This window comes from Falco biarmicus, chromosome 4, assembly GCF_023638135.1.
Source record: "Falco biarmicus isolate bFalBia1 chromosome 4, bFalBia1.pri, whole genome shotgun sequence".
NCBI classification, from domain to species: Eukaryota; Metazoa; Chordata; class Aves; order Falconiformes; family Falconidae; genus Falco; species Falco biarmicus.
In genome coordinates this window covers 12346034-12417576 of record NC_079291.1, presented here as the reverse complement: position 1 = coordinate 12417576, position 71543 = coordinate 12346034, and the positions used below count along the sequence as shown (strand labels likewise).

Genomic DNA, 71543 nt, shown 5'->3' with positions numbered 1-71543 from the left:
GCTTTGCATGGCTTGGGATAGGGCATCACTAGGGGCACGCAGCGTGTTCTGCATCAGCCCCATCAGATCAAAGTCTGGGGATGCGCTGCTGGCACTGGAAAACAGGGTACCCGTCCCTTTGTACAGCATTGCTTTCCCCCTGCTCCTCTGCCTCTTCAGCATTAATAGTGCTTAATCTTCTGTCTGGAAAATCATACCCTGCTGCTACGAGGGATTATGACAGCGTCCCAGAGAGTTACTATTTCTTAGAGGGCGGCTGTGAGGAGGCAAAAATTATTTCTGTGGAAAAAAGCCTGTTTAGGCACCTTGGGGCTGGAGCTTTGGTTATCAGACAAGGGGAAAGCGCCTGAAAAGGCAAGTATTAAAATAAGAAAGAAGTGAAGAAAGAAAGGGGAAAAAAACCCCTATTAAAATACGTGTTCTTATTATTCTCTCTGTTTTTTGGCAAAGCCTGACCATTAATCTTTATAACCTCAGACTATGGCTGGCAGAGGTGGAGCAGTCCTGGCTGGGCTGGGAAATATTTTAGCTGAAACAGCCAGAGAAATGAGAAGATTAACCAACCCCCTTCCCTTCCCTAGGCCAATATGCTGTCGAGTGCAATGGAAAGGCTGAGTGTCCAGGAGAAAATATCTAGTTTTATGGAGACTTCCCCTTGGAGGGACGAAGCAGCGCAATGATAAATCCAAGGGCAATCCACAGGCTTTCCTCAATAACTCTAATGGGATCCTCCCATGTGGAAAAGTCAAGTAAAGGTAAAGAGGCACCAAGTCAGCAGGATGTTATAGAAGAGAAACAGCATCCTTCAGGAATGGCTTTAGCCTCTCACAGCCCCTGCTGGGGAAGGAGAAGCTGCCAGCTTTGAGCCCTGCTGTACATTGGCATTGAAATCTTGGTGGTTTTCTTCAATTAGCCTTAAAATTGGGCTGTTTCTGTATTTATTTCTCTTGGTGTTTGCCACAAGGGAACAACCCTCTTGGTGCAAAGCTCTTCTGGGGGAAAAATGCTGAGCCTGGTGGGAAGGGGGCAGCTGCTGATGGCTTTGTCCTGCACTTTAAAAAGGGCCAAAAATGCATCAACTCTGAAGGGCTGCAGCCACATCCCTGCTCTGTGGCACTGGCTTCCCAGCCTGGGGGAGAACAAGGAAGTTTTCCATGGGGGAAGCCAACCCAGGCTAAGTCACGGCTGGAAAGATCTATCAGACCCAAGGAGATGCTCTGGGGTGGCTGAGCTTTGTGTGAGACCAAAGAGGGGCTGACAGTGAGCTTCTCACAGGGTTTGAGCTTGGATGGGAGAAGATGCAGCTCATGTATTCATGTTTCAGCAGTATGACCTGGTGTTCCATTCATTAGAACCGTTTAGGCTCTGGCGAGGAGAAATTAATATAACCAACCTGGGGAGGGCCAGGGGAGGGAGGGCTTGTCAACATGTCAACAGCACTCTAGCATCTCCACAGCCGGCTGGTCCACCTTCCAGGGCTCCACTAGGACATTAGGTCCAGCCTCCACCTTACACCTCTGTGGGTCCAGCACCCATCCACCTCAGTTTCACAGGCACTTGTGGGTGCGTGGGTGGAGGTCTCAGCCCATTTAATGTCTCTGTAAGTCATCACGGGTTGTCTTCACTTTCTGTGAAGCCTGGAAAACAACCTGGCAGATGAGAAAAAGTGGAGTGCTGAGCTTTCCAGCAGGTAGACCAAGGAGATGCATGGAGGAAATGTGAGGTTTTCTTTCATTTCCACGTTTTTTGTGTCAAAAGACACTTTAACACTTTCAACCAGCATGTCTCCCAATGAAGAAATGCTGACCTGAGTGCTTCATTAAACCTCAGGAAACAGAAGGTTTTGTTAAGGGGCTCCGGTGTGGGACTAATTTTCCTCCTCAAAGGGTTATGAATGTAACGGCTATGGCAATCAAACTTTGTGTTTCCTGCAACGTCTTCTCCAGTGCTTGATTAGTGTTTGGACTCAGACTGAACTCTTTCTCAAAGCACAACCTGTAATAGATAAATTGTGCTGCTGATCAGGGTGAGGGGAATAGGCAGCCACTGTGGGTTGCTTGGCTTCTGCCTAAGTCATCACCTGTAGATCGCCCTGGGCTCACCTGAGACAGGCTCCACAACAGTGCCAGGAGCCTCTCTGCACCCCAGGCCCTGGCTCCCAGGTTGGTACCAGCAACCCTGAGCAAATGAGAAAGTTGGATGCCTTTGTGCTGCAACTGGAAAATATATTCATTTTATATCTATTTAAAGGAAATAATATATATATATATGGGGATATTTTTGCTGTAATGTTGCAAACAGGCGTCCGGAGCTGGAGGTGGTGAGCCAGCCAGTGTGGTTCTATCTGCCCCACAGGCCACCACAGAGGATGTGCTGGCTACTTCTGGCAAAGCTAAGGAAGCTTCATGAATACCAGGGCAGGATTACTGAAGCTGGGTCTGGCAGATTTATGTCTTTTAAAAGTCCCTCATCCCTCTGAGGGCACGGTTGAAACACTGGAAACTGCCAAGCAGCACTGGGGTTTCTGCAGGGGTTTGGGGTGGGAAGAGGGGGGCTTGACAGCCTCGAGTACGCAAAGCCTTAGCAGCACCTGCAAATAATTAAACACAAATGTAGTTAAAACAAGTCACCGTGGCCCAGCTTACATGTCAGGCATGCTCTGTGTAGCGCACAAATTGCTTTTTCGCTTGCCAATCCTTTTCCATTCGTCTTTCCATTGAGAGCTGCTCAGGTTACCATAGGGATGGATGAAAGGGCGTATCTGTGACAGGAGCCAGATAAAACCATCATCCAGTGCACTGAGACTTGGCCTGAGGAAAAAAAAGTATCTCTTTCTGAGGTTTCAAAACCTAGGTTTCCTTGGGTGCTTTTGTTGATTTTTTTTCACATTCATCACCGTGTATGTCTTCCCTTGGTTTCAGCTGGAAGCGTGACCTGTTTGTTCTGTGCAAATACGGAGTGTGGAGGTACCAGGTGCAGAAGGTGTCTGAACTCCATCAGGAAGGCCTGTCATCACCACCTTTGTTGGTCTCTTCTCCAGGCCAAGGGGGGTTTGCAAGTCAGCTCAGCTTCTGAATGCTTCCCTGCCTCTCTCGCTCACCAGTGTGACAAAAAGCTTTTCCTTTTCATGTCTACTGAAGATCCTTAGAAACTTATTTTCCTCTGAGCAAGAAAAGTTCACAACTGGACCTCCCTGTCCTGGGCTCCTGTCCCCGCTAAGGTCCACAAATGTCTCCCACAGGTTCATGACCGCCTGGACCGCTACTGCTGTGGGTTTCAGCCTGACGCCTCTGAGCCCTGCATGGAGGAGATGCTCCACGAGAAGTGCCGAAACCCAGCAGAGCTGGTCCTTGTCCACATCCTGGTACGACCCCCACTCCCCAGGGGCTGCTCTGGGACTAAGTTGAAGGTGCCTGGGAGGTGCCTGCAGGGCTGAGGTGGCAGAAAAGGGGATGTAGGTCCCATGGTGATGCTGGGTCCATGGTGGGAGGTGTGTCTGGGCACGGAGGAACCTGGGCTTTGTCAGCTGCTGGCCCACAAATGCTCTCAGCATTTCTCAATGCATTAAAAAAGCAGCCCAAACCCCCAAGCTGGTGACTCCCTGTGGTAAGGGAACTTTTCCTTCTTGTCCCGCTGGCAGGTCCGGAGGAGCGCACCGTCCCGGCTGGTGTTCATCGACAATGCAGGCAGGCTCCAACACCCTGAGGAGAAGCTCAACTTCAGGCTCCTGCAAGGCATAGACAGGTAGGAAGGGCGAAGTGCACGCTCCTGGGGGCTTGTCCCAGGTGAGGGCTGAGCTTGGACGCAGGGATGGACAGAGCCCTCAGTGCACACTTTCCTGCTGCTCCTGGCCTCCCCAGTCCGGCACCTGTGTCAAGCGGGGCCACCTCCCACCCAGGACAGGGCAAGCGGGTAGGCTTGCTAACCCATCACACGTGCTCCTGCCCTGAAACTAGCTCTTCATCCTGCTCTGGCTGGCCGATGGCAGTCTCCAAAGCCTACTTTCCCCTCTCAAATTGGCAGCTGTGCAAAAATAACAAATAGTCAGCATTTCTTGCGTCGTTGCCTGTCGGGCATTTTGGCACACTATAGGCCCCTTGTTTTAGAGCTTATTTGGACCCGTTTCTGATGGAGCTGTCCTGCATGCTCACCGTGGGCAGTTTTAAGCAGAGTGCTCCTCATCCTATGTTCCTATGTTCCTCTAGGTGGATATGCATTTCTGCTAAAAGCAGGGGTGGCCTTTGCTCGGCCCTGCTGCTCCCCTCCTCCCTGCTAGGCTTTCCCTGTGTAACCCCTTCCCTCCCTCTCTCTTCTGCTCCTCTGCTGCAGCTTCCCTGCAGCAGCGGTGGCCACGCTGCGGTCGGGCAGGTTGCAGAACCTGCTGCTGGAGTCGCTGCACGTGGACCGGGAGCTCTGGGAGAGCCAGGGCGGTGCTGAGGGCCTGAGACCCCTGCTTCGGACCATCGACAGGCGGGCACGCATCCTGCTGCGGTACATCCAGGAGCGCAACCTGACGGTGTTTGAGGACTCGCTGCGGTGAACCAACCGACCTTTGGCAGGCACGGCACGCCTGCCTGGCAAATCCCAGCGGCGATGTGAGACTGCGTGCGGGTGCTTGGCTCTCCAAAAGGTGGTTCCCCTGCTGCTTGTAGGATGCCCTGGAGAAGGGATCACAAGGAGTATGAAAGAGGAGGAGGAGACTTCTCCTGAAACAATCCACAACTGCTTGAGAAAGGCGACAGTTACCAAATAATGGTCTCAGCATGGATTTTCAAAGGAGGGGCACAGAGAGATTTTTTTGGGGTGCCTTCACCCCCCACCCCCACCCCAGCAACTTCAAAAACTGGAGGCTTGGGCAGCTGAAGAGCCCACAGGGGCCCTGGAAAGGGTTAAAGAAGCAGTGAGAGGCACTGCTCAAGGCTGGGGGAAGTCACTGGCAGCCTTTCAGTGGCTTGCACTGGGCCTTTTGAAGATGCCTTTGCTGTTTCCAAAACATCACAGCCAGAGAGGTTGGAGCACAGAGGGGAGTTTTCTAAGTGGATTAGGCAGGAACAAGTTGCCAGAGCCGAGCTCTGCCTTTCCCCCTGTGGGCAAGGTGATGTGTGCCTGGGAGCCAGCATAAGCCACTGCCCGCAGCCGGGGCCAGGCAAGGTGCCATCCCGGCAAGCACCCTGTGCCATTGCCATGTGCCATGTGTCCTGTGCCATGCGCCCTGCCTTGGCAGGCCTGGGCTGCTGCCAATGTGCATTTTGAACGTGGGATCTGAAGATTTAAATCTCTCGCTCGCTCTTTCTCTTCACTGTCAGGAGACTAAAGGGCAAACCTACCCCACTGTGAAAAGTGATCCTGCCTGCTCTTTTAAGGCACAGCTGTGCAAAAACTCTTCCAAGGCTTGCAGAAATATCTTCTAACCAAAATGCCAGGCTATTTCAGCAGAAGGCAATCAAGTGCAAAATGCTTTCTGAGCATGCTCAGGCAGAGGCCATCCTACTCCTGTCACCCCTTAGGCTCTTGCCCAGCAGCCCACTGTGATGGGGTGCAGCAGCACCCCAGCCAGGCAGGTCCTCAAGTGTCAGGGCTGAGAGGTAATTCAAAAGCAACAGGAGGAAAAAAGATACAGGGATGGGCTTTGTCAGAGCCTCTTGCTCTCCACAGTGTGTTTCCCAGCTGAGGCATGCAGTCTGTGTTTGCTTGCCAGGAGCAGATGCTTCCCACCCCATGGGGCTGGCTTTTTAAAGGGGCCTCAGGGAGCAGCTCTCCATTTCTCCAGGGCTACAGGTCCTCCATGCTTGAGGCACCCCAAATCACTTGTGCCTTTGGAAAGTCTTAGCGAGATCGGTGTGGACACCCATGCCATGATGCTGTCCCATTGCCCTAGCTTTGGACAACATGGCCACCCATGAAGCGGGAGAGGAAGAAGCAGTGGGCATTGATGCCTTCCCTCCTCCACCCCTCTCAGCACCATGTCAGTTTTAGAGCCTGCAAGGGGAGACTTTAACACTCACGCTGATAAGCATGAGCAATTACCTTTCCCCCCCCTTTTTCCTCTTGCTGAAGAGAAGATGAAGTGGGGTGTGGGTGACGAATCAACAACCACAAGTGCTCTCAGAAAGTGTCAGCACTCGGCATCATGGGCGCATCAGCATCCAGAGTACCAGTGGCAGCATCTTCCTGGAGTCCTGCCCTCCAGTTAGCCAGGGAAAGCCTTTCCCCCAGCACTCTCTCCACCCCATGATTTACCACCCTGTTTGCTGCCCCATGGGATGGACGACCGTTGGGAAAGCCCTGCTAAAGCCCAGATCATGCAGATTCATTATTAGGAGGTGACCTTAGCCTATAAGCATGGGGGAGAACCAAGTAACTCATCCTGGGTCCTGTGAAAAGCCATGCCCAGGCATGGCCTTGTATGAATATAGGAGACTAAACATAACGTAATTAAATCGAGAAAACATCCTGTGAAAAGCTATGTGGTAACAAGAATATTAGATAGGATGTGTAGCATCATAGTCTTATTTTTCTCATTAAAATGAGAAATTTCATTAAAAGAGGTTTTCATCCAATGTAAGCCAAGTTCTCAGCAAGAAGTGAGAGGAAGGTGGGGCACTGCGTGGTGGCCAAAGCTGCAGGCTTTGCTGTGCTGGAACAGTGGCTTTTGCCTTGCCTCTCGTTGCATCTGCTTTACCTTATTATTGCACAAGGTAGTGGGGATTTTTCAAGGTTTTTTTTCATTTCCTTAGTTGTAACATGTGTGTTTGCTGCCTAAACATGTATGGGAACATCTGTAAGCAGTTATGCATGTGAATAAAAATCACTTTTTATTTAACAAAGAACAACGTATGGATAAATGAGAGAAGCAAAAGCCATGATCTTGCTGAGGCTGATCATTAGTCTCCTCTAATAGTAATTTTTTCCATGGGCTTTTGTCTATGCAGCCAGCAAAGCTCACAGGCCCTGAACTGTGGTCATGGCCATTCAGAGAAATTATGTGGATGGCTTTTATATCAGCCTTTAATATGGAGCATTGGGTTCAGTTTGCTCGAGCCATGACTGTGTCATAATTCCTATGATAATCTTATTTTTATGGGTTTATAACGTAGTTAGAAGAATTCACTCGGAGCCACGCTTGACAAACAAGATCTCATCTCAGCAGTGATCCTGTTTTAATCAAATTTCACCAGGCATCATCACAGATCCTGTTGGGGTGAGGTAATAAAAAAAAAGTACATGGTCCCAGCTGGCTGCGGTGCTGGGGCACGACTTCTTCAGCTTTAAGAAGGCGGCAGCAGCTAAGCAAGGAAAAAAACAGTGGAGAAACAAGTTAAGGCACTTTCCCTGGACTTGCAAGAGATGAAATGCCTGTGGCTCCCAGTGAGGGGCAATTAAACACAGCTCCCATCCTATCAAGGATGCTCTTGCTAGCATCACTGGTGACAGGATGGAGTAGAGCAGCAGCAAGGAGCCAAGACCATTAAGAAAGTGAACCCATCTGTGTGCAAGTGCCCCCCAGAGCCAGCAGCATGGGCTTAAGGTACTGCTTGCTCCACACATCCCCCGAAAAGACCCAAGACAAAAGCCCAATGCAGCTGTCCCGTGCCTTGTCCTTCCCTTGTCACTTCAACAGCTGCTGGAAGAGCCTGTAAGGCTTTCCTGGAGGACCAGGCAGCGCTCCCGCCAGAGCTGCTTGCAGGAGGACATCCCTGCAGTGCCCTTGTGCCCACCCTTGGCACTGTGGGAATGTGCTACTCGCTGCCAGTGCTCTGGGAATAGCATTTGAGAGCACGGGCACACTCCCTCACCGGGCTGCATGAGGCGGAAGCTTTCTTTCCACAGTGATCCAAGTGGCATGATCTGTGTTTAGCAGATCTCTGGCTGCCTGCGGCCCTTCAGCTGGCAGAAAATAGGGCTGGGGGAAGAAAGGCAAGGGCCAAATCAGCTCCAACCGACTGAACACATGCACACACAAGCACGCATGTAAACTCATGCACCCCAGCCCTCCCACATGCACGCACACACGCACTCACACTTGCGCCCCACCCACCCCCGTGCATGCACGTACCCATATGTTCACACAGATGTGCATGTGTGCACAAATGTGTGTATGCATATCCTCCATGAACATGCATGCATGTGCACTGAACCCATGCACACTTGCACCCACCCAGACCGAACCCCACCCCACCACACCACTCCTGTTCAGCCTGTTCTTAACCCCCACAAAGCTGGCAACCCTGGAACACCCCCCAGCAGCCTGCTCCAGTTCTTTGCTGGCCTAACTCTCCATAAACTAAATGCCTTTTTGCTGCTTTAAGGGCCACTTCTTGAGCTGCTTGTTGCAGCCACTGGACGCGAAACAGCCTTTGCAGCAGCCCTGTACAGACCTCACAGAGCAGCCCAAACACCCGCTGAAACCACTCACGGGCTATGGATGACACCAGTGGGGTGGCACTTGGAGGTGGTGCTCAGACATCCCATAAGATGCTCAGCAAAACCCACCCAAGCATCCCTGTGCTGTGCAGGGGAAGCATGGGCCAGCTGCAGCCTGAAAGGCAAGAGCTAGCAAATAAATCCAAATTTATTGTTAAATAGCTGGATATAAAAATAATCTGCCTTTTAGGAAGCAATTTATTTATGCTTTCAGTACTTGCTTAAATATTTATGCGGAAAAGGAAAAAAAGTCCACTTCAACATAGGACTACCATTGTAGCAACAGCCTTTAAGATTAATGGAAGTAAATTAGCCTGACATTTTATTTACATCCAGCAAAGCAATAGATAAACTCTCCTCGTGATGGATTTTCTTCATTAGCGGGGCAAACGCTTAAGGTACAGCTTTTGACATTGTTTCTTCCAAGCGGTTAGACAAACAGTTTATCAAGAGTATAAAATTGTCAGGAAATGAAGCAGATTAATGACCAGTAAAGGGAAGATCATTGAATTTATGATATAAGTAGCAGTATCACTGGACCTTAAGAAATGGTTTATTAGATAAGCAACACGTACGTGCATGCAGAAGTGCTGAGCTCTCCCAGACCTGCTGCCCTGGCAGTGGCTGCTCCCCAAATTGTCTCTTCATGGCAGGGGAGGGTCTCTGCACTGAGGCTTCACCTCCCGCCTCCTTCCCTTCCCTTAGGTCTGGGTTTATTCTGTAACTTTCTCATTAGAGCTTGTGAACATATTATTTCCTTTCAATTAAAAACCTCTTAGAGTTGTGACGGCTTCAGGGATGATAACCTTGTCTTCATGTCTGCACAGCAGTGACCGTTTCCGCACAGTCTAATTTGGCAATTTCGGCTGCTATTACAGCAGTGATAATCATACCCATAACAGCAACAATAATATATAGGACTTCTCTGGTCTTTTGATCCTTTGGAAAAAATCCCTCAGCATCAGCTCTTTATGGATCCCATATGGCTCCTCCAGTGATTACCCCTGGATTGACAATTAGTCAGACAAAGCAAATGAGGGAAAGGAGACTGGGAACCTGGGGGAAAGAAACATTCCTTGCGATGGCAGAGGAGTTGTGCTTGTGGGCCTTCCAGGTTTCTGCCCCACCAGGCACGGGGTCAGGTTTTCAAGCTTTCAGAAGAGGGACTTGGGGTGCAAGGACGACTGAGAAACACTGGTTTAACCAGTGCCACGAATCTCAGTCTCTGAATACTGTGTCCAGCAGGTGGCATTGGCTTGACAGACGGTCTTTTCCCTGCGCTTGCCAAGAGCATCTTAAAAATTTAATCTCTGGACCAGCAAATTTCAAGCTGCTAGAGCATCATTAATTCCCTAATTCCCTTGCAGCCTAATCCACCCAGCTGTACTTTATATCCCTCCACCACCACCTTTTTCCCTCTGTTACCGTCTCTTCTCGAAGAACAACCAGATCTGTGGAAGCAGCATGTTGCTCTAGGCAGGGAGCCCTGGGAAGCAGGACAGAGCAGGACAGCCACTTGCAGGACAAGAGGCTGCTGCTGGGGCTCTGCCCACCCGAGCCTGGACCCAGGTGCTCAGCAGCCGTGGGAAGAAGCAACCTTTCCTCCCGGCATCGTGTTTAAAATGCAGCGCAGCAGCTGTGCAGAGGTGCAGGAACGGCTCTTATTATTTAAAAACCCATCCCAGGGACAACTGCAGGGACCAGTCCAAAGGTGCTGAAGTTTAGGAGCTCTTGGGAGTGCTGATGATCCTGCCAGAATAGCAGGCCTCCAAATATATCCAAATACTACCCAAAACAGTGCTGGAGGGTGAGGTCTCTTAAACGTGACCTTCTTGTCAAGCCTGTTCACATATGCTGTGCCTCTTCAATCTGTGGCATGGAGTGCCATGGGCATGGGGGGTTCAGTCCCTCTGAGCTTGCAAGTGAAGCGTAAGAACAGTCCTCCAAACCAGGCACCATTACTGATGTGATGGTGGTAAAATTCTTGCTGTAAGGCTTTGACAAGGTGGATCGCATCTGAGTGTGGACGAGCCTTTCTCTCCGGGGTCACCCAGGCATTTGTTTTTCTCTGATTGACCAGCCATTGCAAGGTCACGCTGGCCTGCATCTCCGCTCTCTGCAAGGGGCATCTTCATGGCTATTTCTGTGCTGAAGACCTCAAACGGCGGTCAAGTTTCCAAGAACTTGTCCTCTAGAGTTATTCTGGGTACCTGCTGTTTTGGGAGGATTGTCTCTGTTCCCAAGAGCTCCTAAACTTCAGGACTTTTCAGATAGGCCTTGCAGTTGTTCCCCGGGATAGATCTTGAAGTGATACAGCTCTCAGAGCTGTGTGCTGCCAACCAGCAGGTGATGCAAATCAAGCCATGCCTTGGGGCTTTGAAAGGCACTGGTTTGTAAACAAGGCAAGCCAATGGCAGGATCGGCCTTTCCCAGACAGGAGGAGTTTTCCCTCCCCAGTCTGCCTCTGCGTGGTCCTTGGGGATTTCCCTGGCTTTTTTGTTTTACTCCCAACTGAAGGATCAGCCTCGATTCTTCTCCTTTTCTGACCTGAACCAGGTTTTATTCCCCTGGACCATACCTGGCATCACCAATCCAAGAGATGATGCAGGTGCAAAGAGGGCTCTCGCATCTGGCACAGTGGGGACCCCTGCCTCAGGACAGGGCCACCACCCAGCAGGCAGGGTAGTGCTCGGTCCCCTGTGCATGGGGTGGCTAGGCAGTGCATGTGCTTCCAGCTTCTGTCTGCTGCTTGGATTTGGATGCCATGTGAGTTTTTTCCTTCCCCGGTCCCTGGCCAATTTCTAGTTTAGGCAGTCGGACTCATCATTTTACCTCCTTTTGGGATGGGAGGCTGTAATTTGTGACATCTGTGCATCACCAGGCACAAGGGGGACTCAGACCATGCAGCAGGAGAGGTGAGGAGGAGGAAGGGCAGAGATGTCAGGTCTTTTCTTTAAACACTGAGTTTTCTTGACGGATACCAGGAACTAATATTTCAGTCCACAGGGGTGTTAACTCACCATATGGGCTGCCTGACCTTTCCCCAGCTGTCTTCAGGTGGCAGTGTGCGGTGATGCCTTCAGAAAGCACCTGAAAATGGTGAGGATTTTTCCCACTAGATGCTCAGCCTTGGGAAAGTGGAGGGAAACTCTCCAGGGATGGCTCAATCCCATGCTCCCCAGTCCAGCTAGATGAATACAGCGGGGTTTAAACCAGGTATAGGGAAGAGCTCAAGGGAAATGTGAGTCCCAGCTCTGCACAGAAATGGGATAGGACATGTCCACACAAGGGATATTTCCCTGAGGGTGGGGGGAGCAAGTGTGGCTCCACGGTGCTGCCGGCCAAGCTCTCTACTCAAGGAAGTACAGGGTTGCCTATTCCAATCCTTTTCAAATGAGTTTTGCTCTGCTGGATTTCATTTTTGGCCATATCTGAGCAGGGATGGAGTTTTTATTGCAGGATGAGGCTAGCAGATACAGTGACACCGGCTATGCTGCAAGTGTTGCTGTATTTTTGCAGGTGTTGTGTTTAATTGCCCATTCTGGCTGCATCAGAAAAGGCTCAGAGTCAGAAAAGCGTGCTATGTCCCAGGGCTGTTTATGTGCATAAACAGTCTGGGATTTATTGCCTTGACCCTTTCCTGAAACAAGTTCTTGGCTCCTCTGAGTTAAATCTTGAAGAAAGGGGATCTATTAAGCTGAGCAGCAGATTTGGGCATCTAGGAAGTGCATCCATGTGCCAGCAGGATACCAGGAGGCTGAGATTTGCCACAACTGAGACAAATCTTCTTTAATGTTTTAGTTCAGTTCACCAGGGTCTGCCAGTTCTGCTCCTTGCCCACAGTAATTAGCCTGGGAGTAGGGAAGTGGTGATTATATTCTATTTAAGGCAATTAAGTGTGGTTTTCCTCAATTTGGAGTGAGGGGGAGCAGTGGTGTGCAAAATGCGTGTGCAGAACAGACAGGTTAGGTCAGCACTGAGCTGAGAGGGGACTTTGGGGCAGATTGGAGAGGGATGCCTTGCTGGAACAAGACCAGCTTATCTGCCCAGCTGCTTTGCTGCGGTCCCGAGGCTTAGGAAGCAGCTTTAGGAAACCCTTTGGCTGCCATTCCACAACTCCGTTGTTATCCATGGCCAAATCTGATCAAACATGGCTGTTCCTGAGCAAACAGCGTTTAAGATTTCAGAGATGAGCTCAGGGCAGCTGAGAGACTGCTGGGCAAGAAATGTAACCTCCCTCATTGTCCCTCACTCAGCCACAAATTTGGGCTGAGGCAGGCAACAGCTGTGAGGAGTGAAAGCAGCCGGAGTAGTCTTGCCTGGGGATTTACACAGAGAGGAGACAACTCACGGGGCAGATGAGGTGGCCACCCTGCCTGTCAAGCTACTCCTCTGGGTGATGCTGGGGCCAGCCCTATTTCACAGAGGTGGCTTGGGGCACATGGTGCCACCAGCCCTTGTGTCATCAAAGTCCCCCATCAGCTCCTTGGGGATGCCGGCACCACCTGGGAGCTGTGTACTTTGACTGCACTCAAATAAGCCTTTTGACAGCAGCAATGAGGTGATATTTGTCCGGCTTTCTGCCTCCACAAAGACGGGATTAGGACACGAGAAAGTCCTGCTGCTTAATCTTCCTTTGAAGGGACTTGGAGAGAGAAATAAGAGGGAAGAACAGAGTGTTGAGAGCAGGCAGCCTGTGTGAGCAGATGCGTAAGAAGAAAGTATTAGGGTAACATGTCTGAGCTTATCATTTGTGATCTGGAGGTGTCCTTGGAGACTCAATTTCCCCTGGCAAAACCTGGTATTTTTAGCACAAGAAGAAAAACCTGAGTCAAAGGCCTCTGCTGTGGTCCCCGCAGCAATGAGACTACCCCCTCCATTGCCAGGTAAATCCCAGGCTCCTGCCCCGCCTGCAGCCAAAATTGTATCACCTTGGCCATAGGCTGACCACCCTCACCACAGTGGGACCAGAAGGTGCAGCACCCACCGCCCTCGCTGCCAGGCATCAGAAACCAGCCTCCCTAGCACCGCACCACACAATGCACCCAACCCGGGCCGTCCTGTCTCTGAAGGGCAGTCTGCCTGCTCAGCCTTGCACAGGGGCTTCGCTGCAGCCCCATGCTCTGGGTCATCACCAGTTATCATCTCAGGGCCTGGCATGTCCCTGTGTGACACCTCTTTTTTACATCTTGGTCCCATACCAACTACAGTCTCTTCCCTGCCCTCACTTCTCCTTCTCTTACTCAAAAGGAAAACAAGGAACACATGTGGGAGCTCTCTCGGCTTCAGCTGGGCATGGACTTTTCAAGCCTCATCACGGTTTAAGAGGTGGGAAAAAAAAGCCCCCAAAACATACGTGCCTCTGTGCCAGTGGCACCCAGGTGGGCAGCTTGGCTCTGCTCTCTGGGGCTCTGCGCCAGCCTTCTCCTGGGCTGGTCAAAGGGAGAGGCTGCTCAGTCCTTCCCTGCCTCTCTCACCTGGTGCTGCTTTTGCACATGTCCTTCTAAAAAACCCTCATCTTCCCGAGGCGTTTTGATTGCTCTTGGTAGAGACTGTGGTTTTTTATGCCCGAAGCGTTATTGCTTCCCTGCCCCTGTGTGCTGGAGCTGCCTCTTGCACGCTCCACAAAGCAGCCAGGCACTGACTAGTTTAATTGCTTTCACGCACCTCTTTGCCTGCCCTCACACTAGCTGTAGGGGATTTGGGGCAGTGAAAGGACTGGGAAATAGGGAACACTTGGGTGCTGAGAGGCAGAGGAAGGGGGAAAGCAGATACACGTTGGGCTGGTAGATTCAAGCCCTGGCATGGTGGGAGTGTCCTGCGTGGACATGGACAATAAAGTTATTTCTCTGTTTTTGCAGAGCTATGGCCTTGAAGTTTGCCTCTTCTATTCTGTAGGGACCACTGACTGCAAAAACCAGATGCCATCTGTCCACCGTGCCTCATAAATCAGATTTTAATTATCTTGGGGAGAAGGCTGTTTCCTGCTGTGTGCTGCAAACCAGGTTTGCAAAATTTACATTTCTGAGATGGGCTAGTGATTAGGCCTCCAGCTTCATACTGGGGAGACTGAAATTCAATTTTCTCCCCATCTCACAGATTTCCTGGCGGATGGTGGAAAGTGACTTAAGCCATGCCTACATTAATCAGGTAAGTGCAGATCTGGTTTTCACCTCCCGGCTGATCTCCCTGCCCAAAGCGCTCACACTGCAGCATATCTGCATCCAGCACGGGCAGGGGGGCTCCTTTGAAAAGGACACCTTTGAGCTGGGACAGACAGGGGCACCTCTAAGACCTGGTTTTGCTCCATTAAAACCAAAGCAACAGATTGCAGAGATGCTGGTGTCGGTGTTGACATCTCCTCCGCTGCTGTCAGCAGGCTGATTCGTACCAGCTGCGGGCTTGTTTGGCAGATAATGTATTTGTTTCAAGGGCTGCCGGGTGCTGCGGTGGGTTACAGTAGGCAGTGGAGGAGAAAGTCAGGGAGAGAAATGGCAGGAGGTCAGACTTTGCTCGATCTCGTACAGCCCTTATACAATTCTAGAAGACAAATGGTGTATTCCTATAATAATAAAATGGGCTGCCGCAGATGCTCAAAAGTATGGTGAACTGTCTTTATCCCTTCTTTTTAGTCATTATATGTTGAAAAATCATTGCTGGTATTACAGGGAGGCTGCAAAGCTACCTCTTTGTGAGTAAAGAATCAATAATTTGTTTTCTTCGTCTCTGTATGAAATACAGGGGAATACAATACCATTAAATCATATTGGTTTATTACAAAGACAGTACCTCCTGAGCACCAATGACAAGGCTGATCACACCTTACCCACAGGGAGATACAGCTCTCCTATCTACATCCTCTATGGACTTATTTTTAAAAAAATATCTTAGTGAGGCTTCTAAAAGTGTGGTTACTCATTAATTGGCACGGCCAAGTTTTGACCCCTACAGAAGTACCTGCAGGGGCAGAGCAGGCACAGCCCAGTATTACCCTCTGGAAGCTTTGAGACAAACCTCTGCTCCTTCTCATCCATCCCTGCCACAGGAATTTGCCAGGCAGGATGGCTCCCTGCAGCCGGCCTGCAGCTCACTCACCTCTGCCATTTTACAGGAGAGAAATGCATCCTTCTGGATCGCTTATCGTTAAATCGCAAGAGGGTGGTTAGCTTGGTTGTATCCTGATAAAAGTCAAGTCCTGTCAGCTCATCCAAATGCAAAACTCCAGCAAGGAAGGAAATGACGCATGAGACAGGAGGCAAACAGGCTGAGAATGGTCTAACAGTTACAGTGATCCAATCCATTACTTTTTTTAATCCAATGCCATTAGAGTTTAAGCTTTTGAAAGGGTACAGAGGAAAGGTGCCTCACGTTAGCATCTTCTGATGTGCAGCAGAAGCAAACCTGCAACCTTGATTCACACTGGCGGGGGCAGCCATCATTCATTTTGCAGCTGCAGTTGCAGCTGGGCCAAAAGTTAATTAGATGGGGTGGAGGGTGCAAAATCAGTATGCCTTGTATGGAAGCCATTTAATGGGGAATCACTTAAAGAAATGCACACCCCCCCACCCCCACCCAGCCCCACACCCCCCCCAGAGGGCTGTTTGCAGGACATCTCCATGGAGGTACTTGTCATGGAGCTCTCTGAAGGTTTGGGTAGGGCTCACAAGGCTGGCACAAGGTGTCTGATGGGCAGCTTCTGGAACTAAGGGCATCAAAACAAATTTGTACAAATGTGCTGATGAGGGGTAGGTAGTGCGGTACACAGCTAAGGGGGAGAGCACAGCCTCTGCTGGTTTACAGACTGCCCTGACTGTGCAAGTCCTCCACAGTGCTGGGATGCATTTCAGCCAGCACAGACACTGTCCAGGAAAAGAAAATATTCCCCTTCTCTTCCCATAAAGATTCGATCACTTATTCCACCAACAACCTGGCGAGGCACCTTTACCAACAGATGCGTCATGAATAAATATTTTCAAAATAATTAACCTAACCTAAACATTAAAAAAAACCACCTCTGTTATATAGCTAGTGGTTATGGAGATAGGGGTGGGGAGAAGGCAGGACACCCCCTTTTTCAGGGGACCGAAGGAGAGCACGGATTAAACTGATTATTGAGCTGGTTTCTAATGAGCCTGTTACAGCCTTGCTAGATGGATCAAAGAAATTAAAATCCAGGGGCAAGAAATCCAGGGGCAAGGGGCAAAACAAACATTTCCATTCAAGCCTTATTAGTCTTCTTTACCCCCACTCTCCCCCCAAAATAGCTGCTGCTGCCAGGTACCATGCGGTGTGAGGCCCTGGAGCTCAGCCTCCCTTCGGAGGTGCGGGGATCCCACCACCCCCCACGTGCCTGTCATGCTTCATGCTTCTTTTGCTCTTGGGGAGAGCAGTCCCTGCCCGGCCTTGTGGCTGTCACTGAGCTCTCGTGGCCCCCAGGTTCCAACCAGGGTCCCTACGGGCTGGCAGACGACCCCAAAGCTGGAGACGATGTGTTGGAGAGAGACAACCGGCACCAGCCAGCCTCCGCTTGGTCTCTGCTTCTTGGATGGCATGGGGAAAGGGGCCACTGAGTTCTGAGCAGAGGAGGGGGCAAAGCTGGTGGCCTGGGGTCTCAACCCAGGAGGACTTCACAGGGTTTGCTGAGGGGTCGAACAGAGGGAGGTTTTGTTTCCGAGCTCTGATCTCCAGCTGTATCTGAAAGCACGGAGCAATCCCACAGCAAAAGAGCCGTCCGGGGCAATCCCGGCACAACCTTGCTGGAGCCCAGGGAGCCATCACCGAGGCTGGCTTTGTCCTACAACCTTCCATGAGATTCTTCACTTGTGGCCCTTCTCACAAGCACTGTCATTTCTCCCTTCTTTCTCCTTCTGCAAAGGAAGAGGATTTAAAGGTTGAACCCTGCTGAGAAATAAAATAATCATAGGTCCCTTGAGACACAAAGTACAGCTACAACCAACTACATGAGTGGGAAAACAGCTTTCCTACACGTTGGGGCAGGTTTGGCAGTTAGGAAAATATTTCTCAGCTGAACACTCTCCCTCTGATTTGGATTAATAGCTTGGGTCCAGCTTCACCCCTCCCATAACAAATAAATTTTAAAACATAACTAAACTGAGAGAAGAAGTATCTGCTGGATGTGTTTCTAACGCTGAAATTTCCCCTCCTGTAAAGCATTTCTCTTTTAAAAGCTCTTTATCTCTTCACAGCTCATTTTCCTTGGATTTTATAGACATACCTGTGCTGAGCACATGGGGACAACTAAATTTTCATGTTGCTTTTAATGTGACGACATACACAAGATACACAAGACTGTGAAGAACAAGGCGAGCTGTTCCCAGCGAACATTTTATTTCTGCTTCTGAATTATCCATGAGGAGACCTAGAGTGTTTTTTTATGTAGTCAGCTATTAGTCAAAATTATTTGACACTCCACTTGTTCTCATTTCACGCTGCTGCTGGTCATCAGCCTGCAAGGCAACCCCCCCCCCCGCCTGCATCCGCAGCCCCTCTGCCACTGTCACTGGTTCCTCCTGCCCATCGCTTTTATCCAGGGAGATGGAGGTTTGTTGCATGGGGTTTCTTCAAATACATTCCCATGGTTTAGGGATCCTCTCCCACTCTGGAGAGGACCCTGTGCTGGGATTAAACCGCTGGCTGTGTTGGAGCACTGAGGGAAGTTACTAAACAAGAACTCAATATATCCTTTGTACTTCTCTTAAACTAATAAACAATAAGTGTTCTCTTCAGGGTAAAGGAACAGCTAATAAAATACAGCCTCTGCCTTTCAGCCCCAGTAAAATCCCAGCAAGTCAATGCCGAAGTGAACCTTAAATTCAAGCATTGAAATTGATGTCGAAATGCCAGCCCCCCCAAACACGAGAAGAATACAGGGATTTTCTCAATTTGCCTGGGAAGAGCCAGGGGTTGGAGGGCTTGCTCTTTGCCATTGGGTGGATCAAAATATTTCACCTAAAACCCGGCAGTTAAAAATCAGGTCTTTGGTCTCCTGCAGAGGAGTCATCAAGCAGTTGTCAGCTCCAGGTGCATCATGCGTTTAGACAACCTTTATCCACGTTTTAGCTATACAGGGGCAAAATGCAGCCTCTGCTCCACAAATGAAACACTTTGGTGGTGCCCTTTGCTCTTGCGTGGTCTCTGAAGATGGGAGGAAAGAAAGTAAAGATGGAGAATAGAGGGGGACATGCAGCTCCTTTGAGGTAACTCTCCCGTGTGGCAGAGATCCTCTCTCTGGATGGAGAGCCTGGACCATGCCTTGGGGAGGAGACAACTGATAAATGGGCAGCGAGGCCAGCATGCCCACAGGCCACGCTGCGTATTGCTTGTGCTGCTCCACAGCCCTGCGGCGTGGCCAGTAAACCGCGGGAGAGGACAGGAAAGCTGCCACCAGATGCAGAGAGTCTTGTGATACCAAGTGCAAACTTTAATCCCATTTTTGAGGTGGGAGGTGATGCACCATCCCAATCCAGACCTGGCAAAGCCAGGCCTTGCACCGCTGTGGGCTCCTGGTGCACAGCTGGGCTGCACAAAGGGGTTTGCCCGGGGCTCACAGTCCCAGCGCTCTCAAAGTGGGCCCAGAGGGGTGGTGGAAGGAGGGTACGTGCTATGCTCGGCCAGGCAGCATGTGCCATTTTGCACAGTGGAAAGGAGAGTGTGCATGTTCCCTGACTACATGTCACTGAAAATTTCTGATTCTCCTTTGCTCAGGCTGACAGCCGGCTTGCTTGGTTTGGTGAAAGGAGGAGGAAGCAGAGGAGCAGACCATGGAGAATCTGCCTGGCAGAAGCCCAGTCCCAAAGCATCATGTTTTCCAGCACCAGGGGTGGTGTGTGCTGTTCTCCTTGGCTGCTTGGGCATCTGAAACACAAAGCCTAGGGACTGGCCTCCTGGAAACCTCCAAGGGCATCTCTCTGAGAGTCTTTTCATCAGAGGGACACTCCTTTTTTGCATCTATCTCCTGGCAGCCCCCTTGGTCCTTCCCCCTTGCTGCTGATCTGCTGGCACCAGGAGGGTGGCTGATGATAGCTGGCAGGAGCATGGGCATGAGTCTGAAAGCTGGAGAGAAACGGGAAAGACGCAGCATTAGTTATGATGGCTCGGGACCAGCTGGAACTGTTGTGCTGAGTTAACTGAGGAGAAAACAGCTCGTGGCTCAGGGACGAGGTGGCCTGGGGGGCTTGGTGAGGGATGCCAGTTGACAACCACCACCACGTGCCAGACCTCTGCCTTTCCCCAGCTTCAGCCCTGGAGCATCACCCCGGTGTCACCACAGATGCAGCTTGGATAATGGGACAACAGAGCGAGCCCACTGGAAACAGAAGTGTTTTACTTTGAAGCCCTGCCATCACACATGGGCTCCCAGCCTGGCAGGGTTAGAGCTGCCTTCTTAGCTAAATTGGGAAATTAATTACCCTGAGCCGCACCTCCAAGTGAATGATGGGCAGCTCGTTCTCAGCAACACTTGGTCTTGAGCGACTAAATCTAGCTCAGTGAAGCAGCCTGGAGCCTGGTCGCTTGGCGTGCTGCAGGGCTGTGGCTTTCAGTAGGCAGGACATCAAGGGAAACCCTGTACATCAAGGTCTGAAGTACCTGGAGCTCTTGTTAGCTGGAGAGCTGGGCTGGGGTAGTGGCAGACGCACATCAGGCGGGAGCTTCTGTTAGGGGTACCAGCATGGTTATTTAAACTCTTTAAATGGAAATGGACAAAACCTATTAAAATAAATGGCACTGGTTTTACGTTTCTTGTTGCCTCTGCTTCAGGCTGTTGATTTATGGTTAGTTTGCATTCACAGATAGTTTGCATTTTTGGAGTGTTTCCTTTCAGAGCTGTAAAAGGTCAGCCTAAAAAAATGTGGTTTGAGCCTGTTTTGATTCCGTGGCAAGGGATGCATTCCCCTGTGAGTCAGAGAGCTTCAGAGTTAAGCAATAAATAGGTCCCTTTTATAGCCACTTTCAGATTTCCCCTTCTGCTGTAAATCTGTGTACAGGTAAGTACGCTCCCAGGGCAGCCCAGGCAGTAGGACACCCCACCCCACCCCCCCACCTCCTATTTCACAGCCCCAGAAAAACTGTACATGTATTTCACGGCTCTCTGCCTTGGCCTTTTTCCCGGTAAGCAGCTGCATTCAGGGACCTGATTTTTGTTTATTCCTCTGCAACCTGTGTGGTTGTTTACATGAAGGCAAAGGGTATGAAAAAAAGCTATGAAACCAGAACAGGGGAAAAAAGGGAAAAGCTCCCTGGAGTTGCAGTTGGATGCACTGACTGCACCTGGTTGGGTTCAGGCATATTTGCTTGCTCCTGAAGCTGTTCATCACCTGATGGTGGTAATATTTTCCTACAGATTATATGGGATTGGCCTTATGGGGTTCTTTTTATTTCTACCAAGCAGACAGCATTTCCAGATAAATGGCTTATCTGGCCTGGAGCAGCACAAGCCGAGGGGCACTATTGCTCTGTGTGGGTAATTTTGTGGATTTTTCCCCCCAAAATGTTATTGCTTTGAAAGAGAGCTGAGAAAGCAGAGCCAAAATCCTTGCCTAGACCTGGGTGGCTTGCTTGTGTGCGATGCTTACCTAGGCAGCTTATGTGAGCTACTGATGAGGATGCATCACACTGTCCATCGATACCCTCTGCTCTTGCTTTTCATGAGATAAGGATAAGCTCAGCAGGAGCAGGGTAAGACCAGTGGTGCTTGCCTTGGGAAGACCCACACAGGCAGCTATGCCCACCAGCAGCCTGGTGTTACATACCCACCACCCTCGCCTACACCACGGCTACAGTAAGTATAAGCTGCTGGCTAGAGATCTCCTGAACCTGGGTCATAAGAAATCCTGTCTTTCTGAAGGAGAAGACACTTAAATTAGGTCCTTACTCAGAAAGGCAATGGCACCTAGAAGGGGAACATGCAATATAGAGAATGAAGCTTTGCAGCGCAGCTTTGGAAGGAAAAGGCTGCCCTGAGATGTCCACCAAAAATTCTGCACGGCAGGCAGGGGCCCTCAGGTCAGCCCCACGGGTTCCCCAGACCTTCCTGTAGCCTGAGAAAAGGAAAATGATCTAGATAAACCACCATTTAATCAGAAAACACCCTTTAACCCCTAAGGAATTGTTGAAAATTGTTTCAAAACTAGTTTTTAATGGGAACCTAGCACTGGAATTTAGATTTTTCAACTAAAAAGTGATTGTGTCCCAAATAGACCTTTCTCTTTTTTTGCAGAGGGAGGGAGGAAAAGTTGTCAAAGAAACAAAGTTTGTTTAGTCTGGAGATGAGGAGACCCAGGGGGACCTTATTGCTTCCTACAGCTCCCTGACAGGAGGCTGTAGGCAGGTGGGGGTCGGTCTCTTCTGCCAGATAACAAGGAACAGGAAACGAGGAAACAGCCTCAAGTTGCACCAGGGGAAGTTTAGATTGGATATCAGGACAAATTTCTTCACGGAAAGGGTGGCCAAGCACTGGAACAGGCTGCCCAGGGAGGTGGTGGAATCACCATCCCTGGAGGTGTTTAAAAAAAATGCATAGATGTGGTGCTTAGGGACATGGTTTAGGGGTGGACTTGGCAGTCCTGGGTTAATGGTTGGCCTTTACGATCTTAAAGGTCTTTTCCAACCTAATTGATTCCATGATTCTAAAGTGTTTCTCACAGAAGCAGCTGGGATACGTGACCGCAGTGTCTGGCCCCTTGGAGCTGCAGAAGAGATGTCTCCTTGTCCTCCTTTTCCAAGGAGACTGCATCTTCCAGACATCAGCATTAACCAGAGGACGTCCTGCAGAGTCACCTCCTGGCCAATATTTAGCAGCTGGGAGGTAGAAAAAGAACAAGAACCCAAAGCACCTGAAACCTTTACTCCCAGACAATGTTCCCAAACTGAATCCTGTTCTCCCCTCAAGCAAAATGCATTTAAAATTGCTCCTCTGAAGCACCGTCATAATCCTGAGGGAGGAATTTGGAGGAAGAAGTAAGGAAAGAGATTTTTCACAGTTGTCTGGCTCTGAAACTGAAAGGTATTCGTGCATGGAGGAAAGCACCTTTCTCTGTCAGAAGGAAATAGAAAAAAAATGTTTAAAGATGCTTATGAAATGTAGAGGGCTGCACTTGCCTTCCATCAGGCTGCACAAGTGATGCTGTCAGGGGCTTCCTGGTCGTGGCTGGAGACACGCTGGTGTTTTCCCATGGAGCTCTCACCCCTGCTCTCCCCTGCCCAAAGTCCAGCTCAAATTTTCCATCTTCTGATGGCAAAACAGAAGATGTAGTCTAGAGAAGTGGCGATAAAAAGAACAAAGTAACGGAGAATGATATAAAACCTTGAAACAGAGAAGCAGGACTGGGAAGAGGGTTGTACAAACAGCAAATCTGAGAGTCCCTAGCTAAAACTGATGGCTTGGACCTGTAGCCCACCACTGGTCTCTCACCTAAAAAATGGGAGACTCTCCAGTAAGTCACCCCAGACAGCAGTGCCCCATGCACTGCCTCCCTCTCCTCCATGCTTCTTGCAGTGAGAATCCCATAAAAAACTAGCCACATTTCCTAAAAGCGTTGGCCAGATGGCCATCAGTCTCCCTATCCCGCTGGTCAGCTTGAGCAGCAGCCTGAACCTCTGCTTCCTAATCAAAGACTGTCACACCTTACCACCAGTAAGACATGCAAGAGCACCAGGATGCTATGTGGTCCTTGCTGAGTCATTACAGAAAGTCTTTTTCCTTGAGCCATAAATTGGTGTTGGGGGGAAGGGACATTGTTGGGTACATAAACCAAGTATTAAAGCTTTCTCAAATGAGGAGAAATGGGCATCATACATCAAAAGGTGAGGGGGACGGAGGTGAAGGGGCTGCCCGAGCCAACTTGCACAGCTCCACCCCATGCCCATATGGTAGCTAAGTCAGGAAAAGCAAAATACAGGGAGAAATGCCTCCAGCCAGCCCAGGCCCTGTTGCACCTGGGTGGGATGGAGACACAGGGTGCTGCCACCAGCCCCCACTCCTCTCTGCCTCCGGGCAGGTCCCCCGCGGCAGGGCAGGGGGGGCACCAGGCAGCAGGTATGGCTCTGCGCTCCCGTAAGCCTGCCACTTGTGTCTGCTGGGAAGGCACTCCCACCCTCCAAGGAGCCCGTGGGGACACGCTGGGCACACACAGTTCTTGGCCTCTGGGGCCGAAGGGTAGGGAAGGGCCAGTATTCGGCTCTGTTTTTTTCGACACTGGTGAAAAATCACCCCAAAGCAAGAGATCCATCAGAGTCCACACAGCAGCTGCCATCTCAGTACCTGCGTGTGGACGATACCAGGGAGCCAGCAGGCTTTTGCTAGGTGGATTAAAGGCGCAGGAGGAACCAACTCATCAAGGAAACATCACGCTGATAGAAACATCCACAGGAAAACACTTGGGAAATCCACACGCAGTGGGAAAATGACTTTGCTGCTGGTGACGGCATGCCTGCAGACTGGCCATACAGACCTCCGTCCACCTCACCCCCACACTGGCTAAGCCGGAGGATGCGACCGCTATTGCTAGGGACCAGAATAACTTCAAAGTAAGGAAGGCCAAAGGAACAGGGAGTCTCTAGGACAGGGAAGAGAGATGCTAAATTGAACGTGTTCATCTGTGGATGCTGCATTATGCATACAGGGACATGGCTAACCCAGAAGGTAAATCAGGCAATTCGAGCAAGCCGTTTCAATAAACACCAAACAAAGGGAAACTCAATTAAATTTTAAAGGCAACACATTTTCAAATGGCAGGACTAAGCAGAATTTAAGGGTGATGATCGCTGCCAAGTCACTTTGAGCAAACAGGAGGCTATTTGGTTTATCTGTTTGAATGTGCCAACAATTAATTTAGTAATCAGCATGTTCTGAAGGGAGGATTTGAGAGGGTGAGAAGGAGGGCCAGGCCCTCAGTCAGTGCAAATTCGCACTGGCTTGCTACGTTGCAGCCAGCCCTGTGCTCACGGAGAGTTTGGCTCAAGCCCCCTTAGGGGGGGACATGCTGGGGGAGGTGACTTCTCTTTACATAAGGACATTGATGTGCCTCACACACATGCAGATGGTGATGCTTCTCATACCACCCACAGCACAGATGGACTGTCAGTCATCACATTGAAAGTCATTCCAAGAGTGTGCCTACCCCAAGTCCAGCAGGGAAAAATTAAGTGCTCTTTTATCCACTAAATCTACCCTGCCTTACACCGCACAGACAACAGAAGCAAAAATATTGTAGAAATAAGTCTGCTATTTATACAGCTCAGCAGATAAGATACAGCAATAAAGATGTCGAAGTTACCCTTTTATTTAATATAAACTAAATGATATCATGCTTATAGAGTCCCTTTTACCCAAAGATCCCAGAAAGCAGCTACCTCCTTGCTGCTCAGATGAACCAACTTCTGCCCTAAAGAGGTTAAAGGCTCAGAGACCTTGCCAGCCCACCTGCAGTAAATGTGGCTCTGCCTCAGAGCCATCTACACAACAGCCTGCAGGGTCTTAAAATAAATAATTTCCTAATTGTCGTAATTTAATTTGGATCCTGTGAGGTGCTGGTGCCTTGGGACAAGCCATCCACAGACCTGGAGCAGTGGGTTTGCAGAGTCTTAGACAGGGGCAAAAAGGTGGCCTGAAATGGAAGAATAAAAAAATATTTTTTAAAAAAATCAATAGAGAGTTTTGAGAAATATTCCTGTCATACTCTTGCCTTGAGTAACGTTATTTAGTTGTTGAAGACTGGGGTGATAAAGCCAAAAAAATGCCTTTTGCATTATTTCTCACTGAAATCACCTAAGAAATGGTTCAGTTTCTCCTGCAAACATATTTCCTAAGCTGTCTTTTAAAGGGTTTTTCCTTTTTATTTTCTTTCCCTCCACAGTGGCTCTTAAAAATCCCAAGCAATTGTTCTTAAGAATTATTATTTCCCTAAGAAAAGGATCTGCCTAAAAGAATCAGGGGAGTGGAGAAGATATAAAAAATCTCAATTTGAACTCTGCAAACCCAAGTCTTTTGATGAAATATCTCCAGTCATTTTCTGGAGGTGTAACACCCATACTGGGTGACCAGACTGGGCTGCAGCCAGCCAACCACCGCTTGACCCTACTAGCCACAGGCAGTGTGTGAGAAGAAAGAAGACAAAAGCCAGAGAAATCCATAAGGCCAGTAAAAAAAAGTGGAATAATTTTGCTAAGCAAAAGCTAGCCAGTAATAATTTATGACAGGCATGGTTTTTTTCTGGATGAGGTTTAGGATTCTGCAAGCTTGTCAAGGGTTAAAGTGCACTGCATAAGCACTGGAGCTGGTGAGAAGGTGATCAGCTGGTGGCCTAAGATGCCCCAATGGCTGTGCAGAGGGAGATCTGGAGGAGCCAGGTTCTACCCATATGATAACATTGCTCACAGGGAATCACCATCCTCACTGCTTCTCACTTGGCCAATAGCTCAGTGATGTCTTCATGCTGCACCCAGCTGAGGGAGCAAGCTCAGGACACCCACCTCTAAGCCGGTATCCATCAGGTAGATGACGATTCCTGCTTGGAACAAGGGTTTAAAAGCAATGCAGAGGATGCTGATAGTCAATTGGCAGGACACAGGTGATCTCAAAAGGACTATTAAAATATACCTATAAAACCAAAGGGGAAAAAAAAAAAAAAAAAAAAAAGGATTTCATTATTAGTTCCCAGTGTATTAGGTTCCTAAGAAGCTGGCAAACAAGTGCTCTAGAAGTTTTCCAGTGTGAGCTCCCACAGGTGCATCACGCCCAATGCCACCTGCTAGGCTGCTTGGAACAAGTCCCTCCCACCACCCAATAGTCCTGGAGACAGTCTGACTGGCTTTTCAGCCCACAACTTGTGCTACTCTAACCTGCTTCCCGCTCTTCCAGGCTGCACCTTCAGAGCAACTGGTCTTCCACTGTGTTGGGCAAGGGGTTGTCCAGTGATGACACGCATCATCTGTAAGTCTCAACTCTCCACAGCCCCGGTGGCAGCATGTCCTTCCCAAGAAACACACCCAAGCCAGGCGGGAGTTGAGCCTCTGTAGAAATGTTTCTATTCTTGGATATGGTTTTTGAGGGTTTGGGCTGTAAGCAAGAGAAAGTAACAGCAGCACCAATTGTGCTGGCTCTATTAAAGTCACTACCAAACATCAGGAGTCCCGTCCCATCGGGAACCCTGTTACCATACGACCTGCAGCTCCTGCTCTAGCACCTCACACATGCAAGCTGGTAAATGCTCCACTCGGTCCTTCCTCATCCTCGTACGTGCTGGTAAGCAGCCCTCCCGCAGCAGCCGTCTGCTCCTTGCGCTTTGGCTAATTAAAACGAGATATGAGACTGCAGCCAGAGGAAATCCTCCTAGATGATCCATCTCCGTAAACACGGCCAATCCCAGCAGCAGCGAGTTTGAGACCAGCTTGCTATTAGCATTCTGCGCTGCCCCCAGAGGGTTTTGGATTTAATCCCAGCTATTTCTCTTCTTCCAGGACAGTGAGGCCAGGCAGCACCACAGAGCTTAATGTATTTGCTTTGGGAGCAAAACCAAATGATGCAATGGTGGAAGGTGCAAGTCTCTTGCACAATACAACTTATCAAAAGAAGCACTATAAGCTTGCCTGAGGAATAAGTTGTTTTGGAAATACAGTAACGCAGCTGGAGCCCTGCCTTCCTGCGCATGTGAGAGAGGCAGCCTCAGCCCCTGTGCATGGAGAGCCTGTATTCATTACAGGACAAAACTGCAAGTAATGCCGGGCAAGCATTCCCCTTCTGATCGATTAACTGGCATTGACAGAGAAAAGTCCCACCAGGTTTTCTTGAAGCATCAAGGCTGGAGGCTGTGTGAGAGGATATTCGTGTGAAGCAAGGAAAACAACAGCCCATGGGACAGCAGAGGATCAGGGGCGAAAAACGGAATGGGCCTGGAGAGCACCAATATCACAAAGTTACTAAAAGCAAAGAAAATTCACTAGGGGAAGATGCTAGCACTCCAGAGCAGTTCTTAAGATAGCATAAATCAGCATAACATTACCGTGCCCAATTTATGACTGCCAGCGGTGGGCCCCACGCTCTCAGTGCTGCGTACTCGGGCAGAGGAGGAATTCAGGTATAGCAGTGAGGCTCCAGTATAGACATTCTTACACTGGGCAGGTGCTGGAGGCAAATGGCAACATCGCCATCACAGCTTCAGTGTTCAGCTATCTCAGAATTTGAAAAGGAAAAACCCTTTAATTTTGTTGCCATCTCATAAAATACTCATAGCACTGATGTGATGAGAAAGACGGAACCTGAATGAGTATTTTTGGAAAGCACATTTGATGACCTTCTGGAAAAAGTGAGTCTTTGAATGCAAGAGACTGCTTCATACTAGAGTTAGAGCACAGAAACTCACACAGATGATACTTCATTGCTCTGCAGCCAATTTTGTTGATTAGAATCATTAGGATATGAGAATATAATAGTTAATGCGCTGTAACCAATCTGCAAATGTTAGAAAATCTGCAATCATATGAAACTAATTTTAAGTGAAATGGGGTGGTCCACAAATTACAGGCAAAGGACTGCTACAGTAGGCATGGAGAAAAGCAGGCAGGAAAGCAACACACAGACCCACACCCTGCCCCAGACAAATGGTGGTTAGCAACTCACAAATCAGAAGAGAACTGATGCAAAGTGAATGCTGACTAAATATCAGCTGTCTGAAGACTCACTCGGTATCAGCTTTGTAGGGTGTCAACATTACTACCCTTGCAACAGCCAGCAGGAGGCTGGCCACTGACCACAGGGCTACCTTCAATTTGAATGGATGTGGGGGTGTGAGATTGCTGCAAAACCCTTCTGTGAGGGGGAGCTATTCAGCCAGTGAGGTCCTGGGGAGCGACAGGTCCCGGTGGCTTCCCTCAACAGCCTGCTCACGGAAGTTTTTTCTCACCTCAGCTCTGACGTATGCCGCTTGTGATATGCAGCTACATGGAGACTTTGGGGCACAGCTCCAGATACTCCAGCAAGAAGCCCATTTTGTCCTAAGAAAGCAACAGTAGGAGTATTCACGTGCCTCTTCAAAATACCAAGGCAAAAATTATTAGTTAGCAAGGCTACAACGCAAAAGCAAACACAGAGTCTGCGCTGGGATTCCTGTTCTGGTTCCCCCTGCCCTTTAAATCATATTCATGTTTGGGAACAGAGAGAAACATAATGAAAATGAATATACAGAAGTAGCACTTGCCTGAAGGTCCAATGCTGTACTGTGATGCTTCACTCATTTTTCAACCCTCCCGTTTCTCGTCTGATTTGTACAGCAGTGTTTTTCTCACCCCACCCCTCTGAAATTGTATTATAATCCTGCCTTGAGATGCTCATCTATCAGCCCATCACTCAGAAAGCAAGCCATTTATCCAGCTGTTCAAATATCCATCCAGACCTCAGGAGGATGGTGGGGACCAGGAAGGGAGAGGAGAAGCAAGCACTTTTCCTAATGCTTTAACGCTGGTTATAAACTATGGAGGATGCTAACATCCATCATGGAAACGTCTCACGCTCCTGCCCCTTTTCTCCTCTCTTCCCAAAGGGCTGTACAGAGCTGTTTTTCAAAGACAGCATATAATTTAGGGTCTCCACCTAAAGGAGAACTGTGCAGGATCAGGTCCTAAGTAGTCAGTGTGTTACCCCAGCAGTGAAGTCAGATTCTGATCTCGGGGAAAATGAGTGCAAGTCCAGAATAAACTACTCCCCTCACCGGAGCAACAGAGGTGTGAGTATCATCAGCCCCACCCCTGCCACGCACTCTGCCCAGCCCAATGCCATGGCAGCCACCTACATGTCCCCTGCCTGACTCCGCTTCCTCCCACCAACATCCAAGAAAAGCCGTGCCCAGAAAGCTTCCCTTTGTGACCACCTCCCTACTACTTAGCAAAGCATGCACCTGTTAGAAAGCTATTATCAACAGATTATTCTCATCAAACACACACAAAAAAGGATTCTCTCGAGTAGCTTGCTGTAAGTGCAATGTCTCCTCCTTCACCCCTTCTGAACCACCCCCTTCCTTTCCCACCGACCTAACTCACAAAATGAAAACATCTTAAAACACAGTAAATTATTTTATCCGCTCCAACCCCTTTATCTCCTATCTGCTACTTCAGCCTTTTGCTATTGGGGTGCAGTAAAATCTGATTTTAAACATGAAGCTGACACTGTAGTCTCATTCTCTTCAGCCAAAATATGAAAAATATAAAGCTACCCATATACACATTTTATGACAGCAATAGATAAATCTATCACAATAACGATTATGACAAATAAAAAGCAAAAAAAAAAATAAATTCCAGGAGAAAAAAAATCAAGGAGGTTTACAGCAGTTTAATGAAGGCTCTCGTACCAAAACTTGAACTCAAAGTTACAGTCAAAGTTTCTGAAAAAAATAACTTACAAGGAAAAGCTGATGAGAATTGCCCACCTAGCCATGGAATTAACTGCAGTTTAATGCTGTGCTTAAATACTCACCACACAACAGAAACAAATTTAAATCACGACCAAGGTACACACAATTCACTTCCATTCTGTTTTCAATTACATGTATTCAGCATGTAATTTAATTTCTGGAAGTTACTCTGAAGAACACAGAGGTTTCTTGGTTTTTTTTGTGTTGTTTTTGTTGTTTTTTTTTTTTTTTACCACTCACTGGAAATAAATACCATTTAAAGAACACACATGGAGTGCAATAAAATGGACACTTAGGCATTGGTACAGTCTAGTCCTCTTCGGCCCTCTACAAACTACAAGACAAGAAGTTTTAAACCACAGATAGAGTGGAGAGCAGGTTAGAACTGTACAGGTAGTGCAACAGGTTATGTACTACACAAGAGCACATCTGCAAAAGGTCCCAGGAGATTTTTGTTGAAGATGCAGCGTATCCACACCAGGTATATCGTGAAGGGCTTAATGTTTTCTGAGAAGGTATGATTCTGATGGGACAATATATAAGGCATGTAAGTGTTTTCCCCTTGCTCTTGTATCCACACTTCATATTTCACTTCTCTGACCTTGAGATACTTCAGGTTCCAGGGAATCTGCCAGGACACGACAAGTTTAGCTTCACTTGTGCCCTGGACAGAGGCTTGACACTTGGCATCCCTCACTTTGCCAGGGTAGAGGCTACCAGGCCACTTCTGCTTCTTGGGTCCAGGCTTAGATTTCACAGTCTGCCTGATCACATGGATGAGTGAAGGGATGTTCACCTTTGTGTCCTGGTAGGCACGGAACAGCCACTCAGGGTTGCGGCAGCAGAGGTGCCGTGGCACCTCTGTGCTCTTAATAATGCGCTCTTGCTCAGCTTTGTCCAGATGAGCAATCCCACCCTGATCCCAGGGTCTGTCTGGGTAGGTAACGGTGTCTTCCCTGTCAGTGTTCTGCCAGGCAATGTACTGCAGGTCCATGCCAGGAAGGGTTGCCAGGGTTTTGTAAGGGGTATAGTGTTCAGGGTTGATAGCATAAGGGAAGAGCTCCACCACTGTGGCACCTCTTGGCAAGAAGAGAGACATGACTAATTGGGCCCCATGCATGCTGACCAGCATGGACGCATTGCTGATCAACCGGACGATGTCAGAAAATGAATGCTCCTCTAGAGAGACAGTAATGGTTTTCATCTGAAACTCCTGAGCAAGAGCCAGGATTAGTTCTGCCTCATTTAGGATAAGTCTGTTGATTGTTCGACTGAACACTACGATGTACTCCTCACTGGAGCTTTCCTCCAAGCTGATGTTCAGCTTGTTCATCATGAATTTGGTGAACTGCCTGATCTCGTTACCAGAAACCAGGATGTTAGCCTTCGGCCCTTGTGGCTGAACAAATCCGTACTGGTACCAGGTGGTGATTTTAGACAGTCCCACGTATGATTTGGTAAAGCAGAGGAGCCTGCCCAGGGTTTTAAGCTGCTCCCTGAGGAGCGGCTGCTTGTTACTCAGTAACTTGTAGAGGTCAAAGTGAACACCTTCACTCCACCCTTCCATGAAGAAGAGCCGTGCCTCCAGATCTAAATCAGAGAACTGCTGCATGGTGTAATAAATGGGGAGGAGGTCGTCATGAAAGACATGCATCAGGTTGTCTGGGTTGAACCTGTTAGCAATCAGCGCCACGTCAGGCACAAAGACTGGCTTTGGCATAAATTTCAGCGCAGCAGCTGGAAGCTCCACAAAGTTGAAGTACTGAGTGTTGTGATCTTCCACGGAGGAGAGGTCGAGCAGGGCCGGCTGGAATCTCCGGGACCCCAGGTTGGGCAGCATGACTGAGGAGTTGCTGTGAAAGTAGATGAACTCTTCAGCCTCAGTAGAGTAGCAGAGGGACTCAAAGCGGCAGATGCGGTCGGTGTGCATCCTGCCAGTGCACACCATCCTGGTACCGTCCTCCACCAGTGCCTGGAGAGCTGCATGGTAGTCGATCTGAGCCTGAGAGAGTTCCTGAGACTGACGTGTGAGGACCAACTCCTCCTCGACCATGAAGACATGCTCTCGCAGTTTGATGTATTTCCACAGCACAGCAGCAAGGACAGACACGAGCAGGGCATTAAACACAGCTGCTATGTTCATTCTGTAGTTAGACCCTAGCAATATGACAGGTGGGGAATGCAGCGGAGAGGGAACACATCATTAACGCTCCTTGACATGGTGAGGGCAAAGACCTGCGGAAAATAAAACAAGGACCCATTTAAACATCAGGTTTACAGCTCCAACATAAATCACACTTTACGGACTATTCAAGAGAATTTAGGCTTTCTTCAGTAATTTTTCCCCTCCTTCTAGGGAATGAGGGAAAAGAAGAGCACCAAAGCACTACCCAAAATTGTTAAAAAAAAAAAAAAGCTGCTCTACAGTAAAGCTTCCCCTCTCATTTTCATTCTACCCTTTTGGAGAAGAAAAAGTAAAAGAGTTTGAGGATGAGCTCTGTGAAGACTTGTCAGAAAAAATGGTGTGTTCCCTGGGACTTTGGCTCACCGTGCTTTTTGCAGACCACTCCAACAGTGAGAGGAAAGAATGCCCTGCAATCACTGGGCCACTTGTGCAGGGCTTGGCAGACCTAGCTCCTTCTCTCAATGTGCAATAGGCCTTTTGCATGGCTGTGAGTACCCAACTCTGCCTCCCATCTTCACTGTGCGGATAATAATAGTACAAGGGGTATTGCCAAATATAGATTTTGCTATTCCAATATACGCCGTTCTAGTATGAAATGTGAGACAATGAACATAACATTCAATTCCATTTTACTGTGGGGGTGGGAGAAGGACTTGCAGGTTTATGGATTGCCCTGTGGGAGACTCCCAAGTCACTCAGTTGTTTCTTTGGCTGCAATCTGGGATCTAACGCTAGCAGCTGCCATCGTACTCCAAAAGAAATATTGGCATGGGAGAGAGAAGAGCTTTGCTCTTTATACGAGGAATTGATGTGTCATTAAAGTAATCAAACCTTCATTTTGTGAGAGTCTTGACTTGCACCAGCACAGCCAACTCATACAAATGGGAAGGTAATATACTTGAAATGCTTCTAGAGTTGGTGTTTTCCCACCCCAACCTATGAATCTTTTCTGTGCTGCTCCAAGGCCTCCCTGTTTCTGTCATGGGAGAGATCCTACCACTGTTTTCTTGCTATGTAGAAATACTACTGGTTTATATCAGAGTATTGATTATATTTTCAACTGTGAACTTAGATTGAGATATTGATTCACCTACAGTATTTATGGGCACCAATTTTCATTATGCATCAAGCTTCACTCCTAGTCAGGCTGTAAATAATTGTAGCCATGACTCATGGGGAACTTTAGGAAGGGGAATTTCTGATTGGTATATACCTGATTAGACTGTTCCTAGCTGCAGTTTTTAAAGGCAGCAATTTAAACTTTCCTTGATGCATGTTTGCAGGGAGGGGAAAAACAGCAATGTCCCAAGCACATGCTCTGACATCCCAAGCAGCAGTCCTTAGTATTTTAACTCAGAGACACTTGTTCTTACATGGCAGAGGGGAGGAAGACAGCACGGCATATTTAGGACCAATGTGAACACCTCTTCTACCACCAAGGGAGTTCTTTTGAAAAGAGATATTGCAGCCTAAAAGCTTGATCCTGCCATCTTGGAATTGAACAGAGTATCATTCACAGAATTCAATGAAGTTAAAGGGATCCCTACAGCTTGTGAAATCCCAACAGCCTGTGGGAACCCTGTCTTAGGAAGAACTGAATGTACACGGGAGACTGAATACCAAAGAAGTGCTAGCTGTAAGCCACACAGATTCAAGAGGTGGTCTCTGGGGATCTGAGCAACAAATTCATTTCAATTTTAGAGCAGGTCTAGTACTCAGATGAAACACAAATGAAGTCCACCTCCTTTGGCAAGTGGTCTGAAAAACTGCCTCACTTAGCAACTCCTTAAAAGCAAGCAGTAAATTAAAAAGGTGTTTTGATTTCAACCATGGAAAAAGAAATGGGAAGAGACACAGAGTGGTCATCTAATTACCAGGGCAGGATCAGCCCTCCCTAGACCACTCCCAAAAGATGTTTATCTATCTCATTCTTAATAGTCATTCATCTCTTCAGCCAGTCCCTAGCAATAAAAGCATGAAGGACAGTGATAAACTCTTTCCTAACACTCAGCCTTTGTTTCCACCACAGCAATTTAAACCTGGTCTTGTCCCAGCTGCCACAGATCCCCTGCACAGATGAATGATGCCTGTCACATCACCTCTCAATCCCTCCTTCCCTATAACAGGGGATGACTGCCGCTCCTCATGGCTTTGCAGGTCTCAACCATGGCTGTTCCATGGACAGCCTTTAATAGAAACCTACTGGGGCCAGCAGTCCATCAGTTGGTTAGGCTCTGCTAATGCAACCAAACCAGCTTTCAGGAAAATAATTTTTTGATGGGGACAGATCTTAAGTTATTTTGTTGGTACCAGACTTTCAAAGCTTCATTTTACTTCTTCACTATCTTTGTAAGATAACTAACGATATCATCCAACTCTCCACAGAACCTCTCCACTACAGACTTCTCATCTTGTGAGCACAGCTTTTAATGACTTTGGCAACAGCACCAAGGAAAGGACTGAGCCTAAACAGTCAGGTCCTCTGCCACAAGCTCGCATTTCAAATGAAGGCCAGTCTGTGGGCATTGTGCAAGTTAGCTACTGCAGGTCAGAAGAACAAAGCACCTACAAGTTCAATGGAGCCAATACAAGTTGCAAGAACTTGGCAGAGGGTGAAAGCCGAGAAGCCTCTTTATTATTCCAGTACAGCAGGGGAGTGTGTGGGTGTTTCAAAGGCATCAGAAGCCAGCAATCCATAAAAACACCACTGATACCACCTGCATTTCACAGGCATCTCAGTGGTGGAGAGCTTCACCGACTACTACAAACCCCTTGAGCTGAACAGGCCTCCTTAGAAACAGCCTGTTCTGATGTTTCACCCCTGACTGATTTTTTCTCTCCCCTCCAGCCCCAAGGGAAAGGTGTTAAGAGGCACTTCAGAGATGCAGCCTGATGGATGCAGCCAGTGTTCGGATGTTGGCAATTTTCATGTTGAACTCTGCTACAGCAATACCTGCTAAATGGCTACAAATGAACTCAGCTATTTAATAAAAATTACCTGCAAGGCCCTCCTCCATCTCTTCTCTCAGTGCAGCTCTCACTTTCCTGCACTTAGCTGAAGTATGTGCTTTAGCTAACCAGGTGTCAGGAATGAATGTTAAAAGCTAGCAGTGCTAAAGGAATCTGTCTTCACTGCTGTTCCTCATTGCCAGTTTACAAATCCTGGATCATGCTGCTTGGCTGAAAGCTGCTTTTGATGGAAGTGAACAAGTGGACAGGAAGGGGTGTCACAGGCAGAACTGAAAGGGGAATTTCACATGTACTCGGGGAACTATCTTAATTCCTAGCCTATTTTCCCACATTTTATCATCCACCTTTTCTTTAATCTGATGCTTTTGGTGAACACAGACCTTTGAGAACTAAAATCTTTGGTCCTTCAGGGACTGACAGAACATAAATAGTAACAAACCATCCTGCTGTTTGCTTTTACATACCCAGGAGAGCCTGCAGCCAGGGGGTAAAGGCAAACAATCACTCCATGTCCCCTGGTTCCTCAGTCCCCCAAAGCTAAGATCCATCATTAAGTGTTGTCAACAGGACTAGTCCTGGGATGGGAAACCTTCCCAGGAGGCAGCAGGTAACTCTGAAATAGGTGAAAGCATTTAGTCTTCCACCTGAAGAGAACTGCTTCACAATAAAAGGAACTTTCATTACTGAATCTCCCTCACAAAATCGGTCTAGAGCTGCTGCTCCCCTCCCTCCAATGACAGTGTCATTGGAAAACATCTTAAGAACTGAAAAGCACCTGCAGAAGTGGCAGGCCAGACTCACTGCTACTTTTCCTTAAGAGCAGTCTTCTGTGCTGTTTATTTCTACATATAGGTCAGCATCTAGGTTGTTCCACCTCCCCAGTTGCCCACAGATTATTTCCTCCCCACATCTACCACACTCATCTACCCTCTCACTTCTCACAGTGACACTGGGATCACCACAGCTTTGTTCCACATGAGCAATATGCCCCAGTTACCAAGGAAATCGCATGGACTGACATTTTTTCACTCTCTGCTTTGAAGTGCTAAAGCACCATCCTTCAGCATCAGAAGACACAACAGCTGATAGACTAGAGCCTAGCCAGAAGAGACATGCATGTAAAAGTAGCATAGAGCTTCTGACTGCCAAGTTAGCAAAGGGCAACGATGCCCCCTGGAAGGGGATGGCATAGGATGGGACAGGAGGTGCCCCTGAGGACTCCCGACAGGAGCAGGCTGCAGAGAAGGAGCAGGATATGAGTGAGACAGAGCAGCAGATTTCCCTGGCAGCAATGCTGACAGGGCACTGGGGCAGCTGACTTGCAGCGCTGCACGGTCAAAGATGAGGAGTTCAACAAACACACTGGCATAGGGGTAGCTCAAGACCTTGCAATGGAAATAAGAGCATGTCCTGGGGCTTGCAGCTCAGTCTCAACGGATGCCACTCCAAAAGCTAAGAGCCTGTGGGAGGGACTCTATTTTTGGTCAGCTCATCTTTGCTCTTTTTCCAAAAGAGATCACAGGTGTGAAGAGCTTACCCCATTCTCTTCCTCTACCCCCGCTCACTTAGCAAAGGGGTCACAGCTGCCTTCTCTCAGCCTAGCTACTGCTTCTCTAACTAGCACTGACTACCAGCGAGCAGGTAAAGCCTTCAGAAGTATGCATCTAATGTGTTCAGCTGGCACTTCTGGCAGAGACCTCAAGCATCTTGCAGGTCTGTAGTACTCTCCTGGAAGTCTGGACACAGTAGCGCCTTCTGCATGTTAGGTGCTGGTCATGAGGATGTTTAAAACATCCTCAGGAAGCAGGAAAGCAACAGGAAGCATAGATGGAGACACTGTTCTTCATCTCTGGTTAACAAGTTATGGAGATCAGAGTGGGTGGGATGGGACAGATGAATTTCTACTAATAGACAGCTGGCACAGAGGACTGTTTGGATCCATTTAAGAGACCAGCTCTGTTGTTCTTTTTTTAATTGTGAAGCTAGGGTAGGATGAATCACTACTTTAAATCTATTAATACGATGGACAATGTTTTAGATCTTTCTCCATTTTAAAAATTACAATCTAGGTAAGCAGTTGGGAGAAAAAGCTACAACACCCATGCAATAAAACCCAAATAAACAAAGACACAAACATACACTACTAAGACACACACACCCCCCCCCAAAGGAAAAAAAACCGCAAGAGCTTGATTAGGGAGAACAAGGGTCACCTGGGTGACTAGCATGTCTAAAGGGGAACCACCTAGTTCTGCAGATATTAACAAAATGCGAAGTGCTGGTTTGTCTACTCAGGCCTTAACAAGCTTTTGTTACTAACTGCCCAAGCACTTTTCAAGCCAATGCTCAGTTTTCCAGAGCTACAGCAGCCTAAAAAGGCTCACAAAATGGAAAAAAAGCACGAAGGACAGGCATTTCCAGAGAGCATCACCACTCTGTGCACAGAGAGAAATGCCTCTACACAGAGGCCAGCTTGGGTTTGGCCCAGCTGACTGGCCCCACGCAGAGCCTGCCAGTCATGGCAGCAGTGTCCAAGCAGAATCATCTCTGTAGCTCCCAGAAATGCAGCACAACTAGAAGTGGAGTGGGGCTGCTCCTGCCACAGGACAGGGAAGGAGCTGGGGCAGAGCCACATGAGCAGGAAATGGGCAGGGGACCCTGACCCTTATTTTTATTATGGCACGACAGTGGGAGGGGTGGGAGCAGATATTCCCTCCTTGAGGACATTTTCCCCATTAGCACTCCACTCTTTAGCCCTGGATCCATCTCTTGCTAGACTGGCTTTCCAGGACAAGCAGGAAAAGAAAAGCGTGCATACACAGCATTTCACACTCCCCCTGCAAAATGTCTTCTGTTCTTTCTCCCATCCTTGATGCAAGAGGCTTAGCTAAGGATGCAGTATATGTAACACATGCAGTTTTAAATACCTACTTCATTCATGCTCAAAGCAGAAGTTGCTAGAAGGCAAGTTTCCCAACTGGAAGGAGGGGGAGTTAAGATTCAGCAGCCAAGAAATGGCTTTTATTCTCATCTCTGTCACAGATTCCTGCAGAACTACAAGCAAGTCAATCCCCACAGCCCAAAAGGCTGTTATCATCTTATTCACTGTATTTATTTAATGAGATACATACATCTTTCACAGTACATATCACATTAAAGAAAGGATGGTACACTGAATGATTGATATACTGGAACATTTTCTTTGTAAAAAGCAGCCAAGTGTAGAAGTGCTGACTTTTTAAACAGGAAAAGAGCAGATTCTCAAAGGGAGCAAACCCTGCAGTTAAGGACACAAATATCACTCACAAAGCCTGATACAAAGAGGGGATATGAAAAAATAAGAGTATTTTAACTCTGTAGTCTCAAGTAGAATTTTAAAAAGAGCTTTATTCAGAAAAAATAAACTAAAATATAACTATATTTTAAAAAAACCTCAATTGTCTCACAAAAACCTCAGGTATCTATAGACAGTTGTGCTCAAAATTATGTTTATCTTCAGTTTTTATGGTTAGCGTAAGTGAGGAACAGAAAGCAAAACTGTAGATCTTTCTATGTAAGACTGCAACCAAGGAGACTGAGGGCCTGTGCAATGGTCTCTATTGCAAATTTACCTTCAATATGAACAGGAGAACATTAGTGGCTACTGGACACCTACCAGTTATACTTACAGATAGAAAATTTAAATTTTCTTCCCTTTAATTTCAGAGTCTGTGAGAGCTGGGACAGGAAGAGGTCCAACTTGACTGTCACATTGACTAGCAGCCATTGATTTAGTATTTGTTGATACTGCTGTGTTGATCTATGAAAGAACAGGTGAAAAAAAATAATCCAACACTATGCAGTCAATTCATATAACCAAGCCACAAAATTAAGCTAAAAGTATGAAATTAAAAAGAATACTTCCTGGGCTTTTAAAGTGCACATTTGCAAGATCTCTTCTCCATCCAGAATGACATGGTGCATGAAATCCTTTCCCCCAACAAAAACTAACCCTGATCTCCAGAAAATTCCCCTAAATAAGATGTTTTCTGATAAACCAGCTTGAAGTGGGAGATGTAAGAAAAACAAGCTAAAACAGAAAAAGAAAAGAAGAAAAAAAAAGTATTTCTCTCAGCCCTCACGTCTTCACTTTCTGACAGTCCCAAGCCTAAAGATGAAAACCCAAGGTACTCAAAATAACCATGGCTACACCGGCGGGGGGTGGGGGTAAGCTTAACAGAAAGAGCTCATTCCAGCTGATCTTTGTTCACCTCAGTATCCCAACCAAATGTTACGCCAGGTTATACTGGCATTAACAGCACTGTCATATGAGTAACAAAAACTCTCCTTTTGCCTGGTCTCTTGCTTTTAGCCCATAAGCAAGATACCTTTGTCAGAAACAAAAATGTGTCTGAGAGCAGCAGGTTTGTTTTACTTCAGTGGTCTACCTAGAGCAAAGATGGAGCAAGGGTAGCTGAAGGGAAAATTTACTAATGCCACAAAAGTGAATTTAAAAGAACATGATGCAAAATCCCAAAGTACTGAATAAGATGAACTTAAGTCACTCCAACTATGCCTTTTGGCTTTAGCTGCCATTTGTTAATCCTCTGTATTTTATCTATCCTTTCTTTTCTCTGTTCTCCAAGGGAAAAAGTACCTGTGTTATTACCTGTGTTATTTGGATACAGGGACTGGTGCTTAGCAGCATTTACAGCCTGAGCTCTCCCCACTTCCCACCAGTACGGTGCCTGACACCACTCCTGTGTGCTGCAAATTCTAAGCAGGAGTTGAAACTGTTAGGAGCACAGCACAGCCAATAAGAACAGTGAAAAAACCTCCTTGGTTACCACAAGCTCTGCATTTGCCTGTTTTTTGAGAAGGGTAAAAAAAAAAGTAACCCCAAAGCAGCACCTGTCCAGTAAGAAATAAATTTCTGAAAACCTACAGAATTTAGTCCAGATCAAAGATGTTTTCTCCGTGAGACTTTTGTTTAAAAACGATAAAGCAAGCCACCAGTCAAACAATGAGGGACTACAAAAACCTGGGATTACAAGTGAACTACTGACCTCCTTCCCACACATGCACAGCCATAGAGGAGAGATTCAGTGTGAAGTTGGGGGGGGAGCAAGGAGAGAGCATCAAAAAACATGTTAAACCCCTCTCCCCCCGAAGTCCACTGCAGCCAGGAGTGCCAACAAAACTGAATTCCGAGCCATATGTGATCGGCACAGCAAACAGAGCACAGTTACAATAACATCCAGCAAAGAAACAGTTAATCAGAGCGTTTACAATCTTTTTAATCTTGGAAGTACTATCACTGGTAGATTAGTGTTTCAGCACATGCACTCATACCTGGTGTTGCTAAATGACAGGAAATGCTATCCAGTGCCTCTTTCACAGGAGAAAGAAAAAAGACGACACCTCAAAGCTATGCTTTGCAGGGGAACGAACACTCCAGTCCTCTTCTTTCCCCACCACCATAAAAGAAAAAAAATCGCATCTAACAGCTCTCAGCACAGTAACCCGTGCACCATCTGCAGACTGAACTACCTTTCTCCCCCAGGTCTGAGCATGCTCTGTCTGTTGGCAGTGTCCTATCGCTCCAGCTGGCTCACCTCAATTTGTTAGCCTCCCAGAGGTCAGCCTTGCATGCAGGATGATTTGCTGCAGTATTCCTGCAAATCCCCAACGGGTGGCCACACTGAAACAAACACCATCGTTCTGTTTCACAAAGCTGAGCATGTCTTCGGAGGCAGACGGCAAACTGGTTTGGGGAGGGGGGGGGCATGCATTTTAGAAATCCTGCTTTTGAATATCATTAATGTCACTACTACTCCAAACACTTCACACAAAAGAACAAAACAATAGAAGAGAATGGAAAAAAATGCTCCTTGCTAGAGGACATGAAAGCCATTTGGCATGCTTTCTAGCAATTCCCTTGGCACCAGGGAAGCGATTTCCCAGCTGTGATGGTCAGCAAATGGCTTAGTATTGAACAAGGTTGTGAGTGCCCTCCTTCAGAGATTCCTACAGGAACAGTATTTTCAAAATGAAGTTATCTTTTATGGTGGAAACAACTAATTCTAAAATACAAAGGCACAAAAATGAGCCAGAAGCTTACAAGAGTGTCTCTTACTGCATACAAGCTGAAGGTCATGGAGGCAAAAGTGTCTTACATCAATCTTCTTAACAGAGATTGAACCTGTGGGGACTGAGCAGCTTCTTGAAGATGGCAAACCAGGTGGTACTGACTGGGCACATTTCAAGTCTTAATTCTGCAACCGGATCTACACGCAGGATCAGAAAAGTGGCCCAGCTCTCCCCGTGGCACTCACCAAAAGCCTTATGCCTGAAAGTCACACCACTGAACACAGTTACCAGGAGCAAGATCCCAGCCCTGTAGGGACATCCTTGCAGATAGATCACAAGCAAACACCAGGCTTGCTGCAGCTGTTTGTCTGTGTATTTTCAGGATACATCTTGTTGATTATCTGGGAGGCTTTTTTCCCTTTAAGTGAGACCTAACGGGTGAAATAAGAACAATGAAAAAGAGGAAAAGTTCTCTAACACTCACATGTACACACATGTCTATACATTTAGAATTGCCTATTTCATTTGGAAGGGACCTACAATGATCATCTAGTCCAACTGTCATACAGATACTCTCAGATGAAAAGTGAACATTCTACATAAAGAGAAAGAGAAAAGAATACCTTGGTTTCTGCTTATGGCAGGAATTATCCTCACTGCCAAAGTGAAGAAGTTTGAAGAATTTCAAATGGCTCTGCACTGAAGAATGTAGTTAGGTAAGATATGGGTATTCAAAACTCTGATCTAGGAGAGCCTGGCACCTACCAGGGCTTGCATGTTACCTAAACTCTTGCTCTAAATACGCATCACAGACAAGCTGGTGGCTCCAGCTTCTTACCCTCCCCGAATCATGCTGGAAATCATCTGAGGGAGAGGATAAATGGATTTACAGCATCTGTGGTGGTTCACTACACTGTGGAGTCACACTGCCTGGGCTGGTTATTGTTGACGAAGTCTGCAGTCACTCTATCCATTAACATCCGCTGCTTACTGTGGGAACCCTAGCCCTGAGAAACCTTCTGTTTCTGTGCAAGGAGGCGAACCAGCCCTGCCAAATTAATGTGCGGTGCGACACACTGAAGTATTTGCAGGGCAGTGAGGGGCAATGCATTTTGAATCACAGCAGTAACAACAGAACACAATACCAATTACTGCAATACCCTACAACTCTTGGGGCAAGGATCCACCAGCATTTCAAGTTATTACAGGTGATGGGTCTCTCATTCACCACCAAGTACCCTGACCTTACTGAAGTCAGGCCTCCTCCCTGGGTAAGGCCATTGCATGGAGACAACCTGCAGCCTAGGACGGCACTTTGGCATCTCCTTCTCCTTCCCAGGACTCAGATCCACTGCCTCAAAACAAGCATGTCCCTCACCCAGCTTCTCCTGTCTGCTGTGGCAGAGGCAGCACTTTCTTTGATATAAGATGGGTTGTCCTGAGGCAGAGATCTGGCAAAACTGGGAAGCACAAAGCAGCCACAGGAATACCATGACTTGTCCCATGCAAGGACACAAGACTGCTAGCCTGAAAACACCTACCGTCAGAGCTGAGAAATGTGGGTGTCATTCAGCATCACACGTGCTTAGAAACACAATAATACCACAGAATTTATAACCTTGTGTTTCTGACTGCCAGTTAATAGCCAAATACGGAAGAAAAATAAGCTGCAAGAGACAAAGAATAAACCCAAATAACATTCTGTAAAAATCGACAAAAGATTCTTGACAAAGCTAGATCTTCAAAAACAAGCCTGCCAACGTGATGAATAAACACAACTGTTGTATCTACTAAACTAAGGCATCACAGAAGTAAAATAAGACAATTTCTCATCTCTTGCTCTGGAGTGCTGCTTTTATACATCTGCCTTCTTGGTACAGAACAAGCAAAATGGTTCTGACCCAGCTGGAAACATTAAAAATCACTAGGGTCGACAGGACAAGGTGCCATCTACCTCAGTACCCTCCTTTCCAGACCTGTGCCACCTCTTCCCACCAACTCAAGGTGGACTTTGAACTACAGCATGAACCCATGCCTGTCCTGAGAGGATCTCAAAGTGACACTTGTCAGTCACAGCTGCCTGGAGGAAATAAATAAAAAAAAAAAAAAAAAAAAGAGCGAAGACATCTCCTTGGCAGGCTCACCCAGTGTCCCCAGCTTGTCCTGTCAGAACCAAGGATATCCAGTCACCTTTCTCTTTTTAGCTCATCTCATTGCCCTCTGACCCCTGTGAATACCAAGATGCCATCTCGTGTGGAACAAAAGGTTTTCCTCTGAATTTTGAAAGCTGAGGAGTGGTGTTAGATTCGTAGCTCCACTTGAGAAAACACATTTTGCCTTTGTGTTTTCTGTACTTTGGAAAGCTTCCACTGACACCAACAGGAGCCTTTCCACAGACTCCCCAGACCTGCAGCTCTGGTTAGGGACTTTACCAGTGGGACCCCTGGTAACTCAGAGATACCATGCTGGGATCCTTATCTTAGTCAAGCTTTGATTTTAATGGAGAAGAAAGTACATCAATTTACAGACTGCTCTTCTACTTTTCCTTCTCTACCCCTGGCATGAGGTATATGCATAGATTTCACAGGTACAATTTTTCACATTACGTGGAGTTGCATAGTTAAATTGTCAATCTGCCACATCACAAAGCAACTGAACAAAACTACATCATTAAAGTGGGGAAAAAACCCACAATCAAATAAATCCAGCAACTCTGAAATAAGAGCTGTCTATTACTACTGCACCTTAAGTCATTAAGTGTGGCAGCCCCAGACTTTCCTCAGTCAGCACCACCAGCCTGCTGCAAGTCAGTGAGATATGAATAGGTTGCCTTGGCTCAGAACTAAGAGTTTGATAAATATTTAATACCCCTCAAAGTTGCAGCCTCCAAAACAAGCACCACAAAAGAAAAACAGTTAACATTTTTAGAATTCCTGAAAAACAGTACAGCACAAACAAAACTCATTAATCTAGCAAAGAAGTCTGAATAGAACTTCTTGCTTTAGGACTGACAGAGAGCGGGTAAATAATTTACTGACTCTTTGCCTTGCATGCATACGTTGCAAGAGTGCCTGTGTCACTCCAAGTGACAACATTTATTATTTATAGTCCCAGAACTATGCCCTATAAGAAACTGTTCTTTCTGCAGTGCTTTTGAATCAAAAGTGCATCTCAGTTTGAGAGTACAAAAAAATTTCATGCCCAAACAGACAAAAAAAGTCCTTGTACTGATAAATACATAAGGAGATAAAGGAAGCATTGGGTTTCTGGACACCAAGACCAGGACTCCACACACAGAGGATGGCATTTTGATTCTGCAGAAGCTAATATTAAAACTGATGTCAAAAGAACCAGAAGTTCAAATATTGAAAATTCCTAAGCAAGAATATACTTTGACAGGGAAAAAGGTATTTTTTTGCAGAGTATCTCAATGGCCAAATCCCACTTGAAGCTCATCTGCCTCAAGCATGACATACTTCCAGGCTTAAGAGACATAGGATGCAAGTTTTACATAAATATTAGGTTTACAAAGGCGTAAGTCTGATCAAACACACCTTACACACACACACACAGAGGTTACATGTCTGTGGAGGAGAATAAATATCTATGAATTTGTCAGGTTGACGTAGAGACATCTGCATTATTTTAGACGTATAAAATATATACTTGTTATGGAAAAGCACACTAGCTATCTGAACTTGTCATACGCTAAACTATTCACTCTCAAAATCTCTCTATCCCCATGAAGGGACATACTGGCCTGCTCCTGCAGCTGTGTGTTCAGATGAATGCCACGGCAGAGTCATCTGCTAGTTCCCATGGCAGGAGATGGTTTTGGTAGCTGTTCTGACTCAAGCTATGTGTCACCTGTGCTCTTTCAGATTCCCATTTTGCCATCAGTAATGACAGGTAGGCAGGGTGATGCAGATAAACCAATTCCTTCTCCTACAGGTATGCTAACTGCGTACCTGCGCAAACACATTTAGTGCCAATGTGTCTGTAAAGGAAGCAGAGATAATTCATGCAACAGCCTGGTAAGTAAATGATGTTCACCTAGACTGACATCAGAAACCAAGGGTAAATCACTGCCTGCGAGAGCCCTGGGTATTGCTCATGGCCTCACCATGGTGCTTCCCACAGCCCACTACTTGTTAACTATTTATGCCTAGGTGACAGTAAGATCATCTGCCCTCTGACAAATGACACTTTAATATTAGGCCTTTATCACCACCACATCACCTGAAGAAACACATCACCCATTTTACAGATTAAAAGACTGAAACTGTGAAAGGGATCAGGGTAGGACACCCCACACCAGCACACACAGCAGTTTTTCCTGGGAAAAACCCACCAACAATCAAACCCTCTTTTGTACCCTGAGTCTGTATTCATCTCCATGGGCTCCAGAGAAGGCAGGAGCCAAGGCCTCCAAGATCACAGGTGACAGTTTAAACATGATAAAGGACAGGGAGGATTAAGTTATCAGTTCTGTCACTGTTGCTCTGAAAGAGTTGCTGGTGGAGCAGCCATAAGTCCAACATGCTCTGCTCCCAGCACACCTTCCTCCCATCTTCTATACCCAGCCACACTTGCCATGCAGAGGGCATGCCTGGGAAACCCCCTGCAGCCACAACGCGGCCTGAGGTTGGAGGCCCTGTCAGCATGGACTTACCCTGAGAAGCATGGAGGAAGAGAGTCCCTTTTTCCTGTCTGTTGAGACAAACAGGGCAGTCATAACCAGCCAGTCTCATAGACATCTTAGGAAATCAAAGTGCTAATACCACAGCAAAAACAACTGTGGAAAGGAAAAAGATCCTTGAATGTGAACACCATAAGGGTGCCAAAGTATGCGAAAGAAGAGAGGTAACAGAAATGCAAAACTTGCATTTTAGGCACATAAACAGCACCGTCAGGCACTTTAACAGACCTGTAGGGGTGAACAGCTAAGAAGTATGTGGAAGTATCTGAAGGACAGGGCTTAAGATGTCCAAGAATTTCTCTGCCTTCCCTTGATTATGCTGCCATCTGCAAGTGGGCTGCAGCTGTTCCAGAACTGATGAGAACACCTCAGTTCACAAGCAGGATTACAGCAGGACTGTTCCCTGCAGCTGCCTTTGCTCTAAGCTTCCACTTGCTGATATGTTCAGATACTTTCTGCCTTCTTAAAAACCCTGGAGAACCAAAACCTACAAACCAAAGTTCTAGTACTCCATGGAAAGATCTCCACAAGGAAGCAGCAGCAGTGTCTACAATCTTGATCAAAACAGCAGTTTCAATCCAAGCTGGAGTGTGTGCTTCAATTAGTCAGTCTCTGACAAATGCCTGGAGGTATCTAGCACAGCAGCATGACAGGAATGTAGTTCAGAGCCAAGGTAAAGGAGAATCTAAATCAAATCAGGGGAAATAAAAAGATCGACTGCCATTTTGAGTCCCAAAATTGTAAACAGATCATTTTACTTCCAACGTCCCCTTCTGCCACATCTGTACACCATAGCCTCACATTTTAAAGGGATGCAGCCAGCACGTAATCCAACCCTATTCATATAATAGTAGTGTAATATTAACAACCGATAGGAGCACTGTACTACTGGATACCACTCCCTCTAGTGTAACCACTCAAGACTGATGCTAAGGGAGCACAAAACATCCATGTTCTGGGTTGGCAGCAATCCCAAGGGTGCTAATAGTCACATGGAAATTCAGAACAGAGCATAAGGTCTCATGAATAATGTAAAATAACTTATACTGGAGCAAATAAAAAGGTGTTTCCTGACAGTATAGGCCATAGGACTGAAAGATGTCTGCTGGTCAGTTTAAAACACTTCCTTAAAATTGTTTCTAAATTAGTACTTAAATACCCTAGTCTGATTTTCCCTGTGGAAAACAACAATTCTTACCTTGTTTCTCATCTGATTACAGTATCATCAGAGGGCCCAGCAATGCAGTAGTAACACATGGCTGTGGGCCAGGCATTTACCGTTTCAAATGCTGCTCTGAGGGCTACCACTGCTACTGACACAGGGAAGAAAAGAAAGCAGTATGAATCATCTTTCTCGGCTTCAACGTGAACCACTGCACGCAATAGGGAAAGTGTGACAAATACACTGAGTTACTTGTACAAAACCATTCCAACTCCTCCAGGTGTCATATGCAACAATTTACAGTTCAATAGCTAGGAAGAACTTCTTCATGCCCTTGGCAGCTTGAAAATTCATGGAAGGACTATTGAATCTAGGCATATTTATCAAGGGCACAGCAGCAAGAGGAAGAGATTCAAGCCTGATTTGAGGGTATTTTTGTGTGTAAGACTTGCTGTTATATTTATTTGAATAGTAATAAAAAATAAGGTGGTTACTTTTTGCTCCATATATCCCACTGATAAATCAATGCATCATTCCCCTACAGCCCTCCTTCTCACCCCACCTCTGTGGAGGTTACAGCACCCCCATAAATAGCCAATATGATATTTAATACACACAAGAAGGTGGCAGTTTCACAGAAAAAGCAGGAAGTATCTGTCGGGAAAGGAACATCTGCAAACCTACTGACATAGTTGCTATTCACTGGTGGCCCTTCAATGATGGGAGATTCCTTACCCAACCCTGCTGCAGCAGCTCATTTCTGTTCACTTCCTTCCCACTGGCAAGATCTGCTGTCTCTGTTGAATCAAGTGCTGAGTCAAGTGTTTGGCAATGAGAATCTCTTTAAATAACTGAAGTGTAACCTGACTGCACTGAGAGAAGAGCAACATCAGCCTGATAAACCAAATGCTGTTTAGAACAGCTCCACTTAAAAACATCTGCTCCTGTTCATCATGTACAACTCTGGATCCACGTGCAGATATTTGCAAAGCCAAGAGGAGAGTGGTCTTTCAGCTACTTTACACAGTATTTCAAGAAATACTGCAGCACCCTACATCAAGATATGCCCCTCTACCTCAAGACTTCTGCTAGCATCGCTGCTGATGCAGCCATTCCCCACAGAAGCCATCTAGCTGTTATGAAAGCCCTACAGCATTACCCAGGCACAGCGAGAGTTGGAGCAGGTCTGAACCCTCTGACTTGCAAAGAATTCCCAAGCTAAGCCACAGTAAGTAAAAACATACGTGCTGCCACACCATCGCCCTCAAAGAGAAATATTCTTGTGACCTTGGAGAAAATTAAAGACTAAAATATGCCTATATGTCAGCCATAGGCAGCGAGACCCATCCCAAGTCTGGAGGGGTCAGAGATGGAGGACATATATCATCCCAAACAGAATCTTCCTGCCTTGGCTCATCCAACTCTACCTTCACCATGGCAGAACAATGTGCTCATAATCTGTCCTGGAGGCTGACAGGAACAGTCTGCTGAGGTAGCCAATCCTTCTTCCCAGGCAAAGGGATTAAAGCTACAGCCACAAAAGGCTCTTCTTGAAACTATGGCGACTCAAATCTGCACCTATATTAATGCAGCACGAATGTGAAAGGAGAAAGTACTCAATTCAAAGCCCAGAGAACAGTCATCTTGCTAAGTCACTTAAGATTACATGAAATAACCACCATTTCTTTACCATCAAGGTGAAGAAATACACTAAAATAAAACCTAAAATATACTAAAATAAAAGCTGTCTTCTCTAATTTGCTTGAATATATTCAATGCTTAAAGACAAGCACATACCTAGGAGCCCTGTGTTCCAATGGGACAAAGACATGCACATAAATTACGCAAGGACTAGAGATCTTTTTGTATAATAACTTGACTTTGTGACCTCCGTGCTAAATATATATATAGGTATATAATACATATGTATGACTACTACAGAATTCATATAAAAGATTACAATATATAGACTATATATTACTCTTAAGTTTATTCCTGCATTAAAAGATGATTAATAAATGGCTTTATAAATTTAAAGAAATTAACTTCAATAAGCTGTTAGCTTCCCAGCTTTAGTTTTATATCTTTGACACAATTGTAACACAGAAGCCAAGAAGCTGTAAAGCCATATATAAATGTGTGTGAAGCTGTCCCAGATAACCTTACAGGAGAAGGGAAGGGGAGAGCAACTCCAATCTTCATTTTCTATTAACGCCCAGGTCTCTGCATGAACATGAGTAATAACCTAAGTAGTGAAGAACAAACAGCCAGAAGCAAGGAATAGGGGCAAGAACAAATCATTAAAAAGTGATAAGCACCAAGGGCCCTAACTTAGCTAAAGGCAGTAAAAACGCACACACACAGGAAACCAGCTCATGTCTCCTCAAAATTGATCTGGTCATATAGTTTTAGTGCCAAGTAAGTGACTGCCTCGGCGCAACACCTGAGTGTCTATTAGAAAGGATGGTATTTCATCTATGTGCTTAGAGGTCTGATAACCCATTTTCCCAGGTGTGTCTCTCCCTCCTCCTAAAAGAGGAAATTAAACAGCAAATTAATTTTTGTGCACATTTTTATTTCCATCCCCCCTCCTCTTCCCTCCCTCCCCTCCTTCGATCCATTCTGAAAGATAAGCACAAAAATATAGAAATAGAAATTGAAATAAATTCACAACAGCAGGAATAGCCTGAGACTTGTTCAGCTCACACGAGTGAGCTTAAGATACGGTAAGTCAGTACAAAAAAAGAGGTCAAGAAAGTGGTGTCACACATCTTTCTGGAGAGGGCTTTTTGTTCACACAGGTGTACATGAAAGCCTCCTCTGCCCAGGGAGCAAATACTGAAAACCAGTCTTGCCAGTGTAAAGGGATTTCAATTCACAAACCATCAACATCCTACTCAATTTATATTACAGATGGCCAGCCTGGAGAGGGGAAATCAACAGCAAACCAAGACACAAAGCAATTCACAGCTAACTCGTTTCCAGTGCATCAGAGGCTCATCAGTAACTGCTCCATGCAATGGACTGTAGTCATCCTGTAACTACATCTGACTGTCTGCTTGCCAAAAGGAAATGCAAACCCCCACCACATCCAGGAAATGATTGACAATACAAAATGTTCCTCTTCAGAAGAGGGAGCACAGCCCCTACACCCAAACTAAGGCAGGCTTTTTTCTGGGACAAAAGAAGGGACAGAGCTAGATGGTTTCAGATTCCTTCAAGATATTTGCAATTGCCAAGGTATTTTACACAGACTGTGCTTACAGGTTCCATTGTTCATCAGTGATACAAAATTCATACGAAGCTTAAAGCTACACATAGGTTTCTGAGCTTGAAGAAATTACGACTAAACCCTCAGTTAGGTATCACTCAGAACAAAACACATTCACACTAGCACAACACTGAAGGGAACTGAACCATCAAGAATAAGCGTTACTCGGAGAATAGTATGCAAAAGCGGGCCCTAAAACATAATAGGAGAAATTTTAGCTCCAAAAGCTAAATGAAAAACAGCATGGCCTTGAGGAGAATATAGCACAAATATCCCAAACAGACTGCTTCTGAAGATGGAAAGCTTTAAGAAGGAAAAGCAAAGCTTATTTTTCAGTGCTAGCCACAAGACTGCATAAAGGAATGTTTTAAAAACTATATGGTCTACTGATTACTGTATCAGAGAGCTTAACTAGATGAATATGAGAGATCTGTGTGCAAGCCCACTTCACACAAGAGGTACACAGAGCATGACCAGGAAATTCATTACAGTTTCTTGGCTTCATGCAAGCATGGTCCTAGCATCTACACAGCTTTAAGCTGAAGAAAGAGAGGTTCTCTGAAACAGGAGTAGCCTATGCCGAATTTACACAAGGACTTCCAATCAAGGACCCAAATCCCAGGATTCAGCTCCTCTTTGCTCCCTGAACAACAAAGAAGCAGGCAGATCAGACTTCAGAGTCATCTTTCCCTGCTAATTACATGATAACAGTTTAAAACACAGATTGTATCACACCCACTGTCTCTCAAGACCAAAAATACATGTGTAATCAAATTGTTAAGGTAAACCAGTAAAAAGATGGAAAGGAAATTAACACCATATACAAAGAATTCTTTGCCACCAAAAATGAAATTGTTTTTATTGAGAATCACATTTTCTCAGTTGAACTTTAGCAAGCAAGCTGGATGGTACAAAAACCACTTTTTCACAAACACAAAAATCCTTGTTATCAAATAAACTCTTACTCCTCTCATCTTTAATCCCAACCTCCATATATGCCATCTCCACACAAACCCCAAGCAAGCCTTGTTTAAGATCAAAATGCCCCTTGGCCCCACGTGGTCTTCAGAACATCTAGCAGCTGAAGAAGGGGTTCCTGGATGCAACTGTCCAGAGAAGCCCAGCTGTCAATAATTACCTAGACCTCCATTTCAGTTTTATATGGCAGAGTCAACAGCCAGGAGAGAGAAAAACACCTGCATGTGTGTTTTGAAAGGAAAAGGTGAAATATTTTACAATGGAAAAGGGAAGCGTCAGTTGGTTCAGATGTAAGAATGGCGCAGCATAGCCTCCCATAGGTATGACAAAGCAAGCTTTGGTGTGCAAGACAGTCAAATGGCAATAAAAGCTGCAGGCAGGGTGGGAAAAGTTTGTGAAACTTTACAGCTGTCAGTGGAAAAAGCTTTAAGAGCTGAAGGGTCAAATTACTGAGACCTTCACTTACAAAGCATTCCTAAGGAAAACTTCCAAGTTAAGTCCAAATAGCCAACTATGCTTAAACTCAGGTTTGTCTCTTCTCAAACGTGAACAAAGCAAACAAAAAGAATATAGAAGACATAGGACTGAAATAAAGGGAAGGAAGAAAAGAAACAAGTAGGAAAGGGAATAGAGAACAAAAAGAAGACTTGGACAAAGGATGTACAGCAGAAGAACGGGCAACCTTCAAAGACTGCTCCAGAGAAAAAAAGACCAGACTGGAAGATTTTATTCCTGTTCTCTGTTTATCAGTAAAGCATCAAGGAATTTCCAATAGTGAGCCTGAGACCTCATTGTATCATATGAAGTAAACAAAACCACTTAAAACACAGGAGATGGAAGTGAGAACTGCAGTGCCAGCTGCAATGCTGTGGGACCAGTTGGATGTAATTCAGTAAAAACAAATGATGCTATAAAATCAGTGCATCAGGAAAACCCTGCCCCCATCTCTATTTCAGAGTCTCAAGGATGTGAGAGGGATGACATCTAATTCAGCACCAAAAAAACCCAATAAAAACATTTCCACCTGTACACAAAAATGATGTCTCTCCTCCCAGTTAGAATGCAAGCTCAAATCCAGCAGGAAGGGGATAGACAACTTCACACCACCAGAAGCACACAAACAGCACCCAGAGCATACATGGTTTCCTCGGAAAGCACAAGTGTCATCAAATTCAAAGGAGCAAGAAACATGGCATGAAAATAAAGTGGAGAAAACAAAACAGAGCCAAAAAGAATGCTTCCATTAAAGGACAACCAGAATAAGAGCCAGATGAAGAAAAGATCTAGATCACTGGCACACTGCCATCAGTAGCCAGAAAAAAAATCCCATCTTCCTTTAGCCACTTTTCCAAGAGGTTTCTTTCCCAGGCTGGTGGAGAGTGAGCCAGTGTACAAAGCTTTGGTCCAAAGGCTTTTACACTGGGCAGGAGGGAAAGCGGTTGAATTGTAAATTATTGAAATTTCCGACATATTTCTCTGTCTGCAAGGGAGGAAAAGTTATGCACTACCTTGTAACATCCTCAGTCTCTTCTAATGTTCAGACCTTCTAGGCAGAGGCACGACACTACTGTACCACCTACTATAACCGATCAGGAGTTCTGCTCATGGTTAGCAGACATGGGCAGAGGGTGAAAGGTAAGGAAGGGAAGTGGATAGATATACATAAGGTAGTGAACACCAAACCATTAGGGTTTCCATCTACAACAGTTCACACCATAGAGTCAAGGACAGTAACACAGAAGAGCAACACTTGCACTACCCTATCACACAGGTGACTGGAAAAGGCTCATTTCTTTTTCCTACTTCAAGCCACTAAAACAAATCAATCCTCCTTTCACAGCAAGCACTTTGCTTACCTCACACAGCATGGTGCCAGGTATATACACCCAATGGAAGCAATGCCTGTGCTTTGATTTAAGTATATGCTTAACTCCTGGCTGGATCAGCACTTTCAACCATATATCTTTGTGGGCCAAGGATTAGCATTCTTACACATTTTTAAACTTTCCAGGACATGTAATTTATCATTCTGCCTGTGATAAAGGATGGCAACACCTTGCTTGCTTCTCTTACTCTCAGTACACTGCAGAAAACAACAATACAGATTTCTCAACAGCAAGGTGGAGCACACTGATATCCCTTTCCCTCCCCTCTGATAATTTAGTTATTGCATATCATCACCAGGTTTGAATCAGAAAAAGGGGGGAAAGACGCAAAGGGAGAGTGAAAAAAAGTAGGGGAAAGGATACTTACTGCAATAGAAACAAACAAAAAAAAAATCATTTTCAGATCACATATGAAAAGAACATCTATCTTAAACATGATCTCAGAAGAACTGACGAGGATAAATTCATGTGAAGTTCCAGGTGTTCCAGCCTAAATATGGAAAATACACATTACTCAGTTTATGAAGGGCTTAGTTTTATCAGTACTATTTATATACACTTTCTTGCTTCACTTTAGACTTATCACTTATACTGTACACACACTATAAATATAAAATGCATAGCAGTGCATTTATGTGTCACAGAAACAAGATTTTAAACCAACAGACTTGAGTGCTCGCTGATTTTAAAAGACAACAGCTCTCTATTTTTTAACACATCTCTAAATTATATATGGGCTGTGTATCCCTTCAGACAAATGAACACTGATAAATTAGGTTCTGTCTCTAGCCAACCACTTCAAGTAATCTCCACCCTCCCACCTCCTCGTCACATGAAATAAAGATGAAGCACTGCACAATGTCAGTCACATTGCAGATCCATTCAGTAGCCGCATCTACCTGAAACAACAGAATAGATGTGTCGAGATCTTCAGCAGTCTCCACTATCAGAAGCTGAAATTCTTGCTGCCATGGACTCAGGCAACCCTGAGAGGGTGCTGGCTAGTACATGTCATACACAGCCAGCATTACGGTAGACTGCATCCAGCTCCTCTCACAAGTTTCTCCCGGTGGTATTGCTCTCCTTCCTAACTGACTTTATCTTTTATACCTGGACAAGTGATTTCAGCTGCATCTGTGGCCTGTGATACATTTAACGAACAGCATGGTGTGCTCCATGACCTGCCTGCTCCCCAGCGACATGCCTGTGGGAATACTGCCTGGAGTATTAAGCCCACTGCATGTGCTTGAGCATACACATCCCGGTTTTGACCTGCTTCATTACCTCTTTCCCAGCAAGCTCGCCCACAGTTAATTTAATGTGTTTAAGGACTGAAGGCCAGCCTTGCCTCCCTGCAGTGCTATCACATGTTACAGCCAGAGAATCTGGCCGTGTTCCAGCTATGGGGCTTCCTCTAAAGTTCACTTCCTCTGACAATAGCTGAGCTGATGCTTGATCAGGACAGCGCTCCATCCAACACGACCTATCACCACTGCGGAAAGCTGCTGTATCCTCACACTGACAGCTGCACACCCCAGTCCCTCTCCTACAACATCATAGCAGCTGGATCATTTCCAAGTCTGATAAATGGAAATGACCTGATACTCATTAAGCATGGAACTTCAGAAGATCACAGTACGAAACAATGGTTACATTTTCCCATATCGCCGCTCTACTGGCTTGGTCAGCTTAACACAATGTCTCTCTACAGCTACACAAGGGCACTCGAAGTCCCCAGGCCAGGAAATAGCACTAAGGAGACACAGGAGTAAGTACAGTCAAGCAGATGCTTTCCAGCTCCTTAGCAAACTGCAACCAGAGTCCCCTGAGCTTGGGAACTGTCACCTTCAGCTTCAAACCCCCATCGAAGAAAGGCTTTGAGAGGGAGAGGAAGGAAAGTCTGCATTCAGAACCACACCTGGACATGCCTCCGCAGTGCAATCCCATCTTTGCTTACAAACAGGCTTCCTTTCAACCCATTCATAAATACCTGTACTATGTTTCCAGCAGTACTATATAAACTAAGAACCTTTAAAGTTCAAACACAAATCACTTCTTCACTGATCTGCCAATTAAAAAATGAAGAATGATAACAAGTTGTGAAATTTATCTTGTCACCAGCCTAATTGCTACTTGGGTCTTCAAATTATGGCAGAAAAAAAAAAGAGAAACAAAACTGAACTGTTTATAGTCTGTTTGGATTCTGGTTTACAAAGTACAGCATTATCTCTGTCAATGCGTGAGGAAATACAATTGCACTATGGACCTCTACTTCAAAAAACCCTGCTTTAATTAATTATTTGAGTATTAAACCAGCAAGAAAAGAATTACTGTAGTTATTTCAGAGTTGCTTATTGCCTTCATACATGTGATCAGTCTGCAAAGGTTAATACTAATTTGCCAAAAATCTTTGTTCATTTTACTACACAATTATTAGGGTATTAGGATTTAAGATTAGGATACTAAGATTATGAGGATACCTGGTGTTATCCAAATAAAAACAGAAACATTTTGAGATCTCCTTTCTAAGGAGGGGCTGGGGAAGCACTGAGGAGTAAAGGAGGAAGGAAAGGCTGCAATTTAAATAAGCGTGAGAGTGTCCACACATCGAGAGTTAAGGACAGAGAAAAATTAAGAGAGGAACCCAGTATCAAAGAGAAAAAAAAGAAAAAAAAAGACGAAACTAGGAGTGGACTACAAACCTTCCAAATTTAATTATAGTACCTTAAGAGCACTTAGATGCACTTGGTTTAAAGTTCACTTATTTACCTTTCTTTACTAAAGAAGTCAGCCATAGGTACCAGAAATTAAATCTCACCTATCAAGAGCAATCAAGGTTATATTTTTAAAGTGAACTCTGCCTCTCTCTTTCCCCCAAGCTTCCAACTTCCCATCTCAGGGCTGTCAGTGGTTGTCAGCACATCATATGAGAAACTCATCTGAACATACAATATAACTTGACAGGCAATACATCAGAAAACCTAGATGTGACAACCGCAGATTCCACCAGATGGTCCTGGATCATAACCATCCATTTAAAAAAAAAAAAGAAAAAAACACCCTAAAATACACTGAAAAGCAGAATTTCTGAAGAAGGAAAAAGAAAAATAATTTGGTATATGCAATGTTTCATTCTTTGTCCTCTCCATGCTGAAAAAGGAGTCACAAAATAGCTCCGCCTCTTGTCCTCACCAGCTCATCCCATCATTGATATCATGTATTTCATCCTCCTACCCTAAGAAAAGTCTTCTAAACAAAGGTGCCACTCCACTAAAAGGCAGTAAGTACTAGTAATAATGGGGCTTTCCAACTGAGAATACTCTCTCAACAACTCCGGAGCCTGGTCTCCAGCATCAGCATGGTCTCCAGGTACACTAAACCCAAGCAATTCACCTTGGGAGTAACGGCAAACCTGGAGCACTTTCAAGACTCACTGTTTACCACCCTTCCCATCTCCCTGTTGCTCTTGTAGGCAAAACAGATTCTATTTTAGTTCAGGCTGCCCACAAACCTCACCAGCCTTTGCAATGGCCCTTCTGGGAGAGACTTTGGATTGCCTTGTCCTCTGTCAGCCACACAATCCTGTGAAGGCAGTTGAGACCTGCAGGTCAAACACTGACTGTCCAGGCCTAACCTCAATGCAGGTAAAACTGCCTTTGACACATGAAGCTTAAACCACCTTCCAGCAGGTAGAGAGCACAACCTGCTCCTGATTCTGGCCTCAAGCCCACATAAAACACAGTGCTGAGGCAGGCACAGGGCCAGGGCCAGGGCTCTGTGCCACCTTCTGGGAGGGAGGTCAGTGCAGCCCCATGGCACAAAGCACCAGGCTCACAGGCAGCTCCAGGATTAATTCACTGCCAGGAAAACACTGAAGCTGTCACTGTTCTTCAGGTGAGCGTCACCAGCCTGGCCACAGCAGCAGCTCAACTGGGACAAAAGCGACAGGCCTATGAAACATAAATCAAACCAGCACAGGCTGTCACTGCTCAAGCGACACCTTCAGGGACACCACTGCTTGCTCCTGTTCTGCCCCTACCTTCAATGTACAGATGTACACATTTTGTTCTGTAACTGAAAAAAAATATCGTGTATCCTTGTCCTCCCAATTACACATGCTCTGAAGTAAAAGGTATTCAGTCAAATATATTTGAGAACAAGTGGATATAAATCTGAATGCATAGAGGGAACTAAAACAGTGAACAACATGGTGTTATTTTACCAAACATTTAACAGGACCGGATAGTACTTCAAAGTTCTTTGGAAACCTGGGAGCTTCTTTGAATACAAAGCTGTCACCGGTAGAAAGCAGATCTACTCCCTGTGAGCGCACAAGCTGCGCTCCAGAGCTTAGGACTAAAGAAATCTCTCTTCAGGCCACTGTGGCAAAATTAGTTTTCACCAAGAAACCAGACTGAGCCCTCAACAAAGGAGTATTTCTGTATATTATAAATATTCATTTTCCTTCCCCTAAGGAGAGTTCCTTCCATTATAAACTCTCCTTTGCTGTTAAACAAGGTGCACCCATCTCCTCAGAGAGAAACACCTGTGAGGCGGGAATGCTCCAGTGCAGTGGTGGGGAACCAGGCTGCTGTCATGCATCAGGAACTGTGAGTGGAACGGGATCCAGAGATTACTAACCAAAAGGGCTTTTTTAGCAACTGCTGATGGCTACTAGCTGCTGACTTCTGAAGAAGCAGTTTATTGTCTCCATCCAATCCATTTTACAATTATCACCTTTAGCACAGAGAGAAAGCTACTTTTACACCACAGACCTGAGAACAAAAGGCTTACAAAAAAGCCAATTCTTCCCTCCTCCTCCAACTTTAACAAGGAATATCTGATTTTCTACTCTGCCTTTGTCATTTTAACATAAAAGAAAAAGTCGGTGACATTTTCAAGTTTTGCTGTTGTGCACCAGTGGGGTTTCAAATAGTGCAGAGGCACATAATTACATGTACAGACACTTTTGATGGGAGCCTAAATGTTGTGACAGTACATAAGTGTCTCTTAAAGATAAGAAAAATAGCCATTTAGCTCACAATGTACGTTTTGATTAAACTTAAAATGGACACCACCTTTTTAGTGGAGTGCCTTTTGGCATCTAAATATTTTTCTATAAATACGAGGCTATGATTTTTCAAAACATCAATCTTCTACAGAGAGAAAAATCAACAACTTACTGTTTAATTGTTCTCAGCAGAAATACTGCAAAACAGAAGGCATAAGAATAATATGTACCTAATAAAATTGGTACAATGTCACCTCTTCCCATTTTTATATTTATTTATATCTCATTAGAAAAGCAAAAATACTGCGTATCAAAGTCCAAGAATCAGCTGTTTATTTATTTATAGGCATTTATATAGCGCTCATCGCCATAGCAACCAGGAGCCTTTTTTTCTTCTTGTTCAGAGGAAAAGTTGGAATTCTGAAATGTGATCCTTTGATGTTACAGTGCAAATAGGTACTTAGTGCCTATGCTGCAAACACTTAGGCAGGTGCTTAAAGTACCTGAATAGACCTGGTGAAAGAGACAGAAGCAGAGGAAGGAAAAAGGAAAGGAACAGAGAAGCAAGTGAGAATGAGGGAGTAAGGGGAAAAAGGCTTTCCTATGAAAATTCACAGTGCAGTGGGTCCTACAATAAGCCACGATCTTCCCCACTGGTTTGTTTTTTTTTTTTTTTTTAGTGACTGGTTCATGGAGCATAGTTCAAATTAATCAAGAGTGATCAACAGATGCCCAATTTATGCTGAGGACACCAATGACTACTCCCGAGCAAGGTTTTCTAAGAGGACAGCAGCTTACAAATGAGGCTGCAGAGAGCTGCCTCTCTTCTGAGTGCAGAGAATTCAGGAACCTCACTTTGCTACTCTCTTCTGATCCCCCAGCAATTAGCCATTATCAAATTCCCACAGAATTAGCAGACCTTTTAAAAAGTGTCATCTGTTCACAAAATATCTAAGAAATGAGTAGATTAGAACATTGCTCCTGCATACACCATTAGAGGATGAATTACTAGGTATGTCATGCAACTGCAGTCTCTCCACAATACCTCTGATGTGTACAAGCACACAACTACTTTTCAGACCCTCAAAAGAAATTGAAATTGGTTTTTATACTATTTCATCTTGTTGCTTTCCAACACCATATAGATTATACAGGTACATGCACAACATAGTACTTCAGAGCCTTTTAAAAGCTAATGAACTTCCAACTGGGACTCAAAGAAAAAAGGATGGAGATCTTTGGCCTGTTGTCACTTTGTTATAGAAGAGATCCTATCATCAAGATTTCCTCAAGACACAGGTATATGAAGTTATTACCTTCAACTCTGCATTTAGTGTGATCCTATCTTCTTCATAAAACAATACTGGCTAAAGCAGTTAAATAAGGAGTATTCAGTTGTTCTTAAACCAAACACATAAAACTTTACACAAGACTGGTGGTTATTTTGTAGTCTTTAAGCTGTATTCTAAATAGGGCAGAACTGCATGTATGACAGCAGGAAAAGTGACAAGTTCCTTATCTGGAAAAGCACCAGCAGGCACTGTTATCAGAGCAGACCAGTTCTTTTAAAATGGACTGATGAAACTATTTTTAAAAATACCTAATAACATCACAGAGGAGAATCTGATCTCTGCAAAGGTAAGCCATGCAGCTCCATACTCCTGGGAGGCAGCTAATGAAACTGAACCCTGTCAGACACAGACTGTGTCCAGTAATTGGCTCTGAAACTCACAGTTCAAATTCCACCATGCTGAGTTCTATGCTCTACTCACAGCTTGCTCCAAATGCAGGCAGAACCGAGGGCTGTCTAGCATGACCAAATGTGAGTGGCTGCTTTTCTACTGCCTGGGCCGCCAGGCCCAGTCTGTGTACTGGGAGGGCAAAGAAAGAAACCTACTTTCTCCTGACACCTCACACCTACCAGTTCACCTCCAGGATAGGGAGAGACAGTTGAGGGGGAATGAAGGCAGAGCAGTGTCAGAGCAGGCGGCACACTGATGGAGGAGGATGGAACACATCCTACACAGAAGGTGAAGGCCTAAAAGGAAAAGGAAGAGGGTCCCATATCATGCATTCATCCAGAACAGCAGAACCACTAAACAATGCTAACCTTCAGTCAACACACTGTGCCAACTGTGCAAAGTTCCTTAGGAACAGAAACCGGCTTCCCCAGGAAGGCTGCCAGCAAAACCGGGGAAGTGTCACCCATTTTCCCCAAAACTCCACTCACCTTTCCTAGCCCACTCGTCTCCAAGCTTTATGGACCCATAGACCCATTCCACCCATTGATCTGAACCACAAAACTGAATTCTGCAACCATCTTGGATAACAACTAAAGAAATTTTTGTCCCACAGCATGAGAAGGCAGAATTTTGTCTGTACAGCTGAGAACCTCTGATCTGGGGCTAGCTCTGTGGTTTAACACTCTCCTTTGCACCACCTTCTTTTTCATGATTCTTCTTACCTCCCACTACTTCCTGGAAAAATCAGCTCCTTCACAGCCTAGACACATTCCAGTTGGAAAAGACATTTAAATAGAAGGCAGGTTCTTCTGCTGAGAGAAGTCATCTATGGCTCTGTTTATTTAAATAAAATGACAGTTTTACTAGTGGAGGATCTCTAAGCCTCTATGTTTTAAAACACCTCCTAAAGACACTGCTGTGTTAAGAGCACAGGCCAGATACAAATAAAAACTCTAGGGAACAGTAACTGAATGTGGGCTGCTGTCACAGGGAACTGTTTAAACCAACAGTACTTATGGAAGACTTCAAAGGAAGAGAAGGGGGTGAGAACAAGGGGAATGAGAATACCCAGTTTTCAAACTGAAGCAAAACTCAGTAAGTTCACAGTGAGACGTGACTGAGGAGATTGGAAATTTAACTGCAAAACGATTTTCATACAGTCAATCTGTTTTGTACAATGGTTAATAGAGAACGGGCTCTAGGTAATTAGCCCCAAAATATTAACCAGGTACCTAGAATACATGTTCATGGCATGTATCGGAGGCCAAACTCCACCTTTGATGGCTGCTAATTAAAACACAAAAGTGAGACTCCAAGTAAAACTGCCACCTTGCAAACATAAACTGTTCAAAATGCACTCTTGTGGAAAAGCAGACTGCAAAGCAGGTTTCCTGTATCTAGTTCACGCATTTGGTATCTACCACATTTTTGAAAATGACATTGTAAAATAAACACCCTGTCTTAGAGTTGATGTGTTCAGCATACGTCAAATTTGTTTGGGGGAGAAGGTCCTCCCAGAGAGTAAGAGCTCTTCTGGTTCTCAGCTAAGTCAAGGCTTGAGCTAACAAGCCGATCTATCAGTTCAAGTGTTTTGAGATTGCTATTAAAAGGAGCTGTTACTGTTTTACTACCAAAATCAACAGATTCTCCTGAATCAGCAGTCACCATTTAAAAGTCAGCATTTGTCAATAGTTATCCAACTATGGTACTGGTGTGAAAACACCAATATGTTCCCCTTGCCTTTACCAGTTGTTCAGACACAGTCGTTATTCTCATCACCAGAGATGAGCGTTTCCTCAGTTCTCTTTTTCCCCAAAGCAGCAGCCATTACCTTAATAACCCATTTAAACACCGGGTTAATTTAGAGGGGCTGAAGGAAGCAAGGGGAGACAAACAGACCGGTGAGCCTAACCTCCGAACATGCATGTGCAACACACCCAGAGCTGACATATATGCAAGAGAAACTTTTCCACCATGCTTAGTCAGCACACGGTAATTAAAAGGGATAAATTCGGCATCCACATCCATCGGGGCCAAATTCACAAGGACTGCTAAGCTTTCAAAGCTGAAGGCAGGTGTCCACTGGGGTTCCCAAGGCACTCAGCCATCAAGGAAAACCGTCAACGATAACGTAATTACATCTCTACTTGCCCTGGTAGGCTTTAAACCTGCAGTGCCTTTGACCTCTAGGGAGGTTATTAGTTTTAATTGAACCGCGTTCTGCTGCCCACAGCGGCTAACCCGCACAGCGCCGCCTGCCCCGCTGCCCGGCTTCGGAGAAGAAAGGTTTCTACGTCCGAGATGTCAGCTCCGCTCTGTGCAGTCCCGGGGGGCTCCCGTGGCTCATTCTCCCCCGCCGCCCCGTGCCTCCCCACCGCGGAGCCCCCGCCACGCACAACCGACACCACCCCGGTCCTCCCGCCTCCCCTTCACCCACTTCCCCTCAGAAAAGGGGTGGCAGCCGCAGGCCCCCGCGAACCGCCCCCTGCAGCTGCCCGCGCCGTCGCCCCGCCACAGCCACCCCTCGCCGCCTCACCTGCCGCCCGCGGCGCCAATGGCTGCAACCGCCCCCTCGGCCCGGGCCGGCCCCGCCCCGCCGCCTCACGGCCTCCCCGCCCGCGGCGGGCGGTGCCGCCACCTCCTCGCAGGCGGGCGCTGTCCGCCGAGGGGCCGGGCCGGGCCGGGGCGGCACCGCCTCCCCCGCGCTCCCGGCGGCGGCGGCTGGTGGTGGCGAGGCGGGGGCGGGCGGCCCTTCGCCGGCCGGGCTGGGGAGCGCGGCGGCCGCTGCGCATGCTCAGTGCCCGGCGCCGCGAGGGGCATTCTGGGGGATGTAGTGTGCGCGCGCCTGGGCGGCCACCTCCCCTCGGGGTGGGTTTCCCGCGTCTCCAGCCCAGAGCCTGCGGGCAGCCCAGTCACCCCTGCTCCCGCCTCAGTCCGCTGCCTTCCGCTCACAGCTTGCTCCTCGGGCTGCCCTGTCCTTGCCTCCCCGTCCGGTCAATTTTCTTAACCGCTCTGCCTCCCGTCCTCTGACATTACTTGCCCCGCACTCCTTGCCTCTTCCGCAAAGCTCCTTCAGTCTCCACTTCCCTCTCCTGCCGTTCTCCCACCACCTGCCCACACCGGCCGTCCCCTGACCCTCCCTGACCTTCGGCTTTCCTCTGACCGAGAGCCTCTTTGCTGGCCAACCGCTCTCCCTGTCCTCTTGATTTATTCCATTCAGAATATAGGAGCTAAACCAGAAGGTGACCATCCTTATTATGAATACATGGCTTCAAGTCCACCAGAAAAAACCTGATGGAAAGCAGACACCAGCATCTTTACTGGAGGAAGGTGCCTTCCCACCAGGGGAAAGTGTGACAGCAGTGGCAGGTCATGTTCACATGGTGGGTTTGTAAGGTCAGGCTTCACCAGAGCAACCCCGAGATTATTACAGCTTGAATAAATTGCCGAGAACACGCTATGTCTGATACAAGAGGTTGAACTGACTGAGCAGGCAGGCATGTGTGCGTACAGCACCTCTGCTTGACGCAGCCTCTCCCAAAGTCAATGGGGCTTTTGTCATTCCCCTCACTGAGGCTTTTGATTTCTCATGGGAACTTCCCATTTCCACACCCATGCAGGGGCTCTCAGTCAATGAGAAGGACAAATAATGGTTTGGTAGCATCTTTCACGTTAGCTGGTATTTGTATGCATCGTTAAATGTTCCCAGAGTGACACGATTGCTAAACATGTGTGCAGCAAATGAATGTAAAACTTTTAACTGTTGAAATGTTTGCCCCTGAAAAGCTGATAGTAATTTGGGGGAAATCAAATTTAATAGCTTAGTACTCCTTCCTCCAGTCTCTTTTTCTGTCTTGCAGATTTTGTAGCTAATGATCTGAAGAACTAACGTGTTATAAGAGGTACACACAAGAACTGAGGGTTTTCCGGAATGCTCGTTGCTACTCTGAATTTAATTTCATTATGGTCTCTATGAATTTTAGTGTTGTGAGCTCTCAATGAACTGATAAGGGAAATGTCAGGCTTCTGAGATTCATTTTCCAGAGTTTGTTCAAGAACTATTACACTAATGAAATCCATTGCAAGAGATCCCATCTACTCCATTTCTCATTAGGTTTGTGAGTATGTTCCAGTCTTAGGGAGACTTCAGAATGCTGGATCTGCATCCTTATAAGTAAAGCAATGGTGCAAAATAATCATTATCATCACCATTTTCATTAACATTTGTTGGAATAAAAAGTCGCTATTCCAACAATGTTTAAAGATCCTATTCCTTTTCTCAAAGCATTTGTGAGTAGAAATCTTGACTAAGATTTCACAAATACCTGTTTGCATATTCACATAAATGTCATCTGCAGTGCTACTTTTCCTCCTTGTTATGAAATATTTAATGAACTACTCAAAAAGCCAGACATTACAGTAACTTGAATTAAGTGGCCAGTCACGTATCACAGACGATAAATGGCCAAAGACACAGACATAATCATTCAAGAATAAAAAGAACGCCCATAAGCTGAAATGTGTTTCTATGAAATATTCATAGGATTGCGGTGACTTATTGCCATGTCTGCTTCAGAATAACCTGCAATGGGAAAAGAGCATAATCTGATAAACTTTTCATGCAAAACAGTTCATTTGTTATTCCTGGAGTAACAGCTTTGTAGACCCACATCTGTTTAAGTCCACCGCCTGTAAGGGGTGGGGAAATGTTTTCTTTAATACAAGGATGTTCAGGGGATAACTAGTGAAAGCAATGTGAATATGCTAATGGAAGAGGCAGTCACTTTAGGTGCCCAGACATAGGTGCCTAGTGCCATTTTGGACAGTTTAGGTTGACCAAGACACCTGCACAAGGCTGGTAGATACAACATGGGACCTACTTTTTAGTAGGGCCTGTAGCAATAGGACAAGGGGTAATAATTATAAACTGAGAGAGAGTAGTTTTAGATTAGATATTAGGAAGAAATTCTTTACTGTGAGGGTGGTGAGGCACTCAGGTTGCCCAGAGAAGCTGTGGATGCCCCATCGCTGGAAGTGTTCAAGGCCAGGCTGGATGGGGCTTTGAGCAACCTGGTCTAGTGGGAAGCGTCCCTGCCCATGGCAGGGGAGGTAGAACTGCATGTTCTTTAAAGTCCCTTCCAACCCAAACCATTCTATGATTCTATAAGACACTCTCAACTGGTGTAATGGTAGCTAGAGGCCTGGCTTGAACTTGAGTTTCAACATAGTACCAGACACTTACATTGCCTGAATCACTTCCATTGTGACTGTTCAGAGAATAAATTGGCTTTTAAAGACATAGGCAGAAGATGAGCTCACAATTGGGAGCTAGGACAGCTGACCCACCTTTTGCAGTCTAATAGACAAAGCTGTCTCCAACCTCAAGCAAACACTGAAATGTTTCTACCTCATACATCATCACCTTACCTTCTGCACGGGAGTTATAGTTCCCTTTGTATATGCAACCTCTTTGAATGAGAAAATATCAGAAGGCTCCTTCCTGGAAACTGTCCCCATCCAGCAGAGCTGCTGATGTGCCTGATCATGAACATCAACACACTGGACTGCAGCACTGCAAGCCTTGCTCAGCTGAAGTCAACTAGATCCACCATTAAGCCACCCAGATTTTTTAAATGTCAGCTTTGTAAAATTTATGAGTTAGGGATGAGTGACACACAAGCCCTAGGGATGAGGCAGTCTACCTGTGGTGCAATCACAACTCAGCAGAGCTTGCAGGCTGACCAGCCAGTATGTAAAACTGGATGAGCACCAATGATTCTAATCTTGTAAAAGGTAATAAGTGACATCCATGAAGCATGCTGCTGATCATCCTGGGAAAGAGCACTGTTTCAGCCAAAAACATCAGCAAAGTCATTTGGGACTAAAGGCAGCATGTAACTCTCTGCACATCAGCTCAGCATATTCTAAATGCGGGCAGCAGAGACAGCTAAACAAGGGATTTTGAAAGTGCTACATGCCTCAAACCTCTCTTACAAATTCATGTAATTCACTAAAGAAATTATACATATTCATATCATTCTACCTCAGATTATGAATTTGTTTGGAGGGGATAGACACTCAGGTGCCTCCAAAGAGCAAGATTTCATTAAACTGTCTCTCATTTGGAAAATCCAAGCAGTGACCCCACTCTTTGGAGTACATGACAGCTAGTAATAGCTGTATCATGATCAGTACCTACTCCCTGGTGTAAATTTTTCACATGCTGATGTCAAACACATGCAAGAGTGAAAAAAGAAATTAAAAAATCTGCTGCTGAGCAACACTGCCACTGAAGTGACTTGTGTCTATGAGGTGGTGAGGGCACTTGGTGTTCTGAAAGTGCAGCTGTGATCCCAGTGTTTTGCTCCTCAAGTCCAAGGGCTGGGTAATTGCTGGTGTTGCCAGGGAAGGTTAAGGCTTTGTTTCTGTTGTTGTAGGTAAAATGAGGTGAAATGAGCACATGTACTTTTAAACAGGCAAGTAAACGTGACTATTCTATAGAAAGAGATAGTGTAAAAACTTTAAGAATGCCAATTCAAACTAGCCAGTAGTTTCATAACGGTTTTAAGAGAACAAAAAGAGTTATCAGTCCCACAGCCAGGGCACTCACCTCTGCGCTTTCTGCTGCTAGCAATTGGATCCCACTGACCACAGAAGTGAGCAGCATGTGGCAATCTGTGCTAGTGTGACAGCAAAGCGAGAGTGTAGCTCTTTTCTAGCTCCCCATGGAGTGGTGAAAACTTTTGCTTGGTTTTGGAGTGGTCTGCTTAGTTTGGAATGCAGGACAGCTAGACAGGCAAACACCATATTTATTTAGCCATTCCTTTATTTAATAACATGGTACAGGCAAGTTGTTGAGGGATTTGAGAAACAAGGAATTGTCCATTTTAACAGGATTGTACAGAGATTCATATATGGACTTTAAGTAGATGTTCCTCTTAAATACAGAAAAAGGCTTGCGCTAATCTAATACCATGACTAAATACAAACCTCCACAGTCACTTCTTGTCCTAGTAGGAAAGATTCATCACTCTTAGTACCTGATTCACTCGGCAACTGAATTGATGGTGCTCTGCTATTTCTGGTGTTCTGTAACCTGCCCATTTAAGATGACAACACCATCAAGCACCTAACTGTTGAGGTGGAGAGGTGTCTGGCAGGAAATAGGAGAACACAGGCCCAATCCCATGAGAAGCACTACACAGGTCCTAAGAGACCAGTTCCCTTCTGTACTGAGCAATGTCCAGCCCAGAGGTGGTTTTGGAAGTGGTGGGAGTGATGGTGGCCGTTGTCACTGGCAGGGTGTGAGAGGGGGAATTACTTGAATGCAGGGGTATGTGATGCATGTAATCACTCTTCTTCCATATGGGATGGATATGAGACTTGCTAACCATGTCTTGACATTACAAGTCCTCCACCTTCGGTGCCTGGCACCCCTGTCATTGAGAATGAACCCCATATTCAATTACGTTCCTGCCTCTTGGTTGTCTGACTCAGTTTCCCCAGCCCTGTTGTGCCTTGACCTACCCTTTCGCATCTGCTGCTCTCCATGAAGAGGGGCTCCTATCACCATGTCTTCTTTCATCCTCCCATCCTTGCTGGCAGGAATTCCTCTAACGAAGGACTGTGTCCTGCTTCTATGAGAATTACTGTTGGTAAGAGACATTACTAAAAATGTGCAACCTATCTGTGTATTCACCGGACTGTTGCAACCCTAACTGTGGCTACATACATTTGGACCTTTGCTTTGGCCTGATGCAGCTGCTCTTACCTTCTTATTTATATATCATTATGTATAATTTATCAGTTCAGGTTTGGTTTTATTTTAAATAATATTATGCCCCATATATTCCTTCTGCCTCTTCCTGTAAACTATGCATGTGTAAAGGCTGATTCCGGTCTTTAGGGGAGGGGATGGATTAAGGCTGCAGATCTGCTCTCACCAAACCTTAAGCACCTGATTTTGTAAAATAAAACACCACTTACATGTTACCGCTAAAAGTACCAGGGTGATGTATCAGCTGGGTTTCAGTACCACAGGGCTTACTACTACTGTTCGAGAAACAAAAATAACATCAGCAAGTGGTAACTTGAAATGGCATCTGTTCTTTAATAAAATAACAAAGCAAAGTCTTCACAGAGGATTTCCTTTTTTCTACATGTAATTGTTTGTAACAAAATATAAGAGTTGTTAACTCTTCAGGCTGGTGATAACAAAAAAAGGTGTGGTTCACCTTGGCTTTCATACCCTCCATCTCTCTTTCCAAACTTCTTCTTTCTTTTATTCATGAGCTCTTCAGGGACAGGATTTTTAACAGTTCTTTCTGCCAACTTGTGATTAGCAGAATATTTGCTTTCCATTGTTTTTTTAGCCCTGTGTTTTGGCTCCCAAGTATCCATCTGTACCTCTCAGGAAAATATGTGGTAGCTTGCAGCTAGAATGTATTTTAAGATGCCTAATTTGAGAAGGTGACCATGTCACTGGTTAGCTCAGATGCTGAAGTTTAACCTGCTGACATCTGAAATTCACTGAGGTGATCAGTCCTTTGGAGAGGACTTTTCTTTCAGGAGTATTTATCCTGCAGATCATCCTCACTTTCTGAATCCCTCCTGCATCTCTAATGAGCTATGATGCCCTGCATTCACGTATGGTTTTGGGTGTGCATATCCTATTTATGAAGTCATTTTAGAGGTAGGGAATACAGTTTTATGTCTTACACCTCCATAGCAAATGTATGAAGTCTGGACATAGAAAATAATCATTCCTGCTTCACTTGATGGTTGAGCCAAGACAGCAATCCAGCCTGTTGCTCTTTGTACCTACTTTTCATATGATGTAAGCTTTGTCCCATGTAGCATAGCCTAACTTCTGTCACCTTCGTTTAATGACACATGGCTATGAAAGTAAGGAGGCGTTATACCCCCTTCCAAGACTGCAGCTTTCCACTGACTGCAGCTGAGAGCTGTGTCCATTCTGAAAAACAATGTGAAACATCAAACCTAATGCTAGGAAATCCTTGCTTTTCATCCCAGCCTTCCTTTTGACAGATTACTTTCATTTTCAGAAATTTGTTAGTTGTTCTCATGCAAGCACAAACATTGTAGTTCCCGAAATTGAGTGGGAGTGAGTTACGGCTGATTCCTCTGCTCACTGATCCCTGCTGCTTGGCTCCTGGGGAAGTGCTGGTTCTTCTCAGGTGCCCAAAATGGCCATAAAGCAAATACTCTCTTTGCCTCCTCTTCTGAGGGCTGGGCTGTGACTGAGAAGGGAAATTGGCTGTCCCACTTTTCTAGGTGATCCTGATCCAGGCCAGTTGGAAGGCAAGCACGCCCACTGCCAATCTTTGCGTAGCACTGCTTTGAAGTGGGAATATTTGGCCCCTGTGAACTTGCACACAACTTAGTAGAACCATGTCCTCCTCAGTGGCAGCCCTGGGTATTTGCAGAAGTTGAAGAGAATAGTGAATTGGGAGGGCTAGGCCAGCTAATGCCCATTTTGTTATTAAAGCTGGCTCCTCTTGTTGGATTCTGCCTGCCCCAGGACATATGTTCCTAGGAGCTCAATTTTTAACTAACACAGCAAAATAAATGAAAACAAGACAAAGAATAAGGCTCAGCTCTGCTGAGAGCACAGGACCTCCAGGCTGTAACATGAATTCAGCACCTGTGTTTACCAGAGAATTTATACATATGGGTGGGGAGTCTCCAGAGTGACAGCAACTCAGGCACTCATTTTTGTTCATTTTTCTTTTTTCCTTTCTTCTCCCCCCACCTTTAATTTTATTCTTTTTTTTTTCTTGTAGCCAAAGACATATAACATTTGTCCATTTATTTTGGGCAAGGAATTTAGCTCCTTGCATTCATCTCACAGAAGGGCAGAGTGTCTCTCACACAGCATAATTTCCCTCCTCTCTCAAAGCACTGCTGTCTGTGAGCATGCCCCAGCTCTCCTCTCCTGTGCTTTTCACTGACAGAAAAATCATCTCTGGCTGAAGCTGCTCTGTCTCCCCGCAGCTATGGCCCCCTGTGAACCACAGCTGCCTTCTCCCTGCTCCCTCACTTACAGATGGCACATCCCATCTCACTTATGTTATTAAAATGGTTTCTGTGTGGTCACCTTCTGCTTCACGCCTGATACGATACAGAAAATTAAGCTCTTCCTTTTGTGCCATTTGTGTTTAAATTCTGTATTTTAAACCTGTCCTCTCTCCTCGATCCTTTTCCACAGACAGCACCACTGCAGCGGCAAGTCGTAGTGGCTGCATTAGATGTTCAAAAAAAAGAAATCACAGGCACATCGACTCATATGATGTTATGATGAGTGAGGTGGATAATAACAAACACGCAATACTTCAGGCACCCACTGGGTCTCTTTCATTTTCTTCACAGAAAACCTAAACAGCCTGCTGTGTGGAGTATGAAAAAGGACGTATCAAAAGAACATCTGCGCATTAGCGTAGTGATTAGCTTATAGAGAAGCACCCAGTGGTGAAAGAGCTTTAATCTTCTTTTCCATGTGTAAAAATTATGTGTCACATGAAGGGATGCTTACACTGAAGTCAGACCTAGCAGTTGTTGTGACTTCTCAAACGTTTCATAAAAACCAGTTCCTTGCAGGTAAGTTTGGCAAAAGGTGTTTGGGTTGTTTAAGGTAAAGTGCTGGACTTCTTAGGAAGTGTAATTGCAATTACTATGCTTCATGGGCAAGAATGCTGCCAGGAATGGGTAATTCTGGTTATGGGATACATACAATACTGTAAATATGCAAACCAATACTTTGGGAATTGCTTCTTTCACTTGAGCTTGATTTAAATGTGTGAATTGTTTGCAGCTTTCTAGTATTCCCAGTCTTCACCATTAGCTTTCTTTATTATTGGTCTGAAAGTAGCTGCTGCCATATGGAGAGCTGGACCAGCCAAGAGTTATGTTCGCCAGCAATGTACCATTCAAAGTGTTTAGAAGTTGCCAGTCCCCATGGTCCCAGATGAAAGCTAACCTCCGTAAGCAGCACTGTTAGGTTTTCTTGCTTCTTTTTCCAAATCAGATGATATTGGTCTCTCTCTTGGGAAGAGCATCAGATGAGATGGCCTGAGGGGTTACTCCTGATGGCAATTCCTGTACTACACTAAATGAGGCTGGTGTCCCTGGCTACATTCCTGTTTAAAGGGCAGAATAATCCTCTGTACTTCTTCACTGTGTGTGGTGCAGATCTGATGGGTCTCACCCGAGTACTGGAGCAGGGATGGAGGAAAGGAGGAATCTTTTCTCCTTCTTGGAGCAAATGACTGAGCTATTCCATAGAGAAAGCTACTCATTAAAAAGAAATCCAACTCTTTCATAGTGGCTACTGGCTAAATACACAACTGTTTAAAGAAGCAGCAGGCCATCTGTTCGATCTTCCTTGCAGCGTATCCCTCTACCCAGAGCAGACCCCAGAATATGGCTGAGGAGTGAATTGGGACAGGGCGTCTGGAAAGATGAAAGCAATTGGATTGACATTTTTATCCCAGGGCTGTAATAGAAATCTTTAGTAAGTAAAGGCCAGGCATGAAAATCACATTGTAGCTTGAAGATTAAGTCCGATTTTGAGTTGAAATTCAACCCCCTCAGGGGTCTCAAGGCCAAAGTATGCAAAGAGACTCTTGTAAGTCCTATTTTCAGGGGTTAGTGGCACATAGGGTCCCTCTGCTAGTTCCTCTGTATGTGAATGAATTGGATCCA

General features: G+C 46.0%; 2 protein-coding genes across 9 annotated transcripts in view; one reads left to right on the top strand and one right to left on the bottom strand.

The window, feature by feature from the left end:
• The window catches only part of GASK1A (golgi associated kinase 1A), a gene marked incomplete at its 5' end in the record, with an annotated part of 7933 nt that extends 1111 nt beyond the window's left edge, over positions 1-6822 (top strand). Inside the window, 3 exons of the mRNA XM_056338656.1 lie at positions 3242-3364; positions 3641-3744; positions 4330-6822. Coding sequence (XP_056194631.1) covers positions 3242-3364; positions 3641-3744; positions 4330-4540 — 438 coding nt within the window. The remainder of the gene's footprint in view (positions 1-3241; positions 3365-3640; positions 3745-4329) is intronic.
• Positions 6823-29752: 22930 nt separating this feature from the next.
• Positions 29753-62532, bottom strand: POMGNT2 (protein O-linked mannose N-acetylglucosaminyltransferase 2 (beta 1,4-)). 8 transcript variants are annotated; one of them, XM_056337883.1, is made up of 5 exons: positions 62359-62532; positions 60002-60118; positions 53437-53559; positions 38673-38803; positions 29753-32084 (listed from the first exon to the last, which is right to left on the bottom strand). In XM_056337883.1, the coding sequence occupies exon 5, from the start codon at positions 31990-31992 to the stop codon at positions 30256-30258; it is 1737 nt and encodes a 578-aa protein (XP_056193858.1). In that variant the 5' UTR covers positions 31993-32084; positions 38673-38803; positions 53437-53559; positions 60002-60118; positions 62359-62532; the 3' UTR covers positions 29753-30255. The 8 variants fall into 8 exon arrangements, with proteins under 8 accessions (XP_056193858.1, XP_056193860.1, XP_056193861.1 ...); XM_056337885.1 differs by lacking the exon at positions 62359-62532 and adding an exon at positions 60545-61032; XM_056337886.1 differs by lacking the exon at positions 38673-38803.
• Positions 62533-71543: the final 9011 nt, after the last annotated feature.

What these genes read in the sequence shown, in the direction of transcription:
- POMGNT2 (XM_056337883.1), bottom strand. Translation starts at nt 31,992, where the DNA reads ATGAACATAGCAGCTGTGTTTAATGCCCTGCTCGTGTCTGTCCTTGCT.